The 71,843-nt window shown below is 46.6% G+C and overlaps 2 protein-coding genes and 1 pseudogene across 2 annotated transcripts; 1 reads left to right on the top strand and 2 right to left on the bottom strand.

Moving 5' to 3' along the window:
• Window positions 1–22,519: 22,519 nt before the first annotated feature.
• LOC139835406 (uncharacterized) lies at window positions 22,520–36,190 on the bottom strand (annotated as a pseudogene).
• Window positions 36,191–44,434: 8,244 nt separating this feature from the next.
• LOC127331361 (uncharacterized) lies at window positions 44,435–54,097 on the top strand. Its single transcript, XM_051357493.1, has 24 exons — window positions 44,435–44,745; window positions 44,885–44,994; window positions 45,428–45,500; window positions 45,597–45,658; window positions 45,741–45,882; window positions 46,459–46,677; window positions 46,777–46,843; window positions 47,269–47,674; window positions 48,491–48,638; window positions 48,721–48,881; window positions 49,219–49,318; window positions 49,433–49,507; window positions 49,584–49,718; window positions 49,896–49,988; window positions 50,532–50,714; window positions 50,791–50,895; window positions 51,323–51,481; window positions 51,847–51,891; window positions 51,972–52,193; window positions 52,797–52,903; window positions 52,994–53,050; window positions 53,163–53,238; window positions 53,314–53,591; window positions 53,666–54,097. The coding sequence occupies exons 1-23, from the start codon at window positions 44,605–44,607 to the stop codon at window positions 53,476–53,478; spliced, it is 3,051 nt and encodes a 1,016-aa protein (XP_051213453.1). The 5' UTR covers window positions 44,435–44,604; the 3' UTR covers window positions 53,479–53,591; window positions 53,666–54,097.
• Window positions 54,098–54,916: 819 nt separating this feature from the next.
• LOC127331362 (probable protein phosphatase 2C 32) lies at window positions 54,917–56,501 on the bottom strand. Its single transcript, XM_051357494.2, has one exon. It carries the CDS (start codon window positions 56,280–56,282, stop codon window positions 55,149–55,151), a length of 1,134 nt encoding a protein of 377 aa, XP_051213454.1. The 5' UTR covers window positions 56,283–56,501; the 3' UTR covers window positions 54,917–55,148.
• Window positions 56,502–71,843: the final 15,342 nt, after the last annotated feature.

The raw sequence follows: 71,843 nt of genomic DNA, 5'->3' as shown, positions 1-71,843 counted from the left end.
CACAACTGGCCAAAGTTTCACCTGCAGTGTCACTGGGAGATGGGGCTGAATGTCTTCGAGAATGCCCTTTACTTCCTCGGGGTTTTCAACCAAGGTCTCAACCGAGGAGGAGAGCAAAGCCTTGAGACGCTGGAGTTGACCATGGGTAGTGCTAGGTCTTGGCTCTTCACCTGCCCTGGAAGTAGCTGGTTCGATGGATTCAGGGTCGAACGTCAGCAAACTTGAGAGATCACAACCCTGACAAACGAACAAGAACAGCATTAGTATGTAGCAAAAGAAAAGGGAAGAGCCAAGGGGATGGAATATACCTCTCCTAAGACCGGAGGGGCAGCCGATGTGGTGATGATCGGCTTTACTGTGGGCTTGACTAGGTTGGTCACCTTGTCAGCCACGATCTTTGAAGTCGCTAGATCCAGGGTGGCGGATGGCATCACTATCTCTTCAACGTCCTCACTAGAGGTGTCATCAGTCTACAAAGGAAATGGTTAGCCGATCCGAACAAGCGATGGGATAGTATGGAATATCAACCAAGGGAGGTAATTACGTTTGAAACCTCCTGGCTTGATGAAGAAGCTCGCGGTCCTTTGCGAGCCCTCTTGACGCATCGACTCTTCGTGCGTAGCCCTGCCCTGATCGGAGTTTGAAAAGCAGCAGGCTCGGGAGCTGGCCTTTTCTTGGAAGCCGATGATGGCGGGTCCGTCTGGCTCTGTGTGGTGGTTCTCCTAGAGTCACCTGAGCTCGAGTCCCTTCGTCTGGACTGTGTCTCCTCGCTGGGGTTCTCCTCGGTGGAGGTCTGTAAAAGAAATACAAGCATGTTGCAAAAGCCTGGAAGGACAGACGAAATTAGTCAAGGCATGGATCAGCTTACGTGCAGGCTTTCTTGGGCAGGAGTAGGGGTTTGACGCTTCAAGGTCTTCCTGGCAGCTACTTTCCTCACTGCTTTCCTCGCCTGGATTGAGGCTCGGGGGGCAGCTGTCCCAGAGGATGCTTTACTCTTAGGAGCCGATTTGGGTGAAATCGGCTGACCCTGCATCATAACCTTCTTCAGGGGTGGTGAGCTCTGGCAGAAGAGAACCACTGGAGCTGGTGGAAGGAACTTGAAGGGGGAGCCATCAGTTTGCACGGGTTCTGGCCCATCTTGTTGCTGCAAGGAAATAAAGCCAGGTTACAAACAATCATTGCGAGCCACTACAAGAAAATTATGAGTAGTGGTACCTGTTCTGCAGGAATATCGTATTCAGAATCGAGTTGCTTCAGCAATGGTCCTAGAGCTCTCCTGAAGGCGTGGGTCTTCCACATGGACCACCAAGTCTCAAAACCATCGGTGGTGGTGGTGAAGCGAAGGTTGTGGGGGATTGGAATGGCCAGAGCATCGAAGAAGGAATAGCACCTCTGGCCAGTGAGGATATCAGGCAGCTCAGCTCTACTTTCTGTTAAGTGGTGAAGAAAGAAGTGCGGAGACACTTGCCCGAGACCAAATTGCCGGGCTACTACCACCGGCTGATAAGACTCATAACCAGGCTTGATGATCCTGTTTGAGGTACTCATGCCGACTGGAAGGAAGCAAGGACGGATCATGATAGAGTACAAGTGCCGAGTGCTGGGGTCATCGGCAAAGCTGTCCAACCTGAAGGAAACTGGGTTCTCAAAATTTTCAGATTCAGTGTAAGGAAAGAACAGAGGATTGTCCAAGCCTTGGAAGAAAGTTCTGAACCACTCTGATGCTTCCTTAGGGGTCAGCCTGCTACCTGCGAGGCTATACAGAGCTTGGCCATAGCTAGTGCATCGGATCTGCTTCCCACTAGCATTTGGGAAGGTGCAGGTGGCCAAAGGTGGAAAGTTTGGGATCTGGTTGTGGAAGTACAGTTGAGCCCATAACTGAATAAACCACCAAGGGCCTCCTGTTTTAACTGTCTTTTGGGAAAACAGTTTGACAGACATCAGTTGAAGAGATCGGTAGACCTCTCCAAGGAATAGTTTGCCGATGCCAAGCTGAGTGCCTTTGGCGAGTTCATAGGCCAGGGAGAGGTAATTCTTGGTTGGAGCGAGTGAAGGGCCACAGAATATGAAGTGCTCCAACCAGAAGTTCAGGAAGGCCATGTGTTCTTTCTCTGTCACAGGGCCTTTGGTTTTCATGTAACGCCTGAGGTAGGCACCCCAGCTTGTACACTCTGTTTTGGAGGAGAGGGTGAAAGGAACCTTTGGCAGCATAAAAGCAGAAGGGCATGGGGATGCAATGTCTAGGCCTGTGATCATGGCCACGTCTAACAGAGTTGGTGTCATGGGGCCGTGGCCAAACATGAAGCAATTCAGTGCATCAGACCAGAAGTAGCCGATGGTTTTCAGAATATTCTCATTCTTCTCAAGAGGAGACAATGATAATGACAAGGCATCGGCTATCCCTATAGTTTCCCAGGTGGCATAATGAGTTTTAGACACTCGACTGTACCATGCTACCCAACCCTCAGGAGGATTAGGCCAGGCTCGCAGGCAGTCGACCCAGGAAGTCAGATCTAAATTCTGGTTCACGAAGGGGATTCTGTTGGCCTCGCATGAGATTAAGTGAGCGGGACTCTCGGAAGAGCGGGGGCCAAGACACATAGAATTTGGGAGAGAAGGATGCGGCAGCAGGATGTCTGAAACCTAAAATTAATAACGAAATGGGACATTAATTCAGGTGTCTGATGTTAATCCTAACATTTACTCGGATGGCGAGGGGCGGTTAAGGATTACCTTCAGACCGGAGACCATGGCGTTGGCGTTGGATGATTCCGCCATTGGATGCGCTGTGGAGTTGGAATGGCGCGGTTGAGATCTGAGATTCATGTGGCCGTGAGTTGGATCTGCTCGGGCGGCGATTTGGGGATCTGAGTTTGCTTTCCCAGACAGAGGTCACAGGTTACCGTTTGAAGGGGCAGCTGGGTTGGCCTTACTCGCGTTTATGGTAGAGGCCGATGCGATGCCATCGGCTCTTTTGGGGATTGTCTGACTTTGACTATCGGCAAAATTAATTGGAAACACTTCTTCATTAATAAGAGGGGTTTTTTACAATGAAGAGCCGATTGCTCAAGAAAGGAAGAACAAAAGAAGAGCCGATAGCTCAAGAACTACTAATCCTATACTACTAATTCTCGCCGGCCTCGTCGTCGGCGTCGTAACTGCCGTCGGCGCTGCTTCCGGAGAACTCCTCGTCGCTGCTGCCCCAGTCCTCAGCCGGGGCTTCTTCTTCCTCGTCATCATCATCGTCGTCGCTCTCCGACCAAGCTCGGAAGCATTTTGCCGGTGGGTATCCGGCGGAGGAGGAGTCATCCTCCTCTTCTTCCTCCTCTTCCTCCTCTTCCTCCTCTTCCTCCTCTTCTTCCTCGTCCTCCTCCTCGTCAGAGGAGGTAAAGCTCGCCCAGGAGTGGAGGTCGTCCTCGCTCTCGCCCTCCAGTTCCCCTTCGACAAGGAACCGGAGGTCCACCTCCCCGTCAGCCATTGGCAGGTCGTCGTCCGACCCGACGGCAGCTGGGGGAAGGTCGTCGCTGGAGAAGGAGGACTGAAAAGAGAGGCCCGATGAGGCGGAGGAAGAGGAAAACATTGCTACAGGAAAAGAGGGTTTTTTGGTGCCGATGGCTAGAACAGAGCGAGGGGGATGAAGAAGTGATCTGTTCGACGCGGTTAAATAAAGGGGATATAGTGGAAATTTAATGTCATAGCAGTTTTCGAGGAGGCGATGCCAAAGCACTATCAAATCTTGCAGAGAAGTCGAGAAGGCAAGACATCATGATGAAGGATACTGCGACAGTTCTGCTCTGCCACGACATGACCCGACGAGGGAAAAACAGGGTGGTTTTGGAATTATCATTTCCAAAACCAGGGGGGCATGTGTTATCACCAGAATTTAACCGGATCAGAGGTGGGCTGTGATTAAGATGGGCTTGGAGAATATACACGGAAAATATACATGAATCGGCCTTGTACAAGAATTTGGGCTAAGTTGCCCGTGTATCTGTAAATATAGTAGGATACGTGTCGGTTAGGATTAAAGGAGTTTAGCTCGTGCACGGTTGGGATTATTCCCCCGTTAGAAAGTCTACGGACTATAAATATGTATCTAGGGTTATTGAGAAAGAGGACAATCACGTTCACAACAAACCAATCTAGGCGCATCGCCACCCCTTGTTTCGAGGGTTTCTTCCGGGTAAGCACCATGCTGCCTAGATCGCATCTCGCGATCTAGGCAGTATCAAGTTTATTCGTTGTTCATGCGTTGCTCGTGCTGAAGCCTTGTTGATGGCGAGCAACGTAGTTATCATAGATATGTTAGGGTTAGCATCAGTACTTTCTTGATGTATTCGTCTAGTCATGCTACCTCTAGATATCTAGCCACCCTTGTACCGATCTGAGGTGCAAGGGTGGCACCTTGCTTAATCATTGTTCAGTAGATCCGATCCGTTACGATTGCTCCTTGTTCTTGAAGGATTAGTTTAATATCTACATAGTTAGGCCTTGCAAACGGGTTGAAGGATCCAGTAGCACGTAGGGTGTAGTTTGCTAACCCTAGACAAGATGTTCCGGGAATCAACTTCATGTTGGTTTTTAGGCCTTATCTAGGGCTGGTTTATTATCATCTTGCGTGGCTGCCAGGCTCAATTACGTGCAGGACGTTTCGGTTATGTGGTGAAAACCCTAGATCGTCGTAGATCGTTTTAACTTAATATTGATAAAGCAGGATCACCATGTTATCGTAGACCTCATACGAATCATGGGTGGATCGGCTCCTTGAGCTGATTCACAGGACAACCTGAGAGCCGATCGAGGCTCGTATTTAATGTTTACGTGTATGCCATGCAGGAAACTAAGCGAAGCAATCCATCACCTTCCTGACCAGGTATAGGTCAGGTGGCACGCCCGTGCACCAGCATCGGACGTGCGTGCCGGAGCTTTGCGGGCCGTCGCTCGAGGGACCAGGGCCTACCGCAGTTCTGGAAGCCTCCCGGCTCTACGTGTTGCCCGTCGCTACTCGCCGGTGGGTTTCGGACCCGTTTCGCTGAAGACGGATGAAGGATACTGCGGCCGATGTAAACCCATACCCTAGTTTTCCGTCGCTACCGAGCAGTGATGATTCACAAGTAGCAGCAAGAAGAGTATGCTTGTACGAAGTTGACCTAGTGCGTGCTGTCGAAACAAAAATCGAAAAGAGAATTAGCATTTAGCAGGGCATCGGGTTCGCATCGATGGGAAGATAGTAATCGAAAACGAGAAACTCCTGAATCGAAAAAATCTTGATCTAACGGAATCGAATCTAAGCAGAAAAAAGAAATCAATCCAAGACAAGTCCAGATAGGAGAGGAAGAAACCTTCAAAGACGCGGAAGGATGCGCGGAGGAAAGGGGTCGTCGGCCGGCCGGGCGTCGTCTCGTCCGCGAGGATTAGGGTTTGGTGACTGACTGTTTTCTTTGTATGTGTTTTTTTTTGAGATGGAACCCACAATTACATTAACTGGCCGACTCAGCGAGAAATACGTCATCAGGCAAGGATTCCAGCCAGAGACGGACCTCCTGCCTACGCACGCCTACAGAGCCGCTAGTTCGTTCCCAACAGATGTTACAAAGCACTACCTATGTAGCTACATTGACTCACTGTTCCTTATCCGACAACAGATGTTGACAGAGCTGCTGAAGGGGAAACGACCATGTGTTTCTGTGGAGTCACCCGATGAAATTCTAGACGGACGCCCAAAAGGTGTACGTCAGAATAGTTAGACAGTTAGTGATACGTCACAATACTGACACACCTTTTTTCTACTAGGTATTCCGGTCAACGATTTAGACCGTGTACAGAACTATTCTTCGCCTGTTAAAATAACCATGGTACGGGTTGCAAAATCGTGTTTGATCAAAATCTCAGGTTAGCGAATGTTACGAGCAAATGGTCAAGATTTGGACTCAGAAAAACCAAGGACTCCGGCCTCTGGCTCGGCGCGTGCGTCGGTGCGTGAGATCTGACGGGCGTGGAAAGCTGCAAGAAGTACTCTATTCGTGGAAAACTTTATTCCTGACCCAGAACGAGTTGAGCTCCTTGCTTGCAGAGAAGCGCTGATACTAGCGAAGGGAAAGGATGTTCAGAGGGTGTGTTTGGAGTCGGACTGCCTTGGTGTTGTGGCAAAGCTTCGAAGCAGTGACATTGATCGGTCTCTTCATGGTCCATTGGTGGAGGAGATCAAAACATTGCTGGGTGGCTTCGTCGACCACTCAATCAGGCATGTGCGCCGTAAGTGCAATGATGTAGCCCATCGCTTAGCGAAACATAGCCGCAAGAATAAAGTTTGTAAGGTGTGGTTTCCCGACCCGCCATAATTTGTTGTAGACCTTTTGGCATCTGAGTGTGCCTCTGTTTAATATATTGCAGCTATGATCTCAAAAAAAAATGCATGGCGTATGCCACCCTCTCTCATTCATTCTCGCGTACGCTACAAAACATAGACAAACGTCTGAAGTTCTGAACCAATAACTGTGTGTGTAGAAGGCCCGATCATTTATATCCAACGAAAACGTCAAGGCCGATTGGTCGACGTTATGGACGACAATGCTTGCAAGCACCGTCCTGCTGCTGCTCCTCCTCCTTGTCGTCAATGCCGCCAAGGCCGCCGTCAAACTCAACGCGGGATGTGGTAAAACGCCTCACCCTGAGCTGTGCGTCGCAATGTTGTCCTCCATGCCGGAGTGCAAGATGGCCGACGCGGGAGGGCTTCCATTCAAATTCTACGGACACAACATTTCTCGACCAGCCTCGACAGATAAAGGTAACCATCTGGACCAGTAGGCATTGGTGTTCGACGAGAAGCAAGAAGCACGACGTTCATAGTTGATGTAGCAAGTAAGTATTATACAATGGTGCGAAGCAAGCCACTTTTTTTAACCAACATCGGAAGGGGGTGAAGCTTGCTGACACATGATGGCGTCCGAAACCCACCGGCGAGTAGCGACGGGCAACACGTAGAGCCGGGAGGCTTCCAGAACTGCGGTAGGCCCTGGTCCCTCGAGCGACGGCCCGCAAAGCTCCGGCACGTACGTCCGATGCTGGTGCAAGGGCGTGCCACCTGACCTATACCTGGTCAGGAAGGTGATGGATTGCTTTGCTTAGTTTCCTGCATGGCATACAACTCGATCGGCTCTCAGGTTGTCCTGTGAATCGGCTCAAGGAGCCGATCCACCCATGATTCGTATGAGGTCTATGATAACATGGTGATCCTGCTTGATCAATATTAAGTTAAAACGTTCTACGACGATCTAGGGTTTTCACCACATAACCGGAACGTCCTGCACGTAATTGAGCCTGGCAGCCACAAAAGATGATAATAAACCAGCCCTAAATAAGGCCTAAAAACCAACATGAAGTTGATTCCCGGAACATCTTGTCTAGGGCTAGCAAACTACACCCTACGTGCTACTGGATCCTTCAACCCGTTTGCAAGGCCTAACTATGTAGATATTAAACTAATCCTTGAAGAACAAGGAGCAATCATAACGGATCGGATCTACTGAACAATGATTAAGCAAGGTGCCACCCTTGCACCTCAGATCGGTACAAGGGTGGCTAGATATCTAGAGGTAGCATGACTAGACGAATACATCAAGAAAGTACTGATGCTAACCCTAACATATCTATGATAACTACGTTGCTCGCCATCAACAAGGCTTCAGCACGAGCAACGCATGAACAACGAATAAACTTGATACTGCCTAGATCGCGAGATGCGATCTAGGCAGCATGGTGCTTACCCGGAAGAAACCCTCGAAACAAGGGGTGGCGATGCGCCTAGATTGGTTTGTTGTGAACGTGATTGTCCTCTTTTCCAATAACCCTAGATACATATTTATAGTCCGTAGACTTTCTAACGGGGGAATAATCCCAACCGTGCACGAGCTAAACTCCTTTAATCCTAACCGACACGTATCCTACTATATTTACAGATACACGGGCAAACTAGCCCAAACTTCTTGTATAAGGCCGATTCATGCATATCTTCCGTGTATATTCTCCAAGTCCATCTTAATCATGGCCCACCTCTGATCCGGTTAAATTCTGGTGATAACACATGCCCCCTGGTTTTGGAAATGATAATTCCAAAACCACTCTGCCTTTTCTTCGTTGGGTCACGTCGTGGCAGGGCAAAACCGCCGCAGTATCCTTCATCATGATGCCTTGCCTTCTCAACTTCTCCGCGTGATTTGACAGTTGTTTTTTTTTTCTTTTGGCACCACTTCCTCGGAAACTGTTGTGGCATTAAATCCACTATATCCCCTTTTATTTAACCGCGCCGAACAGTTCGCCTCTTCATCCCCTTGCTCTATTCTAGCCATCGGCACCAGAAATCCCCCCTCTCCTGTAGCAATGTCGTCCTCTTCCTCCTCCTCCACCTCGTCGGATCTTTCCTCCCAATCCTCTTCATCTCGTGAGCCGACGCCGGAGTGGGGCTCGCTGGCGGCGCACGACATCCTCACCCCACCGGAGTGGGACAAGGAGGACCACGACCCCTTCGTCTGGTCCGAGTACGACAAGTCCTTGACCAGCGGCGACGATGACCTCCAGTTCCTTGCCGATGGGGAACTGGAGGCGACGAGTGAGGACGACTCGTTCTCCTGGGACGGCTACACTTCCTCCGACGAGGAGGAAGAAGAAGACGACGACGAATCCCTCGAGGATTACCCGCCGGCGAAGCGCTTCCGCGCCGGATCGGAGGATGACGACGACGAGGAGGAGGAGGAGGAGGAGGAGGCTCCCATTGAGGGCTATGGGAGCAGCGACGAGGAGCCTGCCGGCAGCAGCGCCGACGAGAGCTCCGATGGCGACGACGAGGAGGATGCTCCCAATGAGGGCTACGGGAGCAGCGACGAGGAGCCCGCCGGCAGCAGTGCCGACGGCAGCTCCGACGACGACGAGGGCAGCAATGGCCCGTAGAGCAGCACCTATTAGTATAGGTCTAGTAGTAGTAGCAGATTGGTCAATAGACCTTTCTTTTGTTCTTCCTCCCTCGAGCAATCGGCTCTTCTTTGTAAGAAATCCCCTTTATTAATGAAGAAAGTATTCCTCTGCCGATCTTACTTCTCGTTAAATTTGTCGATTGCCAGAGTAAGTCAACGCGCAAAGAGCCGATGGCAGGACATCGGCCTTCACCATGAAATGCCATTAAGGCAAATCAGCTGCTTATTTACACAGTCATCTGCCACCTTCGTTTGAGAGAACAAAATTAGCTCCCCAAATTGCCACTCACAGGTCCAATACGTGTCCACGCCAACTTCTCAAGCGCACAGATTCAATTTCTCAGCGAATCCAATGGGAGAATCATCCCAAATACCACGGTCTCGCCTGAACTGATCTATTACTTGCTCAATCGAGCTTGTTCCTCTAGAGTCGATGACCATGCATCGGCTTTTTCATTATTCTGAAGTCGATGTCCGTGCATCGGCTGTACTGGTATCCATATTTCTAAAGTCGATGTCTGTGCATCGGCTGTGATTTGCATATAAATTTTTTTTTACTGGCCGATTTTATACATCGGCCCCCATGTTTCACTTTCCATCGTCCCACATGCTTGGGAAATATTTCTTGAGGTGTTGACCATTGACGGCTACTGGGAATTCAACACCGTCCAGCTGCTCGAGCATGTATGCATTGCCCTTCAATACCTGATCGACTTTGTACGGACCGTGCCAATTAGGAGACCATTTGCCATATGCTTTATCCTTAGTTCCTAATGGCAACACAGCTTCCCATACCAGATCACCAACCTGAAACTCCTTTGGTCTCACCTTCTTATTGTATGCGTGAGCTACCTTAGCTTTGTTCTCTTTAATCTTTTCCAGCGACCAAAGTCCGAGTTCCGTTGCACCCTCAATAGTATCACTCATCAGGGTTGCATATTCTTCAGCTGTTAGATCATTCTGAAACGTGACACGTCTCGATCCAGCCGTAATTTCCCAAGGCAATACGGCTTCCTGCCCATAGACCAGCTGATATGGCGAAGTCTTTATAGCTCCATGGCATGACATGCGATAGGCCCACAAAGCTTCCGACAACACCTCATGCCAACCCCTAGGGTTCTCGTCAATTTTCCTCTTAATCAGCTTGATAAGGCTCTGGTTGGACGCTTCAGCTTGCCCGTTGGCTTGAGCATAATATGGAGATGATCGGATCAGCTTAATTCCCATGTCGTCGCAGAACTTTCTGAATTCTTTAGAAATAAAGACCGAACCTCCATCGGTCGTGATGGTTTGGGGGATCCCGAATCTATGAATGACGTGTTCTTTCACAAATTTGATAACATCTTCTGATTTTACCTTCTTCATAGGGACGGCCTCCACCCATTTAGTGAAGTAATCTGTAATGGCCAGAATCCACTCGTGGCCTTTGCTCGACGCATGATGGATTTTGCCGATCATATCCATGCCCCAACCTCGAAATGGCCAAGGCTTGATGATGGGGTTCATTGCTGATGCGGGTACCATCTGAATCTTCCCAAACATCTGACACGCTTGGCATCCTTTGTAGTATTTGAAGCAGTCCTCAAGTATGGTGGGCCAATAAAACCCTGATCAGCCACTTCATCTTATGAGCTGATTGGTGAGTTCCACAGGCGCCTTCGTGCACCTCGTGTAAGAGCCGATTAGACTCGGTTGGTCCCAGGCATTTGAGAAGTAACCCTTCCAACGTCCTGTAGAACATGTCATCTCCTATAAGGACATATTTCATGGCCTTGTACCTTATCCGTTTAGGTGCCCCCCGAGCCGAATCCTTCAAGTAATTGAAGATATCGGCTCTCCAGTCATCCTGTTCCAGGAACTGCACCTGAACTTCTGACCCGTCTGGTATGTCCTTGTAGCCTGACGCCATCTGTGCGAGATCGTTGGCCTCGGTATTTTGAGATCTTGGGACCCAATTGAAGTTGATGTACCAAAATTGTGCCATCAGCTCGCGGCATTCCATCCAATATGGGAAGAGTGACTCACTCTCGCACTTGTATTCGTCCGTGAGCTGGGAGATCACCAACTTCGAGTCTCCAAAAAGTTTCACCGCTTCTGCCCCGGCTTCCAAAAGCAACTCCATTCCCTTGCGTATTACCTCATATTCAGCGACATTGTTGGTGCAAGGAGTAGATAGCCTGATGGAGAAGGAATATGTTGCCCCCCGAGGCGACACGAGCAGAATGCCGATGCCACAACCATCGTCACAAGCCGATCCATCGAAGAACATAGCCCATGCACGTATAGATAGTGCTGCTATATTAGTATTGATCCGTTCAGCTATAAGATCGGCCAACGCTTGTCCCTTGACTACTTTCGCAGGCTGATACCGGAGATCAAACTCCGATAACGCAAACATCCACTTACCAAGTCGGCCTTTCAAAACAGGGGCCGACAGCATGTGCTTGACAACGTCTGACTTGCATATGATGATGATTTCTGCCGTCAAAAGGATATGATGAAGCTTGGTGCAGGTGAAGAATAGGCAGAGGCATAACTTCTCGACCTCAGGATACCTTGTCTCTGCATCCAACATCCTTCTGATGAGGTAGAAAACGACCTTTTCAACACCCTCGTAGAGTTGCACCACCACTGAAGCGATGGACGTGTCAGCTACTGATAAGTACATATAGAACGGCCTGTCTTGCTGAGGTGGAACTAGCACAGGCGGCGTTGTTAGATACCGCTTAATCTCGTCAAACGCTCGCTGCTGTTCTGCCCCCCAGTGAAACTCGTCATCAGATTTAATCTTCACCAACGCCATGAACGGCTTAATTCGTCCTGACAAATTAGAGATGAACCGTCGGACGAAGTTGATCTTGCCGATAAGACGTTGGAGTTCCTTCTTCGTGGTGGGTGGCTGCATGGTACGTACTGCCTCCTGACTTTTCAGGCCGATCTCAATTCCACGTTCATGAACCAAAAAACCTAGGAACTGACCGGCCGTCACACCAAAGGCACACTTCTTTGGATTCATTCTTAGCCCGAATTTTCTAGTTCGGTCTAGGATGCGTCGCAAATCATCCAAGTGCCCTTCCATGGAGACAGACTTGACCACCACGTCATCGATGTAAATTTCTACCAACTTGCCGATCAGATCATGAAAAATGTAATTCATGGCTCTTTGGTATGTTGCACCGGCATTCTTCAACCCAAAAGTCATGACCACATATTCAAACAAGCCTACTGATCCTGGTACTCTGAATGCAGTCTTGTGTATATCTTCTGGAGCCATGAAAATTTGGTTGTAGCCGGCATTGCCATCCATGAAGCTTAACACCTTGTGGCCAGCAGCTGCATTGATCAGTGTTTCTGCCACAGGCATTGGATATTCATCCTTTGGAGTGGCTCTGTTGAGATCTCGGAAATCTATGGCAACACGCCATCGGCCGTCCTTTTTCTCTATAGGTACGATACTGGAAATCCATTCAGCATACCTGCATGGCCTGATGAACCCGGTGGCCAACATTTTCTCGATCTCTTTCTTGACTTCTTCGAGAATTTCGGCCTTCATCTGACGTGCACGTTGTTGGAATGGTCGAAATCCTTTCTTGAGCAGGAGCCGATGCTCAATAATGCTCCTGTCTAACCCAGGCATCTCTGTGTAATCCCATGCAAAGCAATCTGGGTATTCTTTCAACAGAGCTATCATCTGGCTCCTGAGATGTGTATCTAACTTTTTGCTGATAAAAGTTGGTCGTGGCTTATCCCCAGGACCAATGTCAACTTCTTCTAGCTCATCAGCCGATGTAAACCCATACCCTAGCTTTCTGTCTCCTGTTAGATCGATGCTCAACACAGGCAAAACGTATGGCGAGGATAATATGGGCCGATTGCTGGAATCGGCCCCCATCTTGATTGCATTGCTCAATGAAGGTTTACATCTTGTTCGTGCTTTACTACGACTGCGTGACATGCTTGAGACAAGATCATCACTTTTTATTTTTTGGGGCCGATCGCATGGATCGGCCTTGCCACGTACGTCCATAGTCTTTGCTCTTGTTACACAGTCAGGACGGTGGATAAGACCAGCCTCACCCCGTTTTTTGTCACGTCAATGCGCTCACAGTCGTCCAAAGTGAATCCGGAAAGTGGCTCTTGGCCTGCCGTCTCCCAAACGTTCATGCCAGCCGTTGAGATCTCGGCCGAGTCATCTGCGTGGACGACCTCTACTTCATCTCTATCCCACTGTATTAAGCATTGATGCATCGTGGATGGAATGCAGCAGTTGGCGTGAATCCAATCTCTCCCTAGCAGGACAGCGTAGGTGCTCTTGCTATCGACAATGAAGAATGTCGTAGGGATGGTCTTCCTTCCTACGGTCAGATCCACGTTCAGAACACCTTGTGCCTCTGATGCTTGGCCGTTGAAATCGCTCAAGGTGACATTGGTCTTGATCAGATCCGAGCTAGAGCGTCCCAGACGACGTAGCATGGAGTATGGCATGATGTTGACTGCCGCTCCGGTGTCGACCAGCATCTTGTTGACCGGCTGCCCATTGATATAACCTCGTAAGTACAGGGCCTTCAGGTGTCTGTAACTTCTTTCTCGTGGCTTCTCAAAGATAACCGGCCTTGGGCCGCAGTCAAGTTGTGCCACAGGTGCCTCTTCGGTTCCAGGAGCACAAAACTCCGCCGGAAGAATGAACACCATGTTGGTGCCAGCCGATGTCTCATCATCGGCTTTCTTTTGTTTGGGGCGCCACTCTTTCTTCTGTGGTCGACCCTCCTCGTCCAGAGTTCGCTGAATTTTCGCGGCTAGATCAGGCCGCGCTTTCCTCAACGTATGCAGGTATAACCTTTCGACTTCTTCCAAGCAACGTAGTCGCTGAACCTTGCGTTTTTGGGAGTGGCTGAGTCCATCAGGGCACCACCTTGGACGGTGGTATTTATCTTCTTCTTCTTCTTCTTCTTCGTCTTCTAACTCCTCGAGATCTTCCACCCGAGAGGACTCAGCTTGCTTGTTCCGAGATGGGAGAGGTCCTAGACGCTTGAATACTGACACGTCTCCTGTGCCCTTCTTCTTCTGTCTACATTCTGGACTGTTGCCGATTGTGGGCAATCGGCTCATTCCTGAATCCCAGCAGTGTTTGAAGAAGGGACAATCCCAGTGCCTGTCCACGTCATCCTGCTCTCTTGACTTTTCCTTGGCATGGCACTCATATCTTTCATCATCCCGATCATGCTGACGATATTTCCTGGCGTCCCTGCTAGCCCGACGATCTCTTTCGTCGTCGTCGTCGTATCGCCGGCGTTGGTCGTACTGACGCTCATATTTGTTGAGGAGATGATCAGAGAGAGGTCGCTGATATCGCACATTCTTCACTTCTCCCTTCGTGATGTAGCGCTTGCCATCGTGTCGGGGCCGGTCACGTGGAACGGCCTCCTCCTTGTCCTTGCTACGAGAGCGGGTGCCCTCGTCTCTGTCCTTACCAGGGTGGTGCACAGGCCCGACCATGTTAATGCTGAACGAGAAACCTGGCTGGCACCTCCCGGGGTAAGTGTACTCCACCATGTTAACGGCGGGAAAGGGGTGCGTGTCGACTTTCATGGCGTACTGGCTGAAAATTAGACGCCCTTGTTCTATCGCCATTTGGATCTGTTGACGCCACACCCTGCAGTCGTTGGTGGTATGGGTGAACGTGTTATGCCACTTGCAATATGGCTTTCCGTTCAGCTCTTGCGCCGTAGGGATTTTATGGCCTTCGGGTAACTTCAACTGCTTCTCCTTGAGTAAGAGGTCAAAAATCTGCTCAGCTTTGCTTACGTCGAAGTCAAACCCTCTTGGAGGACCTTGTGGCTTAACCCACTTGCAAGACACGGGGCTTGCCCCCCGAATCCATTCAGCTACTGCTACCTCTGTTTCAACCAGGACTACCGCATGCTTGAACTTGTCCTGGTACAACTCTGGGTGGCGCTGTTCATATAATGACAGTTTCTGAACCATATGCGCCAGTGAAGCGTACTCTGCTTGGGAAGCCATATCTTTGATCGGCGATGGGAGACCCACCACCGCCAGCTCGACTGCTTCTTTTTCAGTCAAACGAGCCGAATAGCATCGGTTCCTGATGGTCCTGAAGCGCTGGATGTATTCTGCCACTGTTTCTCCGCGCTTCTGCCGTACTTGTGCTAGATCGGCAATGCCAGCCTCGGAAGCCTCTGAGTGATACTGCATGCGGAACTGCTCCTCCATCTGCTTCCAAGTCCGGACCAAATCTGGTGGCAGCGAGGTGTACCACCCGAAAGCCGATCCTGTGAGGGACTGTGCGAAGAACCTCACACGTAATGGGTCCGATGTTGAGATCGTGCCCAACTGCGCCAAATATCGGCTCACATGCTCGATTTAACTGGAGCCTTCTGACCCGCTAAACTTGGAGAATTCAGGGAGCCGATATTTGGGTGGTAGTGGGATCAAATCGTACTCGTCGGGGTACGGCTTGAAATAGCCGATTGCCCTCCTTTTCGGCACCATGCCGAACTGGTCTCTCAAGATTGCACCGATCTGATCCACGGTGCTAGCTGCAGGAGTCGAGCTTTGAAGATTTGCTGGAGTGGCATACTTAGCTAGCCACGCCTGCTTCTCAAGATCTGAGCTAGCTGCAGGAGTCGAGCTTTGAAGGTTCGTTGGAGTGGCATACTTAGCTAGCCACGCCTGCTTTTCAAGATCTGATCCAGAAGCCCCTCCTGCTGTTCCAGAAATCCCTGCTGTTGCAGTCTGGCTCGTGCGTGCCCAGCTACTGCAGTCTGGCACATATGCGCACATGTATCCGTGCGGGATCTCCTTAGGCGCCTCGTACAAGAACTGGTAATCACTAGGATCGCCACCGATCTTGTAGACGACGTATGCCGGTGAATTCGGCACTTCTGGTGCTGCCAGCACGAATGGCAGTGGTGGTCTGGTCTGGAGTGGTATCTCTCCTTGGTGAGTCCCTAGAGCAGGTCCTGATGGAGAGTACTGATGCTTCATGATTTCCTGGACCACGCGCAGCGCGACACGCTCCAAAGCGTTCACCAGGCTCTCAGAATGGCGGTGTAGCGAATGAGCTACCATGTGATTCACCTCCTGACGCAGAGACCTGGTGCGTTCTTCTGAAGGAGTAGACAGGTCCACTCCATCGAGCGCGCCTTCAGGTGAGAACCCTTTCCACCTGATGCCGTGTGAGCGGGTTCTCTGGAAAGAGCCGATGAGGTCGGCTTCGAAGAGAGCTTTGACATCGTCATACTTTTTCTTGAGCTCCTCCGTCAGATCCTCGTACATGACTGGATCTTCCGCCATCTCTGATGCGGATGATGATGCAGTTGATGTCGAAGACTGTCCCACCGGGCGTGCCAGAATGTGTTGGCGTCCGAAACCCACCGGCGAGTAGCGACGGGCAACACGTAGAGCCGGGAGGCTTCCAGAACTGCGGTAGGCCCTGGTCCCTCGAGCGACGGCTCGCAAAGCTCCGGCACGCACGTCCGATGCTGGTGCAAGGGCGTGCCACCTGACCTATACCTGGTCAGGAAGGTGATGGATTGTTTCGCTTAGTTTCCTGCATGGCATACACGTAAACATTAAATACGAGCCTCGATCGGCTCTCAGGTTGTCCTGTGAATCGGCTCAAGGAGCCGATCCACCCATGATTCGTATGAGGTCTACGATAACATGGTGATCCTGCTTGATCAATATTAAGTTAAAACGATCTACGACGATCTAGGGTTTTCACCACATAACCGGAACGTCCTGCACGTAATTGAGCCTGGCAGCCACGCAAGATGATAATAAACCAGCCCTAGATAAGGCCTAAAAACCAACATGAAGTTGATTCCGGAACATCTTGTCTAGGGCTAGCAAACTACACCCTACGTGCTACTGGATCCTTCAACCCGTTTGCAAGGCCTAACTATGTAGATATTAAACTAATCCTTGAAGAACAAGGAGCAATCGTAACGGATCGGATCTACTGAACAATGATTAAGCAAGGTGCCACCCTTGCACCTCAGATCGGTACAAGGGTGGCTAGATATCTAGAGGTAGCATGACTAGACGAATACATCAAGAAAGTACTGATGCTAACCCTAACATATCTATGATAACTACGTTGCTCGCCGTCAACAAAGCTTCAGCACGAGCAACGCATGAACAACGAATAAACTTGATACTGCCTAGATCGCGAGATGCGATCTAGGCAGCATGGTGCTTACCCGGAAGAAACCCTCGAAACAAGGGGTGGCGATGCGCCTAGATTGGTTTGTTGTGAACGTGATTGTCCTCTTTTCCAATAACCCTAGATACATATTTATAGTCCGTAGACTTTCTAACGGGGGAATAATCCCAACCGTGCACGAGCTAAACTCCTTTAATCCTAACCGACACGTATCCTACTATATTTACAGATACACGGGCAAACTAGCCCAAACTTCTTGTATAAGGCCGATTCATGCATATCTTCCGTGTATATTCTCCAATCCCATCTTAATCACGGCCCACCTCTGATCCGGTTAAATTCTGGTGATAACACTAAGATAACTCGACTTTTTTCCCAGGAGTAGTATGGAACAATGTATTAAGAAGCGCAAGAGGCGCAGCATCAAGCAACTGCAAGATGCCACGCAGAGTAGAGATCTCACATCCCATATATACCACTTCTTCTTCCTCCTTTTCCTCTTCTACTTTTCCCCGAATGCAATATCATTTTTATTTCACTTAACTTGGACTCTTGCACTCGGAAGCGTGTGGCAGGTGTGCTGGATCCGTCCTAGTCACATCGAGAAAACTGAGTCAACAAGTCTCTTCCAAATTGGCTGCAAGTCTTGTCTCGGTTGCTTCATTCAATGGTGACTAGTATAATATTATCTCCACAATTTTCATGCTTTTAATCATGACTGGTTATTAATAAATAAATATTGGACTGTTGAATTGAAGTCTTGTTATTTCAATAGGAATTGCTAAGTTTCAGCTAGCTAAGATGTAGCTTATGTCAGAGCTCCATCGTTAAATTTTGTTTCTGCTTGAAGATTCGTGTTTTTTGTTGTTTATACTTTGTTTAGGCCCACATCAGGTTAATCGACTGAGACATAAGCTATGTCTCAGTCGACTGAGACTTAGACACACCCTATTTCAATTCATTGCAAGAGACAAGATGTTATATGAATGCACAGGCATATTCGTCAAAACTTAAATGCTACTAATACGCTGAGTGTTCTGACTTCATTCACTTTGGTTGGGTATGATGAGGGTCTTAATTACATGAAGTTTTGATACCATGATATTTCCGGGGTTGGTGCTGCTCTCATTTCTTCTTGCTCCTTTTCCCTTGCTTATTCAATAATCATGACATATCAATACCTATCTTTGCAGATTGATGTGAAACTTCCCAATGGTCAAGTTGCTGATGCCAAACTAGTGCATTCTCACGAGTATTATGATCTTGCCATTCTAAACATCGACAGCATACCACCTGGTTTTCAGCCATAATACCTCAGTCTTGATCATGGCGAGGAATTCGAGTCTTATATTGATGTGGTAGCTGCATGGCGCTCTCACAAAACAGGAGAAATTAAGACCGTAGCGGGGACACTGGATGACATCCCTACAAACAATCAACATTATTGGTCCAGCACATGTAAAATCAAGACGGTGAGCTGTTAAGTTTTCTCTGATTTCTACTTGGTTGGAATAAATAAATGATCATCATTATATATTTTCACGCACTGAATATCATATTCTTTGAGGCATCATGGGTTGCATGTATCCTGTCTAACTCTCTTCATTGTTACTTCAATATGCGCTGGCCTGGGCTTGGCGGTGCGCTTATTAATTACCATGGGAAATTTATTGGAATGAGCAGCTCCCATGGCATAACTACTGAATACCTCACTACATGCATACCACTGCATAAAATCCTTAAGTGGTTGCGGTATTTTGGGATGCTGCCTGGGTATGTATTTTGAGTCTTTCTATATTTATGATGCAAAGCTTTCCATCTAGCTTTCCTTGTATGTTGTTGTGTCCCACATCCTTCTTCTATTGCAGCTTGCAAGGCATAACAGTTCGTAAATATGATGTTAGTCAACAAAAAAAAATTGTTCGAACAGTCCTCAGATGTACAACCAGATGTGCTTTAACTTTGTTAGATTAATGTGCTGAATTAGCGATTAAATTACATGATCGACCATAAAAAAACTGAACTCAATCAGTGACCAAAAGAAACAAAAACACTACTCCCCTGTTCACCACATGTGACCTCAGCCCTCCATGCGCACGGATCAAGAAAACACTAAACCTAAGGAAAAAAATAAATTGGGTTTTTGGAGTTATATAACCACCACTTGATATATCTAGTGAACCGTATGTAAGCAACTTAAAAAGGTGTAAAGTGAAGATAATACAAATAACTACACTCTTGGTTTCTTCAGGACATATGTTTGGTGTTGTAGCAGCAGCTCACCTCATCTTGGTGATGGAGCAACAGCTCACCTTATGTCCCTTGGTCCCTGGCGGCTGGTATGGTTTTTCTGTCTTAGGGTTAGCTCTCCTCCAGCTCCCTCCTTATAGGTCAGCACACATATGGGCTTGGGCCACTTGGGCCAGAAACATGTCCAGTGTTCAACACTCCCCCTCAAGATGGATGGTAGATATCTATCAATTTCATCTTGTCACATGCCAAGTTGCATTCCCTTGTTCCCAGTCCCTTTGTCAAGCAGTCAGCAATTTGCTTCCCAGAACTGGCATGAGTAAGGCTGATGATCCCAGCATCAAGTTTCTCTTTAATGAAGAAGCGATCAATTTCCACATGTTTTGTCCTATCATGTTGGACTGGATTATTTGCAATACTTATGGCTGACTGATTGTCACACCAAGCTTTCAAGGGCCCCTTTCTGAGAAGCTTCAACTCGCTCAGGAGATGCTTCACCCAAAGCATCTCACACACCCCTTTAGATAAAGCTCTGTATTCAACTTCTGCCATTGATCTGGACACTACTGTTTGTTTCTTGCTTCTCCATGACACCATATTTCCTCCCATAAACACACAATAGCCTGACGTTGATCTTCTATCATCTCGACAACCAGCCCAATCAGAGTCGCTATAGCCATCCACCTCAAGGTGCCCACTCTTTGCAAACCAAAACCCCTTTCCCGGAGTTCCCTTCAAGTATCTCAAGATTTTGTGCACTATATCAAGATGCTCACTCCTTGGTTCATGCATGTATCTGCTCATCACACCCACGCCATATGTAATGTCAGGCATGGTATGACACAAGTGCAAGAGTCTCCCAACCAATTTCTGATAATTTTCCTTATTCACTAGCTCACCTGATTGTGCAGTCACTTGATGATTTTGTTCAATTGGAGTAGGGGCTGCATGACATCCCATCATGCCCATGTCACTCAAGAGATCTAGGATGTATTTTCGTTGACATAAAGATATTCCCTTCTCTGTCCGAGCCACTTCTATGCCAAGGAAATATTTTAGGTTGCCCAAATATTTCACCTCAAACTCCTTGCTCAGACACTCCTTCAATCTCTTTATTTCCTCTTGGTCATCTCCAGTGATGATAATGTCATCCACATAAACTGCAAGAATGGTGATCCTCCGCTCAGCATGTCTATAGAACACCGTGTGGTCACCATTGCATTGACCATACCCCATACCACACACAGCTCGTCTAAACCTATCAAACCATGCCCTTGGAGATTGCTTCAGACCATCCAAGGATTTCTTCAGCCTGCATACTTTTCCCTTGGTTTGTGCGGTACCAAAACCTGGTGGTATCTCCATGTACACTTCTTCCTGCAGGTCACCATGTAAGAAGGCATTCTTGACATCTAATTGATGCAACTTCCACCCAAAGTTAGCAGCACATGAAACCAATATTGGTACTGTGTTCATCTTCGCCACTGGAGCAAACGTCTCATCGTAGTCAATTCCATAAGTTTGACTAAACCCTCTAGAGACCAATCTGGCCTTATATCTTTCTACCTTCCCTTCAGGATTCTGCTTCACAGTATAGATCCACTTACAATTCACTGGCTTTTTCCCTGCTGGCAATGTGGTTAGCACCCATGTCTTGTTTTTCTTCAGTGCTTCCAACTCTTCTATCATCGCTTCGCGCCACTTGGATCTTGCTTTGCCGTCTTCCAATCGTTTGGAATTGACACGGTTTGTAGAGAGGCCACAAAAGCTCTATAGGAAGGAGACAAAGCCTTGTAAGAAACAAATTTGCTAATGTCATGTTCATCAGAAACAGTTTGTAGAGCATGCATTTCGCGCAGAGCCTTCCTTGCCACTTCACCCTTTCTGGCTGCTTCACGTGTCTCCTTTCGCAATGCAATTGGCAGATCCACTGTGTCAGATGGGCTGCTAGCACTGCCTTGTTGCTCCCCCTGCACATGTGGCTGCTGTCCCAATGTGATGAACTCACATCACTACCTTCCTGCTCCCCCTGCACATGTGGCTGCCGTCGAGTGTACACTTGGAGATTCTGTGGCCACCGATCTTGAACAGGAGCAGGAATCTGGGGAGAATCAAGCGGAATCGTACCCACTATTGGTTGGACTTGAACTTGCACATCACCATCAGGTTTAGTACCCATAGAATCGCCCTTAGTGTGAGACACTACCTCCTTCCCCTCATGACCATCTTACACAGAGTGAAGTTGGTCAAGTTCTGCAAACAACAAGCTCAGATCAGTTTGCTCACCATAGAATGGCTCGGATTCCCTGAAGGTGACATCCATACTTACAAACATGCGTTTTGCCGAGGGACACCAACATTTATACCCCTGCTGACTAGAGGAATAACCAACAAAAACACATTTTACTGCTCATGGGTCTAACTTCCCAATCGATGGTCTATGGTCCCGAACAAAGCATGTACTGCCAAATAATTTCGGAGGGACAACAAACTTATTTTTTCCAAACAACAACTCGCATGGGGATTTCATACCGAGTATCCTGGAGGGTGTCCTGTTAATCAAAAAAATGGCTTTCATGACTGCTTCACTCCACAGGAACTTGGGCACATTCATTGTGTACATCAGCGAGCGAGCTACTTCCAAAACGTGTCTGTTTTTACGCTCTGCCACACTGTTTTGGGGAGGGGTATCTGGGCAAGTCGTTGATGAAGAATACCTTGTTCAGACAAGAAGGCCCCAAAGGTGGTGTTCAAATACTCCGTGCCATTGTCAGTCCTGAGCACCTGCACCTATACTTGAAACTGATTCTTTACATATGCATGGAAGTGAACCACCTCATCCTTGTGGCGCATCAAATAAACCCAAGTCATACGAGATTAGCAGTCAATAAAGGTAACAAAGTACTTCATTCCATTCACTGACACCACTGGGGAAGTCCATACATCTGAATGAATAAGCATAAAAGGAGATATGCTCCTAAGCCCCTTACTCATATATGAGGCTCTTGTATGTTTAGCATATTCGCAAGCATCACATGTTAACTTGCCATTGCTTATTCCACACATAATATCAGGAAATATTCCACTCATCTTATCGAAAGACACAGGCCCCATCCTATAGTGACATAATAGCTTGTTTTTCCTTATCCTCCATGGTTGCAGCATACACCAACTCTGGCTGCACCCCTCTTTCCACATACCAGAGCCCCTTACGCCTAGTGCCAGTCCCAACCATCTTCCTCGTCTCCTGCTCCTGAATCACGACACCAAACTTGTTAAGAGTCACACTACAGTCTATATCATCAACGAGAGCACTCAGAGAGAGCAAATTAATAGGAAACGCTGGGATGTGTAGAACAGATGACAAAGAGATGTTTGAAGTGCACTTTACTGTGCCTTCTCCAACAACAGGTTGTTTTGTACCATCAGCAGTTTGAATGGTGCCTTTGTGAGTAGGAGGATGCTTAATGTAAGACTCAAACACACTGAATTTACCCGCAACATGCTTAGATGCGCCAGAGTCAAGAATCCATTTTGTATCATTCTCATTAGTAGCAAGGGATGCGTTTTCAGAATTACCTTCATCCGTGGAGACCAAGTTAGCAAAGTTTCCATAGGCAGCACCATCCACTTCTGCATCCTTTGACGTCCCATTGTCCACTTCAGTCGCCATGTGTGCACTGTAACCACCGGAGTTTCCGGTGTGTCCTCCTCTACCTCTAGCAGTTTGATGTCTTGAGTATCCACCTCTACCTCCTGACATCCTGCTACTTCCCCTTCTGTTATATCCCCTGCCTCTACCACGAGTTGAGCAGTACCACTTCAGGTGACCAGTCTCCCCACAAATGAAACAGTCCCTAGTCTCTTTCCACTCTCTACGCTCGATCACAGCAAATGTTGGAGCTGACACAACTTTCTCATCTGCTGGTTCCAGAGAGAGCCGCACCTCCTCTTGAGCCATTGCTGCAATGGCCTCGTCAAGAGTGGGCAAGGAGGTGTGGTGCAGCAGAGATGCCTTTCTGACATCAAAGCACTTACTTAGCCCCTCCAAAAACTTGAGCACACGCCTGCGCGCTGTCCACTTTTGCCCTGACTCGATGGAGGCTGCATCATAGAGTTCGAGAGGGTCACAGTTATCCTGATAATCCCATAAGGCTTGCAGCTCTGCCACATATGCCATCACTATCATGTCCCCCTGGCGGAGATGGCGAATCTTCCCATCAATCTAAGCAATGAGCATGACATTTCCCTTACCCTAGTACTGGATGGACAAGTTCTTCCATATTTCAGCAGCTGTGCTGTCCACGGAACACCCAATGGAGGGCACCACCGAGTTCAACAGCCACCCAATGAGCAGAGAGTTGACGGGTTTCCACTTCTTTCCGTCAGCACTAGTCTTGTCTCCTGGTTCTTTGGCAGTCCCCAATAAGTACCCATCAAGATCTTTCTGATCCCAACATTGCTCTCCGAGACCAACTCAGATAGTTGGTTACCCCCTCTAGCTTGATGTCTGTGGGTGATAGGTCAATCTTCTGAACCACTTCTTGTCGGGGAACAATGGCCTCAGAGCCACCCCTTTTGAGAGAAACAGCGTGAGCTGCTCGAGAGCCTCCGCAAGGCCTTTGGGCTCACCCATCTGCACTCTCACCTTCACCCAGCAAAAACAACAAACAACTTCGGGGCACACTTACCAGCAACCTCCTTTCACCAGCAGCACACACAACTTGAGAAACCACCACCCCTGCTTCACTCCTGGACGAGCAGCTGCACGCAGCAACAAGAACCACAGTCCAGCTTGTCCTTCTCCTTCCCCTTGCACGCAGCACCACCTCGTCTCCTCTCCGCCGCGCAGACCCACTCCCTGCCTGAACCGGCTTCCCTTCAGGCCCCACTGCCGCCTTGCTCTGATACCATGTTGTAGCAGTAGCTCACCTTATCTCCCTTGGTCCCTGGCGGCTGGTGTGGTTTTTCTGTCTTAGGGTTAGCTCTCCTCCAGCTCCCTCCTTTTATAGTCAGCACACATATGGGCTTGGGCCACTTGGGGCAGAAACATGTCCAGTGTTCAACATTTGGAATGGAGCCTCCCATTTTGGGGTTACATACAGTGAAACAGATGGGATTATCTAGCTTGGGAACAACTTCTTGTCTTTTGAGCCCTCACGTAACTTCAAACATCAAGGGACAGTTACATCCCTTTGTTTGGAGTAATATTTCCTCATTCTATTATTTTGCAATGAAATATTTGTAACTAACTGGATCCAAATCCTCCTTGTTTAATACCTCACTGCATATTATTGTCTTTGGTTCATTGAATTTATCATTGAGAGTTTTCTGGATTGCGATGCAGTATTAGACTTGAGCAAGAGCGTGGTTATGGTACAAGAAAGAGTAGCACAAGCGGGACACAAACATATTCTACAGAGGTGAAGGTAAGCATAACATACTAACTGATTAGAACTTCATGCTGTAATGGATGCACTACATCAAATATACATTTCTTTCTACCGGTAATTGTTTCACCTTGTTGCAACAGGGTTAACTCGTTTTTTATACCATTTAGTGACGACCTGGGGTTATCCCTTGCCAGACCCACATCAAGCATGTGGTGAGTCATTGCTGTCGTTATCTTGTTTGTTTCCCTATGTTGCACATTCTGACAGCTTTATACATTCATTTGAAACTTGTATACCAAGCTTGTTTGACAGATGGCATGTATCTGAATTATTCTTTTGAAGAGGAATTTGGAGAGAATGTCTCAAGTATTCTAGGCAGAAGTGTTGCTCTCAAAGTGTCTCAGAATGTTGTCTCACTTGCTTCATTCAATGGTGATTTACTGTTATATACTCACTCATATGTTTACGTTATCTTTTCAGTTGGTACTAATAATTCAAATTATGATCTATGTAGGAAAGACAAGGTTTTTTGCTCGCACGGGAGTATTTATAGCCTCCAGTTCACACTCGGCAAAAGTTCTTACTTCAGCAAGTTTGGTTAGAGATTTTGGTGATGATATTCCCAAGATTAATCATAACCTGAGGGTTGTTATTGTTACCACTATTTGATCCTTCTGTTTTTTCGTTTAAGAATCTGCTGACCATAACCTTTTCATTGCAGATTGAAGTGCGTCTTCCAAATAATCGTCGAGTCAAAGGAATATTGAAATATTGTAATCTACATTACAATATTGCTATTGTTGACGTCATGGAGTCCCAGAGTCATCGTGGAATGAAACACCAGGGGCATAAGCCTGTCAGCAATGGAATGGATATAGTGGCAGTAGGTTGTCTCTTCGAGGAGCGCACATTAATGGCTACAAAGGGCATTGTGATTGATAAAAAAACACTGATTGGAAGCACATACCGAGTTCTAGTGAACTGAGCTTCTCCACTTGTAAAATCGCTAAGGTATTTTTGTTGTCGATTGCCTCCGTAGGTTATTACAATATATCTTGATTCATAAAACCCTTTTCTTGTCGCCCTTTTGTTTGGTAGGCTGGAATCGGGGGCCCTCTTATTGACACGCTTGGGAATATTGTCGGTATGAATTTCCATCATGAGGAATGTACTCCGTTCCTATCGAGCAGTATCATTCTAGGTCTCCTCGAGAATGATTTCTTGAAGGATATTTGTGCGAAATGGTACGCTTGTTGTATGTATGTTGTTTATTTATATTGTTCTGCAATTGCTTCCATGTCATCATAATATTCATGCTTTAGGGCAGTACTATGGCCTACTGGCACTTGTCTTTTCTTATCAACCTTTTGGGCCCCTGTGATAATCTCTGCTAGTAATGTTTGCGCTAGTTTGACATCATAAGCCTCGTCTTGTTTGGACATATGACTGTGATAACAATGTGTAAAGAAAGTGTACACACACTGATATTTTATGATTGTGATCATATATTCATTTTCCTCCGTGTTTAGCTCAGCCCTAGCTTCTTTTAATTTTACAGAAGCAACCAAATGCATGCAAAGAATGGTTATATATGTTTATCAGATGGTAGACTTGTGTTAAATTTGGTTGATTTAGCTAATTCAGTCTTTTAAATATTTTGTAGTCTGAAGGATGGGCCTGTTGTTATTTGTGGTACAAACAAGTATTTCTTGTTTTACACATTTTATCGTTATTCATATTTATTGCTTCACATAAACTTACATTATATTTTTAAATTATAATTGCTCAACAACAGATGGCCTGTAACCGAGCCAAGTTGGTGTTCTCCACCACCAGTTATGCCCAAGGAGATACTCGCCTGTTTTTATTGAGTCTTGGATACTCATGACCGCTAACTCTTGGAGACTCATGACCACCAATGCTCCTGCTACTTGAAACGAATCCACACGAGGGAAACATTGTTGTTTAATGTGTGAACTTGAGATGTTTTGATGTATCCGATCTTGCTTACGTGTCACGAGTCAACTGTACGGATGGAAGATTCCAAGCATTATTTGTACTATATCGAGATAGTATCTGTAAGGAAATTGCTGAGGAAGAAGTCCCAGTTGTACGAATTGGAACAAGCATAAGACCACCAAGAAGGGTGTCAATGCAGACAAAAAGAAGAACCCAAAGAAGAAGAGATGCTTGTCTCCTTCTTCAGCTTGCCACTTGCTTTTGGCCCCTTATGTGGGGTTCAGTTAAAAAAAGCCATGTAATTTCTTATATTTAGATCAACACATTCTGTCAGTTGCTCTAGGGTGCTTGCTTTTGGACTACCAAGCTTATAAATGCAATGGAACTTATGAGTCGGCTTTGTTCCATGCTCTTTGTTGGGGGGATGACCCCCGGTATGCCAAAGGCATGCCAAACCGGATGGTTTGAGCCATCAAGATACCGGTTTAATATTCTTACCGGAGCACGAAGATAAGAATTTGGCTAAGTGAAGCTAAGCCGGTATCCCCAAGAGGGGTATACCGGAACCGGATAAAGAAGATACCGGAAAGAAGGGTCTGTCGGCAAGACTGGTCAAAGATTCTCTTCAGAGTTAGAAGACAAGGATGAGCTAAGCAAAGTGACTTTAATCGGAGCTCTGGCGCCAAAGAGAGGGGTGACGCTGAAAGAAGCCGGAGGACGTCAGCGTCCCTGATTAAAGAAGACCCCGGCGTCATCCATGATTAAAGTAGCTTTGTAAAGTAGTTTGTCCAGTCAAAGATGCCATTAGGGTTTCTTGCTCTGTAAGCCACCCTCTCCCCTATATAAGGAGAGGGGGCACAGCCTCTTACGGGCGCGGGCAGATAGAGAGATTAGATGATAGACCTTGTATCCAAGAACCTGTAACCATGTTGAGATCAATGAAGCTAGCGATCTAGAGCAGAGTTCTTCCTCTTGTCTCTCTTCTTGCATACCGGCCTTTGGTTGTGTTCTTGAGGAAAGCATCCGGAAGTTCGTCCCATCTAGTCGCAAACCCTCCCCCGAATCCTCTAGCGCCCATTCGGCCCCAACTTAAGCCATCCCATGGCATCTGCTCGTTCGCCACGACGACAGTTGGCGCCCACCGTGGGGCATGAAGTGGCGCTTGCTGGAGTTCACATTCGGGCGGGCATCCTCGACGTCGCCGGCCAGCGTACGGTCTCCGCGTTGGTGCAGCGCATCTACGCCATGGACTTCATCAACGACAACGCGGGCTGCTTCGCCAACGGTGGCATCTTCCCCAAGAACGGCCGCATCATCGAGTTCGGCAGCCACCGCATCTACTTCGGCACCGTCCCTGTGCGCCAATGCCTCTCGCCGGTGCTGGTGGCGCCGGATCCGCCAAGGTGGCTACATGCTGGCCGCGCTCCTGGCAGTGTGGAGGTGATGATGGCAGGCGCGGTCGACGTCGGCAAAGAAGCTGCGGAAGAAGGCGCTGGGCGTGCGGTTTCGACCCGTGCGGCCAAGCCACCACTGGAACGAGGCGCAGGCGCAGCGGGAGCATCATCCGCGCCGCCGGAAACACCGCTCCAAGCGGCGATGAACGTCCTCGCCACCCCCATCGCGCAGAACATCGACCCGGCAGCGGCTCAGGCGGAGCTGGAGGCGCAGCGCCAGAAGATGCTCGAGAGCGGCAAGGACATCGTCAGGGCGCAGCGCGAGCTGAACCTAACCGTACATGAGTATAATGCTGCCCATGGCTTTGCTTCTGTTAGCGCTCATGCTGCTAGGCTACCGGAAAACCGGCTTAAGGCTCGCAATCTAGACCAGGACCTGCGCAAAGAAATTGCTGCCGGCAAAAGCACATCTGCATCTGTGAGCATTGTAGAGAAACCTAAGTACAGTAGCCCGGATAAAACAATAAAAGCTGCTAAGGCTGCTGTAGCGCTGTGTGACTCTCTTTCCGGGGACGCTCTAGCAAAACAACAAGAGCGTGTCCGGGAACTTCTTGAAACTATCGAGCAGCAAAATGCTGAACAGCTTGATAAGCTAAACAAGGTTGTGGCTTCAAAATCCGCGCGTTCGACAAGGAATGCCGGTAGCAAGTCCCATGGGCAGGCTTCGTCCCCCCATCCGGCAGAAGAAGAGAAAAAGAAGTGAATGCGCAGCAGATGACTGTGTATGATCCAGTTCTTGCCGGAAAACAACAAGCCGGGCAATATGATGCCGGCAGAAAAGGCCAAGGGGCAAATAGAAGCTATGCCGGAGACGGCTATGCCGGAAACAATCATGCCGGTAGACAAGAAACCGGGCAAAATTATCGAGCTGCAAGGGCGGCGTATGATGAGGAGGAAATAGATCCCCCAAGGTACCGGCAGGCAAGGGCCGCGGTACCGGAATGTTACGATGAGGCTGATTCCGCAAGACCGGCAGCATACCGGAACCCGTTGGGAGAACGCTTGGGAGAAAGATACCTACCATTACGGGATGCGAGGCACCGTCTGGATAGAGTATACTTGTCAGAAATGATCGAGGAAGAAGGTCCCCCGGGCCCAAAGTGTTTTGGTCCAAGGATCATGAAAGAAAAGCCACCAGTTCGCAACTTTATGTTGCCTCGTGACACAAAAACATACGATGGCACCACGAAGCCGGAGGACTGGCTCGCGGACTATGTGACCGCGGTATACGTCGCAGGCGGCGGAGGAACCGTAGCTGGAGGAGGAAACCGGCGATGGGCCGTGAGAATCATACCATCGTTTTTGGTTGGACCGGCAAGAATCTGGCTAAACAACTTGCCGGCAGGAAGCATAAATGGCTGGCTGGATTTTGAGGAGGCTTTCGTGAGCAACTTCAGTAGCACCTATCAGAGGCCAAACAGGCCGCAGCAGCTCGCTCTGTGCATACAGCGCCAGAACGAAACAGACCGGGATTATCTGGCCCGGTGGAACACTACAAGGAACTCCTGTGAAGGGGTAATCGAGGCGCAAGCCATTGCTTGGTTTAGCAGCGGGTGCAGGAGAGGTTCACCGTTGTGGCAAAAGCTGCAGCAGAACATGCCGACAACGTTGGCAGAGATGATACGTGTGGCGGATAGCTATGCGTTGGGAGACCCAACGCAGCCGGCCGTACAACCTGAGCCGGAACAGCAGCGCCAAGAGCAACACCGGGATAACCGGAATAACAAAAGAAGGGAAGATTTTCCGGATCGAAGGTACGGTCCGCAGCAAGTTGCTGCAGTACAAGAAAACTCTGAGGCCAGCGGCAGTCAGAGGCAGAGAACCGGATCGCAGCCATGGGCGGGTCCTAAAAAACAGTGGGTAGAAAAGAAGCCTTGGGTTCAGAAAAAGAACTGGCAAGAACCCGCGAAGTACACCATGGAAGCTGCCATGGACCAACCTTGCCGGTGGCACACACCGAATCCGGCACACCCGTCAAACCATCTGACGAAGGATTGTACCTGGACCAAGTACTTGATGCAAAAGGGAACGGTAAAAGATGCACAACCGCCGCAAGACATGCCGCGGCAACAACAGCTACCACCACCACCACCGCTTACCGGGGCAAACGCCTTACCGGTGCAGCCAAACCGGCAACAATACCAGCAAGTTAACCAAGTGGGAGAAGGCAATGGCCAACCACCTCCACCGGCACCTTTGGGCCGGAATATTTACAAAGATCCGGATATGTGCTGCGTTGTGTTCGTAACTGAGCCGACCGACAGACAGAGCCTATATCGCCGTTCTATGGAAGTGAACGCGGTGATGTCGGCAGTACCAAAATATATGCTGTGGTCTGATCAAGAGATCTCATGGTCATTCAAGGATCACCCTAAGATCATGCCTAACCCGGGTGGCTATGCTCTCGTCTTGGACCCAATCATGCAAGGGCCAAATGCTCGAGTCAAATTCAGCAAGGTGCTGATAGACAATGGGAGCAGCATAAACATCATGTACCGGCACACCATGAACATACTGGACATAACAGAAAACATGCTTCAGCCAACGCGCACGACGTTCCATGGAATCCTTCCGGGGCTGTCCTGCGCACCGGTCGGAAAAGTCCGGGTGGATGTGTCGTTTGGGGGACGTGACAATTGCCGGGTTGAAAACCTTGAGTTTGAGGTGGTGGACTTAGATAGTCCTTACCATGCTTTGCTGGGGAGACCGGCATTGGCTGCTTTCATGGCCTCGACTCATACGGCATATCTCAAGATGAAGATGCCGGCACCTCGTGGACCCTTGACTGTGGTGGGAAACTACAAAGTCTCACTGGAAACAGCTTCCGCCGGATCAAACCTGGCAGAGTCGCTGGTGATCGCTGAAGAAAAGAGGAGGATGCAAACTGCAGTTGCGCTGGCTCAGTCCTCTCAGCTGAGTTTAGCGGCGATGAGTGCAAACCTGGGCACACCGGCGTTTAAGCCGACAAAAGAAACAAAGGACATTGTGCTGGATCCGGCTTACCCTGAGCGCACCGTTCGTATCGGTGCCGGCATGAATGAGGCATAGGAAAGCGCGCTCGTCAGCTTCCTCCGTGAGAATCGGAATATCTTTGCCTGGTCTACTGATGACTTGGTAGGTGTTCCGAGGGAGCTGGCTGAGCACTCATTAAATGTCCGGAAAGATGCAAAGCCGGTAAGGCAGCCGCTGCGCCGGTTTGCTGAAGACAGGAGAAAGATCATTGGAGAGGAGGTGACAAAGTTACTGGTTGCCGGTTTCATTGTGGAAGTACTGCACACTGAGTGGCTAGCCAATCCGGTGCTGGTCGAGAAGAAAAAAGAAGAGAACATGGAAGCAAAAGCTCCAAAGGTGTGGCGCATGTGCATTGACTACACCAACTTGAACAAAGCTTGCCCGAAAGACCCTTTCCCTTTACCTCGGATCGATCAAGTGATTGATTCCACTGCAGGATGTGAGCTGTTATCTTTCTTGGATGCTTATTCCGGTTTCCACCAAATCCCCTTGAAAAAGGAAGATCAAATAAAAACTGCGTTCATTACCCCGCACGGGGCTTATTGCTATGTCACTATGTCTTTTGGTTTGCGCAACGCTGGTGCAACGTACCAGCGCTGTATGCAAAAATGCTTGTTTGATCAAATCGGAAAGAATGTGCAAGTCTATGTGGACGATGTCGTGGTAAAAACTAAGGTAAAAGAAACCTTAATCGATGACCTCCGGCAAACATTTGATAACTTGAGAAGATTCCGGATGAAACTCAACCCGGCGAAATGTACCTTTGGTGTCCCTACCGGCAAGTTGCTTGGCTTTCTCGTATCAAGCCGAGGCATTGAGGTCAATCCGGTAAAAATCCGGGCAATTGAAAGAATGACCATACCGCGCGATCTAAAGGACGTGCAAAAGTTTACCGGAAGCTTGGCATCGCTAAGCCGGTTCATAAGCAGGTTGGGAGAAAAAGCTCTGCCACTCTATGCTCTCATGAAAAAATCTGACACGTTCGTCTGGACCCCTCAGGCAGACGCAGCGTTTAAAGAGCTGAAAACAATGTTGGCTACAGCGCCTATACTGGCTTCACCTCTAGAAAGGGAGCCTATGCTATTATACATAGCAGCAACAAACCGGGTTGTGAGTGTTGTAGTTGTGGTTGAAAGAGAAGATGAAGGAAAAACCGTCCAGAGGCCGGTATACTACCTGAGCGAGGTGCTCTCCCTCTCAAAACAAAACTACCCTCATTTCCAAAAGATGACCTATGGTGTGTACATGGCCGCCACAAAGCTTAAGCATTATTTTGAAGAACACCCCATGAAAGTGGTAAGTGAAGCACCAATCTCCGATATCATGTGCAACAAAGATGCTAGCGGTAGGATTGCAAAGTGGGCAATCCAGATATCACCATATGTACCGGTGTACGAAAGAAGAGATGCCATAAAATCACAAGCTTTGGCTGATTTCCCCGTTGACTGGGCGGAAATGCAATACAAGCCGCCGGATCAAAAAATAGAGTACTGGAAAATGCACTTCGACGGACCCAAATTGAAAGAGGGTCTAGGTGCTGGTGTGGTGCTTACCTCGCCTAAGGGAGATCATCTCCGGTATGTTCTGCAAGTGCATTTCAGGGCATCAAACAATGTCGCTGAATATGAGGCCTTGATCCATGGGTTAAAGGTCGCAAAAGAAATCGGTGTGCACCGGATCATTTGCTATGGAGATTCAGATCTTGTGGTGCAGCAATGTTCCGGAGATTGGGACGCAAAGGACGCTAACATGGCTTTGTACCGGTTTCACGTACAAAAGATTGCCGGCTTCTTTGAGGGCTGTGAGTTTCACCATGTACCGCGAGCGGAAAACGAAGCCGCGGATGCTTTGTCCAAACTGGGCTCATCTAGGCAGGAAATTCCTCCCGGAATAGCCTTGGCACACTTAAGAGAGCCATCAATCAAACCAAGCGCGGAATCGGAATCAATTTTCGTACCGGAATCACATATAGTACCCATGGACATCGATGAAGGGAACCCGGGGACTGCTCCGGTAAACTCGGGGACTGCTCCGACAAGCTCGGGGACTGTTGCAGCTATACCGGAAGAAACAATGCTGGTGGATAACATGGAGATAGATGCATCGGTGTTTCTAGTTCGAGAGACACCATCGTGGGTTAAACCTATTAAGGAATTCCTGATCAGCGGCACTTTGCCGGATGACGAAAATGAATCAAGAAGAATCCAAAGAAGGTCCAAGGCATATATATTCATCAATGGCGAGGTGTACAAGAGAAGAGTTACCGGTGTCCTTCAAAGATGTGTGGAGCCGAAAGAAGGAAAAGAAATGCTTGAAGAGATTCACCAAGGAGAATGTGGGCACCACGCTTCATCAAGGGCCCTGGTAGCAAAAGTGTTCCGGCATGGGTTCTATTGGCCCACTGCTTTGGAAAACGCTAAGGATTTGGTAAGAAAATGCAATGGGTGCCAGAGGTACGCCAAGCAAAATCATACCCCAGCGTCCGGTTTAAAAACAATACCACTAACCTGGCCATTTGCTGTTTGGTGCCTTGATATGGTTGGCCCATTCAAAACTGCAAGGAGCAGCATGACTCACATCTTGGTTATGGTGGATAAATTCACCAAGTGGCTAGAAGTTAAACCTATCGCAAAGTGTGATGGGCATACAACGGTGAAGTTCTTGAAAGATGTCATTTTGCGGTATGGATACCCGCACAGCATCATCACTGACAATGGAACCAACTTTGCTCAAGGTGAGTTCAAGAGGTTTTGCGAGGACAACAACATCCGGTTGGATTTGTGCTCGGTGGCACACCCACAAGGCAATGGCCAAGTGGAAAGAATGAATGCTTTGGTACTTTCCGGTATCAAACCAAGGCTCATCGAAGCAGTAGAAAAGTCACCAGGGTGTTGGCTTGATGAGCTACCATCAGTGTTGTGGAGCATAAGAACAACTCCAAACCGGTCCACCGGGTACACTCCATTCTTCATGCTATACGGAGCAGAAGCGGTCATACCAACCGATATCATCCATGATTCACCAAGGGTACAGCTCTATACCGAGCAAGAGGTCAAAGAGGCCAGAGAAAATGATGTGGACTTGCTAGAAGAAGCAAGAGAGTTGGCATTGGCAAGAACAGCCATCTACCAGCAAAACCTCAGACGCTATCATAGCCGGAAGGTTAACCCGAGAGTTTTCCGAGAAGGAGATCTGGTGCTATGCCTAGTGCAGCGCACTGAAGGCCGGCATAAGCTTTCACCACCATGGGAAGGTCCCTTCATTGTGAGCAAAGCTCTTCACAATGACTCCTATTACTTGATCGATGCACAGGAGTGGAAAAAAGGAAAGGCGGACAAATCCGGAGAGGAGAGCAAGCGTCCATGGAACGTAGCTCTGTTGCGTCCTTTCTACTCTCGAAGTTGTGGAGTAAGAAGTTCCTTTTTTGTACCTTATATGCTATGAATAAAAAGATGTCGGAACCTCGAATGAATCTCGGGGACTACCCCTAAAGTTGCATGCAATATGTTTATTTTTTCAGTTCACCGGTTGCCTAGTGAACATTTTTTCTTTCCGGTTTAGTAGCGTGCTAAACCTACCGGAGTCTTCGACTCTGCTGCTGTCCGCAAACCGGCTTCATGGCAAGCAAGATAAACCGGTAGCAACTAAGCACGCGAACTGCGAAAAGAGAGAGTAGGAACAAGCAATCCGGAAAAATTCGACTAACCCCGGTTAAACCGGTTTTTTTGCAAAATTTCGAAGTTATTTCTAAGTTCAAGAAAATGCTTGTTTGGTGAAAGAACCTTGTGCTCATACGCCAAAGAACGCCCAGAGAAGGCAGGCAGAGCCAAGGCAAAAGAACCAAGTGTGCATCGAATTGGATGCAGAAACAATTTGGAAATCTTTGCAGTACATGATAAAATCAAAACCATGAGCAAATATGCTAAGGCAAACATAAGATAATTAACTACCGGTATAACTTACCGGCATAAACTATTGTGCAGCAACCAAAAGCAAACTTAAGTTTTACATCATAAACCCCGGCATACCGGGGTAGAATTTAACGGGCATTGTTTTGAGACAACCAGGACAAACGAACATATCACAGGCAAACACTTAGTAGAAGATCATCAGGCAGCAGGGGCTTCCGGAGGAGCGTCGCCAGCACCAGCATCGTCCATAGGCTCCTCATCGGCTTCATCCTCCTCCTCGTCGAGATAGTCCTTGACGTCAGGAGGGGGAGGGATGAAGGTGCGCATATCGGCGTACTCCGCGATGTGGTACGCGCGATCTTGCCGCTTGGCGGTGAGGATCGGGTCCAGATCGGTTTCCGCGTCTTCGCGCACTCCGGTGAGGGCGTCCAGGTTCAGCTCCGGATACCAAGAGCAGGCAACGCGGAGTGCAGAGTCTGCCCCAGCGCGGGCAGCGGAGCACTGCCATTCGCGGATCCTCCTGCCGGCACCCTTGAGGCGGTCGCTGATCAAGGTGAAGGTATCTGGCAGCACTTCGCCAGGCCACAAAGTCCTGAAGAGCTGGGTAGCTACATCAGGAATGTCAGAGAGATTCCGATCAATGGCGCGGATGTGAGACACCCGCGCGTTCAGCGCAACCAGATGGTCATAGGGGGTCCATGGCACGCGAAGATTCTCCTGGGCCTGGCCAACGCGATGCTCCTCAACCCTCTTTATGGCAAACGCCTGGGAGTCCGGGAAGAGGCCTGCGCAAAGAAAGAAAGAGGCTAAGAAAAGGCAGCCGGAAGAAAATGCAACCGGAAGGAAAGGCAACCGAAAGAAAATGCAACCGGAAGAAAAAAGCTTATAAGCAGAAATCGGAAAAGGAAAAAAAAAGAAGGAACTTACGGAAGGCATGCGCATCAGTCTGCGTGATTAGCTGGTCATATTCCTTCCGCTCCGCCTCCAGCCGCGCGGCCTTGTCCTCGGCACCTTTCAGCGCCTTGGCGGACTCCTCCAGCCCGGCCTGCAACACCATATTGGAGTTGCCGGCATCCTCAAGAGCTTCATGCATCTTGGCCGCTGCGTTGGCTTCAGCAGCCTTTAGCGCCTTGGCATGGTCAAGGCCCAGCTGGATGAACTGAGCCTTGAGCTCCTGATAGCTGGTCTTCTGGGCGCCCAGCTCCTCCTGGTGCTGCCGGATAAGCTGCTCCTTCTCCCCTGAAACCCGGAAAAGAAGATGTTAACAAAGATTGTACTGTTAAGATGAAAAGAAAAGCAGGCCAACCGGAGAACAGGAAAGTCGTACGTTGGGCGGCGGCGAGCTGTTCCTTGAGGGCTTCAATGGAAGCTTCCGGGATGACTGTTAAACGAAGATCGTAAGTGTTAGGAGAAAGAAAGATTTCCGGTAAAAAGATGCCGGTGGTATAAAAACTTACCTTGGCACTTGTCATGTGCCTCAGCAAGATCCCGGTGCTCCCATAGAAGCTCCTCAAAGAGGACCTTCCGAGCGTCAGCCGTGAGCTGTTTAAGAAAAAGAGATTAGTTCAAGTTTTGCGCTAAGAACAAAGTTCTTAACCCAAAACTCGGGGACTGGCAGTGCTAGTTTCGCGCGTTTTTAGTTAAAGTTTTGCACTAAGAACAGAGTTCTTAGCCCGAAACTCGGGGACTGGCAATGCCGGTTTTGCGCGTTTTTAAGTTAAGTTTCATGCTAAGAGCTGCGCTCTCACCACAAAACTCGGGGACTGGGAAGATAGACAAGATTCAATAGAAAAAAGAGAAACCGACATGAAATTAAGGAAAAGATAGAAAAAATCCGGAAGTAAGGACACCGGCAAAAGTTGAAAAGGGTTGCTGGAAACTTACCCTCAGATTGTTCGTGGAGTCATACCACGCATTGTCGAGCTCCTTCACGGCTCGGCGGAGCCGCATGAAATGCTCCTCGGAAGATCGGTCCCCAGCGGGGTCTGGCGCCGGCTGCCTGTCCTTGCCCACGCCGCGGGTCGCCGGGGTCACATCCGCGGCGTTCCACTTCTGGGCATAGGGCAGCAGATGCCCCAGCTCCCGGCCCCCGCGCTGGAACTCAGTGATACGGCCGAGCAAGCCGGTGGCCTTCTCGCTGGCAGCGCTGGCGGCCTTGGAGACATGCAGCACCAGAGGCTGCTGACCGTCAGAGGGGGCGTTGGAGGCCGTCGCCTTCCCCTTGATAAGCTTGGAGATCTTGGGCGGCGGCGCAGTTGGAGCAGCCCCGGAGGGCTTGATGCGAGGAGCATCCGGCGGTGGTGTTGGAGCAGTTCGTGGAGAAGGGGGAGCGCTAGACGCATCACCCCGGTTGGAACTTTCCGGCGCGGAAGTTTTCTTCTTTTCAAGGACGGGAGGAACCAAAGGTTCCGCCCGCCCGGCAGCTTCTTCCTCGGCGCCGATGTTGCTGGCGCCGGTATCTTGGGTCTCTGGAGGGGAGACAAAGTCCTCCTCCGTGCGGTGTTCTGGCGGTGTAGGGGCCGCACGCCCCGAACTTGTAGTGCCCCCCAGAGGGGAGGCAGAGATGTTGCCGGCACCAGAAGGTGCCGGGCTTGAGTGAGAGGAGGGGTTGAGGTCCTCGCGGAACCCTCAGAGCCCGCTGGCCTTGAGCCAAGCTTCAGCGCAGGGCTAAACAAGAGAAAAAGCAAAGAGTTAGAAAAAGCAACCGGCAAAAGAACTTGGTAAGAAGAAACAAGAAAAGGGAAAAGGAAGAAGCTTACCCAGCGGCGGTCGGCATCTGCTTGCGCTTGTAGCGCCGCATGCCCACTTCCTTCTCCCCCAGAGGCTCCGTCCGGAAGCGTTTAGAGGGAGGGGCCTGGCTGGAACCGGCATCAGATGCCGGCGCCTTGTTCTTCTGGCCTTGGGCCATAAGCTTGTCCACAAACTCATGACCGGTCTCGGCTTGCAAGGGCGGCACGTGCTCGTGGATCTACGAGTTCAAGATAGCTGAGAAAAGATCCGCAAAAGAACAATAATGAAAGAAGTAAAAGAAACCAGAAAAGAAAGGTACCTCGATCAAGGTCAGGTCATCAGAGGAACCGGTTGGTTTCGGCACGGATCTGCCGAGACGCGAGGCTTGGGTCTTGCCCATCTTCAGATCCTTCCAACGGATGTATGGATCCGGATCGACAGAATCAAGCGCACGCTTCACGCAAGGGCCGCGTCGCTCTGCGAGGATGGTGGGGAAGCGGTCCTTGGCCTGAAACAAGTAAAAAGAAAGTTAATCACAGTAAAAGTTTCCGGTAAACCGACCCGAGTTGCGTAATTTCTTACTTCTTGGGTCGGAGGGTTAGTAGTGCTGAGAGGAAGGAGGCCCCATTCCCAGTCAACCGGCATGGCAGTCTGGCAGATCTGCCTAGCCTTGCGGACGACATCCTTCTTGGAGAGGGGAAGGCCGGTGATCTTGGTGAGATCGCTAGGACCATACATCTCGCTCATCCTATGCTGCCGGCGCTTAAGAGGAAGCACCCGGCGCGAGATAAAAGTGCGGATGATATCATCCGAGCAGATGTTAGTCTCCTTCATCAAGTTCGCCATGAAGCGTACCACCCGGTTGGTTTCGATGTGATCCGTCTTCGGGTTGTAGCTCCAGTTGGCTCTGCTGGGCGGCGCCGCGTTGAAGGGCGGCAGATCGATGAGGTTCGCGGGGCCGTTGTTCTTCACGTAGAAGAAGGTCCCTTGCCATTCGCGGCAGGACTCGAGGCCGGAAAATTTGAAGAAAGTGCTCCCTTGGCGGGAGCCGATAATGCAAGACCCGCACTGTACGGGGGGTTTGGGCTTAGGAATTTCCTTGCCCTGAACGGAATTGATCCGCAGAGCAAAGAAGCGGGCAAACGTCTCACGAGTGGGACGAATGCCAATGTAGGCCTCCATGAAGGTGGCAAAGCAGGAAAGATAAAAAATGGCGTTGCCAGGGAGGTGATGAGGTTGGAGTTCATAGAAATCTAAGAACTTCCGGAAAAACGGAGAAGCAGGAAGGCCGAAGCCGCGCTCAAAGTGAGCAAGGAAAACAACGTGTTCACCGGGTTGAAGCACCGGTTCGATCTCGTCGCCAGGAAGCCGGTAGGTTACCCCTTCCGGAATCCTTCGCGACCGGTAAAGCCAGTCAATCTCGTACTCAGTAACGTTGGAGCCCATCTAGGCTCCACGTGTGACAGGGGAAGGGTTTACACCGGAAGCTTGGCTAGAGCTACCGGATTCTCCGTGGCTACCGGAATCGGTATCCATCGAAGCGGAATCGGCGGATCTATCGGAAGATTGCCTACGCCAGCTACCGGAAGAAGAGGCAGAGGAGGAACCAGAGGAAGATTCCTCGCTAGACATTGGTTAGGAGGCAGAAAAACAGAAATCCCATAGTTGGCCCCCGCGCGAAGATCTACGAGTAAGAGGAAAATCAAAGAAAAAGAGGAAATAAAAACACTGTCGACCCAAGATCTAGAAAACGAGCAAAGGGCAAGCAAACTGAGATTGGAACTAACCTGAGGCGGCGCGGTCGCTGGGGAAGACGTTCACCGGCGAAGCAACAGGCCTGCGGTCACCGAGGAGCTCCGACGACGGCGAAGCGGAGAACGGCGCGAAGAAACGTGAATGCAGCGGTCGCAGTGGAGGCGCTGCGAGGGATTTCCGCACGGCGAAGTCCGGCGAAGGAGCGGCGCAAGTTCGCCGGGCGGCAGAGCTCGAGCGAACGACGGCGAACGGAGAGCGGCGGAGGCGCAGAGAGCGAGGAGCACTGTGCGCAAAGAGTGGGGAATGCGAGAAGAGGAAGAAGAGGCGACGGTTCCACCTTATAAAGGAGAGAGAAGATGGGCCGAAAACCGCTGGGCCGCGGCGGTTCGCACCGCGGGCCGCGACGGTTCGCACCACGGGCCGCCACGTGGCGAGGAGGTACACGCGAAAAAATGAAAAGGCACACGGAGGCGCACGCGGATCCGAAGCGGCGAGTGGGATCCGCTGAGGAGCATTTAATACACGCGCGGGAGTCGAAGCGAAGTGACCTCTGACACTGGCGCGCCAATTAACAGTGCGCATGTCACTGACAAGCGCGGGGCCCGAGATATTCTCGACTTCGTCGAGGAGAGAGTAAATGCGAAAGATACCGGAGAAATAAGATGCCGGGGAATACCTCGCAGAGAGAGAAAGCGTAAGTCCGGGAAAAGATGCCGGATCCAAGTTCAACGCCGGAAGGATTAAACCGGTATCCTAAAAGCATGAGAACCTGGCATGGTCTGTAGGATAGAATCCGACAGACTATACCAGCTTCGGGGACTAATGTTGGGGGGATGACCCCCGGTATGCCAAAGGCATGCCAAACCGGATAGTTTGAGCCATCAAGATACCGGTTTAATATTCTTACCGGAGCACGAAGATAAGAATTTGGCTAAGTGAAGCTAAGCCGGTATCCCCAAGAGGGGTATACCGGAACCGGATAAAGAAGATACCGGAAAGAAGGGCCTGTCGGCAAGACTGGTCAAAGATTCTCTTCAGAGCTAGAAGACAAGGATGAGCTAAGCAAAGTGATTTTAATCGGAGCCCTGGCGCCAAAGAGAGGGGTGACGCTGAAAGAAGCCGGAGAACGTCAGCGTCCCTGATTAAAGAAGACCCCGGCGTCATCCATGATTAAAGTAGCTTTGTAAAGTAGTTTGTCCAGTCAAAGATGTCATTAGGGTTTCTTGCTATGTAAGCCACCCTCTCCCCTATATAAGGAGAGGGGGCACAGCCTCTTACGGGCGCGGGCAGATAGAGAGATTAGACGATAGACTTGTATCCAAGAACCTGTAACCATGTTGAGATCAATGAAGCTAGCGATCTAGAGCAGAGTTCTTCCTCTTGTCTCTCTTCTTACATACCGGCCTTTGGTTGTGTTCTTGAGGAAAGCATCCGGAAGTTCGTCCCATCTAGTCGCAAACCCTCCCCCGAATCCTCTAGCGCCCATTCGGCCCCAACTTAAGCCATCCCATGGCATCTGCTCGTTCGCCACGACGACACTCTTTTATCTGTTTATTACTGGCAGCTTGGGGTTGCCAGTCTGAACTATTCCTTTTGTATGTTCCAACGCATAAGATCTTCTGGAAAGTGTTGAACTGGAATATTAGGGTCTTAATTAATGATCCAGACAAGTATACTTTTATTTTCAATAAAATTCATGAGAGTGGTTGTCATGTTATTTGTTTCCAATAGTCCAAAAAAGAGCATGTGGATATCACTTTCATTAAGCAATTTCGCCTTAGGTAGGAATTTTGATTCTTTTACTTTTATTCCATCAGTTCGCAAATCTGGTGGGATTATCACTATTTAGGATAGCTCTGCTTTTTCTGGAATAGAGGTTTTTCAAAACGGTTATGCTCTTTCTGTTGAGCTTTATGCAACAAACTCAGATACCTATTGGACATTGACCAACATCTATGCCCCCTGTGTTGATAGTGAACAGTTACAGCTCCTCCAGTGACTCCACAATATTCATATCCCAGCTGATGAGAATTATATGATGGTTGGGGATTTCAACCTCATTAGGTCCCCACAAGATAGAATTATATGATAGTGAAATGTTAATGAGATGCTTTTGTTTAATGAGGCTATCAGTCAGCTGGGTCTGGTTGACATTTCTCTCAGAGGAAGAAAATATACATGGAGCAACATGCCATCCGCGACAGGTACGCCGGGCCAACAAGGGGATGCGCCGCGGCGACGAGGGCCAAGGCAGCTCCCGCGGCGAGGCCGGGCGCGGAGGCTGGCGACCACCAAGGAAGTAAGGGCCAAACCATCTACGCAGACGGCGAGGCGGGGCCGATCTAGTTTAGCTTAGTTTAGTTTTAATTATGTTTAAAATATAATGAAAATGTCTCATACCTATGCTAAGAAAAAATCTCATTTCCCCACTGACTTGCGCTTAATCCACACGTGTCCGCACTGCCGCAAACCCGACCTAATTTTGAGCAGGGTTTGCTCCAAAATGGACGCGTTTGGCTCGCGCATTTTGTTCTCTCTCAGAGATAGCATTAGATAAGTATGTGCAATTTTTGAGTCCTAAAAAAAATCATTGAAACATAGTAATAATATGCAATCTATTTTCAAAAATCTCATTGCGACTAGTCCAAAGATGAATAAATGATTTGAGAAATATTTTTAAAATATTTTTTGAATGTTGAATTTAATCGTGGAGTTTCTGACCATTGAAAAGCGTGCTGTCCACTTGCCAAACGTAAAATATCCTAAACGTAGTTTCTTTGAGAATGCGATTTTTTGTTGCGAAAAATACATCGATCAATTAAATTATATTTGATGATTCCAAGTCTCATCGGGTCAAAGCCAGAACTTCTGATCAGTACCGGAAAAGTCAAATCTGCTTCTTCTCTCGAAAGAAACAGCAACGTAACCGTTCCGATATGTGTCAAAAAAAAAAACGTAACCGTTCCGATAAAAAGAAATAATAACGGAAACCGATCGAATCTGTTTCTGTTTCTGTTTCGGCACACGCGAACTCGAGGAATCAATAAATCACCTGGAATTGATGTCACCTAGACGCGAAAAAGAATCGATCGATTCATGGCGACGTCTTGGTCCGAACTCCCACATGAGGTCTTGGGGCTATTCGCCGCCCGCCTCCCGTTCCCCAACGACCGCGCTCGCTTCCGGCTGGTGTGCCGCTCGTGACGCTCGGCTCTACGCCAACACCATGTCCAAACACAGCAGTTGGTCTTCAACCTAGTAGAAGGCCGTTTTATGACTCCATCCGGCGGCTGCTCGCATCCCCTGCCGTCCTTCCCTCCCAACGCAAGCTGCATAGGTTCTACCGACGACTGGCTCGCCCTCCGCACCGACGATGGCAATGGAAGCCACCACTATTCCTTGTACAATCCCTTCTCAAAGGCAACGGTTCAGCTCCCCGTGCTAGACACCATCATCGACAAGTCCCACAAAGTCCGCAAGGTGCTCGTGCGATCTACCGAGGATGCCTTGATCGTAGCCATCATGACAAACAGTCTCAAATGTCCTTTCATCTTAATCCGCGGAGGAAACACTGCATGGTTGCCCGAGTCATGGGAACTTGTGTACGGCTACATCATCGACATTGCCTTCCTCGAAGGCAAGCTCTATGCGATCACCCAGGACGAGGACCTCTTTCCGATTGACATTGGCTTGGACGATGAAGGTAAGCTCATGGTTGCCAATGGCGGCCGCACCATAAGGCAGCCACCAAGTTACAATGGTTACCATGGGTGGAGCGAATATGAGGATGTCGATGTAGATGTGGAGGAGGGAGCTGCATTATTAGATGACGATGCATCATCGACAATAGACGAGGAGGATCATGGTGATGACGAGGAAGGGGGCACAGGGGCATCATATGAGGATAAGAAGGAAGGCGAAGCGACAACCTTGGAGAACAAACCTATGACTGATGATGATGATGATAAGAAGGAAGATGAAGCGACCACCTTGGAGAACAAACCCATGACTTATGATGATGATGATGATTACTATTATGATGATGATTATGATGATGACGATGACGAGTGGAAGGACGAAGAGGAAGCATGCGAAGAGAACGTCGAAAATCTACCAGATGGCTTCGATTCTGCTTACGAAGTCGGACACCACGGGAACATGGTTCTCGTCATCACTGTCCGCTACCTTATTGAGTCATGCGGGAAATTACTGATGGTGAGACAATACGTGCAATTACTTGGTCCGGCCACGCAGTTCACTTGCCGAGTAGAGGCTTTTGAGGCGAGCACAGACGCATGGGTCCCCATGACAAATGGCCTAGGTGGCGGTCATGCTCTCTTCCTCAGCACGCGCTTCTCAAAGTCTGTTCCGGCACCATGTGGAGAAATAGAGGAGAACACTATCCATTTTGCCAACACCGGCGAGGTGTTCAACATGAGATCCCAGACTTGTAGCCCAACACGGTGGGCAATACCCATCCCTTTTGCGACTTGGGTCTTTCCTCCGGACTTGGTGGTCTAACATGATACTGTAGAAGAAGACATTTTCCAACCGGATGTTCACTTCAGCTAGTTAGACGAGCCCTAATATTTTTATATTTTCAGACGTTGCCTCGTATGATTAAACTGGTTTGAATGAATGTAACTGGTCATTATATGAAAGTTTTCATTTTTGGAGAATTATTATGTGACAGCTTGATAGCGTAAAGAGCATTGTGTTTCTGAACATAGTAGAAAGTCGTATCCGCGCAGCAAAAACGGCTTTGGGATAGATACGTATTATAGCAGAGTAGACGACGCTGTCTCCGGGCGTCCAGGCCTCTCAGCTTTGTTTCTTCCCTTTCTTCCCGTGTTCCTCTCGCAACCCCACCGCGCGCGACCCCCCTCTCCGATCATCCCTGCCCAGTTACCGCCGCCGCCGCCGCCGCCACACTCCGTCGCGGCCTCCCCGTCCGGTCCACGGCCGCCGCCGCCGTCGGCGAACAGCATGGCCCTCTCCGCCGGCGATGTGCCGGCCATGTACACGGTCCTCGCCAACTCGCTCAGCGCCGACGAGGCGACGCGGCGGCCGGCGGAGGCGGCGCTCGCGCAGTGCGAGGTCCGCCCCGGCTTCTGCTCCTGCCTCCTGGTAAGCCCCCCTCCCATGTCCGCCCGCCCTCCCCCCCATTCGCCTCGCTGGGGACGGGGGCTCTAGGGCTTTGCCCCGATCTGCGAGGCAATTGGGGGAGGTCCGAGCGAGCTGACCCGCTGATCTGGTGACTCTGCAGGAGATCATCTCCGCGAGGGGCTTGTCCTGCCGCGAGGACGTGCGGCTGCTCGCCACCGTTTATTTTAAGAACAGCATCAACCGATACTGGCGGACTCGCCGCGATTCCTAGTGAGCCCCCATCCAGTTCCGTTGGTTAATTATTATGATTCATCGAGTGTTTTTGCTCACACTAATGACAATGTGCGTTCGAATATATCATACTGTGATTGAGGCTCTGCCTAAGCTTCTTGCTGTCAACATGGTGGTGTTAGAATAGTTTTATTGGTTTAATGTCTGATGCCATTTTCCTAGAGCCACCGATAACCCTAACTGATACTATGGAGGATCTACTACCAGATTAATTTTGTTCTAGATGACCTCTCCATGGAGTAAATACGCTTGTAGATTGTTTTATGATCCTAGCTCAGCACTTCCGAAGTACAATTTCTGCTGTTACTGTTCAATTGATAATGTAAGGCTGCAAGTGTGAGCAGTATAATCACTTGCCAACTTGTCAACAAACTCTGACATCTCGCTTACCAGTTTCCATTTCCCGTTGTAGTGGAATTAGCAACGAGGAGAAGGACCACCTTCGCAAAAATCTCTTGCTGAACATACGAGAGGAGAATAACCAGGTGCAGACTAGATGACACTTGTATATGCAACCTTACGATATTAAACCGATATCATGTGTTTTGATGCTAGTATGTTATCTCAATGTTGTAATCTAGATTGCGCTTCAGCTAGCCGTACTAATCTCCAAGATTGCACGTTTGGATTACCCAAAAGATTGGTAAGCATTTGCAGCACAGCTGTTGTCAACTATCTTCGAGATTCAGATGGGTCAAGTTGTTGCTCACAATCTTTTCATTCAGGCGGGACCTTTTCTCTGTGTTGGCGCAACAATTGCAGTCAGCTGATGTTCTTGCTTCACATCGTGTGTTTATGGTCTTGTTTCGAACTTTAAAGGAGTTGTCAACTAAACGGCTTGCTGTGGACCAGAGGAATTATGCTGAGGTATTTGATTTTGAAAAAACTACTTATCCTTATATAAGTAGTTATCACTACTCAGATGTGTTTGATTTCATGTTTTTCCCATTATTAGTTTGGTATAGTGTTAGCTAATTGGCCCATAGTGCATCATCATACACAGGCACACACCATTAGCAGATGTGTATTAACGCCGCTATTTCTTTTAAATTCAAGCACGTTAAGTCATCTCAAGTGCTGAGCCAGAGGATCATTATAATGTGAACCTTTCTCTGTTCGTGAACCAAGGTTTTTGAGTGGTTGTATACTCGCCAAGTCGTTTTCCCAAAATCAGGGCGACTCGCGACTGTACATCGACTTTTGTCAACTAATCGCTGAGTCGCAGGGGCGACTCATTTTGACTCAACGACTCAAAAACCTTGTTGTGAACTGATGAGGAGACATGCCATCCATAGCATTTCTGTACTCTTTTCTCAGAGCTTGAATTTATACAGCTTGCTTTTTACCTTTTGCAAATCTTATTGACTATGAACAAGAATTCCTTAACATACTACTGATTGTAAAGTGAGTATTATGTTTTAATACATTTCGTGACTTATGCAGATTACTAGCCACTTGTTTGAATACACCTGGAACCTTTGGAAGAGCGACGTGCAGACTATATTGCAAAATCTTTCTATGCTCTCTCAGAGGAATGACATAGATTCCATTTTGGAGCAATCAAACGATCTAATTTTGATATGCGACCGTTGGTTGCTTTGTTTAAAGATCATCCGGCAACTCATTTTTTCAGGTTACCCAAGTGATTCAACAACAGCGCAGGTAATCAGCTTTACTGTTAAGCCCATTCATATACCGTTATTTGATCTTCATCAACTGGTCTAGAAATCAAAAGCCGTGATTAGCTACTCGAATTTGCAGGAAGTCTGGCAGGTCAGGGAAGTATGTCCAACAGTTTTGACTGCCATTCAATCCCTTCTTCCTTATTGTAAGTTTTGTTTTCTCTTGTAATCTTGATTGTGTTGATCTAATAAACAGAAGCTGTTCTGACTTTACCGAATCGATAGTGATCCATTATATGTTTAGCGTTCAAAGTATTAACTGCATTGCTAAAATTCGAGCTTATCTTTTTGTCGTCCTGCCTCTTTATTTGATCTGGTCATTAAATCTCACAGCAAGAAGCTGGAACTGTTATTGAACTATCCCTTTTGCTATCCAGAAACCAGAATATTTGGAGAACATAGCAATCTTGTTGATATAAGTGCCCCTGTTTATATCTGCTTATGGAATTAAACCTTTGTTTGAATCTTCCTCTCTGATATTAGTTTGTCTGACCTGTCAAGTGTGGCATGCTGATTGATTTAAGTTTATTTCTCTTTGTAAAATTATTCCTTACTGCATTTTACTTGACAGACTCGTCCTTTAAAGATAAGCAAGCTAAACTATGGGAATTTGCAAAAAGGGCATGCACTAAGTTGATGAAAGTCCTTGTCACCTTACAAGGCAGACATCCATATTCTTTCGTACACCAAACTGTGCTTCCTGCTACAGTCGATTTCTGTCTGAATATGATCACAAATCCCGAACAGGCTGGCACATCATTTGAGGAATTTCTCATACAATGCATGGTTTTGGTAAAATCAGTATCAGAGTGCAAAGAGTACAAACCAAGTCCCACAGGTCGCGTCATCGATGAAAGTGCACAACCTTTAAGCCTGGAGCAAAGGAAGAAAAACTTTGCAGCAGTGGCTAATGACATGCTGAAGATTGTTTTGCCTGGTGATCGAGTTGTGTTGCTGTGCAACATTTTAATAAGGAGGTAATGTTCCGAGTAAAAAATGCATGTTTAATCTTGTCTGCAAGTCCACTGGACTATTGCAATATTAGTAGGTCGCATGTTTTGATCTTTGACAAACATCAACTTAGACAGATCAAGTTTGTGTAAGTTAGGTGATGACTTAAGTCAACTTTTGACTAAGCACAGATGCGTTAATGCTGGCTGAGTACATCTTTTTGTCAGTGATATTCTGCAGGGGAAAATAAATCAAAATCCTTGATGAGCCGTGCATTGAAGAATTGCAAAAAATAGATTAGGCAGGAGCGGTTGGTCTTTCGTGATTAGATAACAACAACTAGGCCTTTTGTCCCAATCAAGTTGGGGTAGGCTAGATATGAAACCCAACAGAAACATAAGAAACCAAATTTCATGATTAGTTAAGCATATGGAATTTTCGTATCAGTTGACCCGCTGAAGTAACTGCCTTATGACAGTTCCATATAAGGAAAAATAACATGAAAATGTATTTTCTGATGCTAGTTCGCCTTTATAAATGTTATAAACGTATAATGGTACATAGAAGTGTCTCTGTGAGCTAGAAAACACTTTATTTCTGCACCAAAAGCATTTAATATGACATTCTTGGTGGATCCCTTCAAGTACTGTGGAGCACTACAGTATAACCTAATAAAATATGGTATGATTGGTGTTTGGTGTCTAAAATTTGTTATATGCACGCTATATGTACATGCAAATTCCTGATACTGGGGGATTGTTTTGTAGTATTTATGTGTTTACATATTTGTTTCGGTTTTTGCCAGTCTTTTAGGATTCAGAAACTTACCGATTATTATGCAGGTACTTTATTTATACAGCAAAAGATTTGGAGGAATGGTCAGCGAGTCCTGAATCCTTTCATCATGAGCAGAATTTGGTCCAGTGGACTGAGAAACAACGGCCATGTGCTGAAGCCCTCTTCATTGTCATCTTTGAAAAGTACCGAGAGGTATGTACATTATAACATTCTTTATGCGGACCTGTGAGTCTTTCCAATATTCCAATGCTTACATGATCACGTGTTTCCTCAGCTACTAGCTCCAGTTGTTGTTTCTATTCTTCGTGAAGCCATGTCTGTTTCTCCACCGCTAGAAACAGATGTTACGGCAGGAATGCTTTTAAAGGATGCTGCTTATACAGCTGCTGGGCATGTGTATTATGAACTTTCAAATTACCTCAGTTTTAATGAATGGTACGTCGAAGACCAACATTATTTCTGTATTTACTTGCAAAAGGTTGGGTGTGACTGCTGTAACCAGTCTGTGCTGATCTTTGTAATGGTGCACATTATTTGGTGAAAACTTGATCAGTCTTTAGAACAGCTGTTCGCAATGCTTGTAGACGTCACATTTGCATGTTCTTATGCGTTATGTACTTCAGACCTTTCTTGGGTTTTCTTCCTCTTTTAATATACACATGCAGTTGACTATACATTGATTTCCTTTCGATGGCACAACGAAGTTTCGTTGCAAAATTAATAGGTAGAATTATTCTTCACTACCTTTCCTTACCTTTTCTCGTTCCTACAGGTTCCATGGGTCTCTATCTGTAGAAGTCTCAAATGGCCATCCCAATATGCGTATCATTCGTCGAAAAGTTGCATTGCTACTCGGGCAATGGATTTCTGAGGTTCACTCTATCACTATATTAGAAAAGCAAAATACTTGTGTCAATAGTTTCACTTGACGGTCTGTAGATTCCCCACATCGGCAGCTTCTGATAATTTTAACTGCAACTTTGCAGATCAAGGGTGACACACGGAAATTAGTCTACCATGCTTTGGTTGCATTGCTGCAGGATAATGACATAGCTGTCAGGGTAAGTTTTGTGTTTACGATTCATCGAGGGTTATTCTACTTCGTTTAACGACGTGTTCATTCTGTTCTAATTTCAGCTAGCAGCATGCTCTTCTCTGTGTTATCTTTTCCAAGAATCTAGCTTTTCAGAACTTGATTTGTTTGAATGTCTTCCGACATGTTGGACAATGTGTTTCAAGTTGACAGAAGATGTCCAAGAATTTGATTCCAAGGTTTGGATTCTGTAGTACATCTGTTGTTCCCTTCAGTTTTATTTATGCTAGGGCCCTAAATGGGTCACTGACCCACTGTACCGTTTTGACTATCATCATCATGTTACTGCTTACTAGTCAATCCAATGCCTGGTAAATTTATGTCCTTTTAAGTATTTTTCTTGTGTTTTTGTGTAGGTGCAAGTGTTGAATTTCATCTCAGTTCTTCTTGAACATGTAGGAGACAAGGTTATTCCATTTGCAAGTCAGCTATCACATTTTTTTCAGAAGGTATAGCTCAGGCATTTTGATCTGAATATGTGATATCCCATATTCCTGTTGTCTTGTACTCCATTAATGGACTGACAACAAGAGCGCAAACTCATGTTATGAGCTGAGCTGCTTGTGCAGTTTATGCTTCATATTGCATCATTTGCTGAATCTTACATCAGGAGGGAGATAAATTAGTCTTGTCAAGCAATAGGGTTATTCAGTTTACCTTTACAATTTCAACTTTCATTGCTGACTATCACCGCATAGGGTTGTTCAGTTTACCTTTACTTTCAATAGTCTTGTTTAATTGGAATGTCCTCATGGAATAATCTTAAGAACATCACCGCACTTCCATTTTATTATATGTGCTCTACTGTTAAGATAGTATCTAGTAGCTGGTAAGCAAGTCAACGCCTGTTCTTTTGTTTACTTTAAGACAGAAATAAAAGTAGCATAATATCAACTTTAGTCTTAGTGGATGAGTTTATCAGTACATGCGTGAACTATGCGTATTTTTGTTTGTGCTGTAGCAGTTATTCTAATTTCGATTTTTTTTCCCAGATCTGGGATGAATCTGCAGGTGAAAGTTTGCTACAGATTCAACTGCTAGCAGCACTTAAAACTTTTGTTTCTTCTCTTGGATTCCAGTCGCCTCTTTCTTATCACATGCTCATGCCTATACTGCAAAGTGGTATAAACGTTGATAGCCCTGATGCTCTTAATCTTCTCGAGGACAGTGTTCTGGTAAGTAGTTCTTAACCATGTCCACACCGATGAGCATGCATGTCTGAAGATTATCTAACGTTGATTCATAATGCAGTTGTGGGAAGCAACCCTTTCGAATGCCCCATCTATTGTATCTCAACTGCTGGATTTATTCCCTTATCTTGTGGGTATCGTGAATAGAGGCTTCGAGCACCTGGAGGTTAGAATACACACTCATCCACACCCCAAAACAGAAGGGAAACATTTTTGCTCACATATAATAGAAGTGTCTTCTTAGGCATTGATGCAGTCCAAAACGTAACTTTGAGCGCCAGTTTCTTTCTTAATATGTAATGCAGAATATCATATTATTGTGAAATTATTTTTGAGACAAAACTACCTTTCTGTGTAATGATCTAGTTATTAATTGTGCTGCTGGTTAGAGTTGACATAGTTTGGCCTTCTACGATGACACTGGAATGAGTATTGTTGTAATTAGTCTGATTTGGAATGTCATAGGTAGCAGCATAAAGTAAACCTACCCCATGTCATTTGTATTGTTTCCTTATACTGCATGCAGCATGCCACGTTTAGTGATTTGGAAGGTTTATTTTGTTGACCTCTTGAAGGATATTTGAATGATGTAGGTTGCAGTCAACATTATCGAGGATTACACAATTTTTGGTGGATCAGAATTTTTGAAAAGCCATGGTTCAAGTTTGGCGAATGTTCTTGATAGTATTGTTGGAAATGTTAATGACAAAGGACTTGTCACCACACTTCCAGTCATTGATCTTCTTGTTCAGGTTATTATTTTTCATTTTTAAAGCAACTTGACTTTGTGCAGAAGTTTACTTGATGTTTCTAGCTATGAATTTGTAGCAATGTTGACAATCATCTCAGCAAAATGTCCGGAAACCTAGTTTTTACCAGTTGGAAGCATGAACTCTGTTCTCCCTGAATTGTAGCATCAGTGTTAAGGTGTAAATCCTCTGTGAACTATTTAGTGACCATATTATATGTGGAGGTTCGGTCATAGTACTGTGTAATGGAGCTATAGATGCATGTTTCTTTTTTTTTATGTCAAATTGTCAACTCGTTACAGTAAGGAGTTAGTTTAGTTTTTCCTCCCACTTTTTTGTATTAATGTAATTGGAGCTTTTGGGTGCAGCTGTTTCCCCAGGAAGCTCCACCATTGATATCCAGCGTTCTTCAGGTATGCTCAGATGACTTTGCATTCGCTTCTGTTTTTTTTTTTTCGTCATCCTGACTTTTTCTATTCATGTCAACCTCTAGAAACTTATCTTCATATCTTTGAGTCGAGATGATGAGCATAACCCTTCAAGGACAACCGTGCGTGCATCCTCTGGAGCAATTATTGCTAGGCTTTTGGTGATGAATACAAATTTTTCGGCGCAGCTATTATCAGAGCCTGCCCTTTTGGCAAACATTCAACAGTCAGGGATATCTGTAAAGAATAATCTGCTACTCTCTTTGGTTGATATGTGGATGGACAAGGTACATTCTGCAGCATTTCCCTCTTAATTGGACTGAGATACACATGCCAGTAAATACATGCTTTCCTCATGGTTCAAGCGGCTAATGATGTACCTCCTCCGTTCTCTAATATACGATGTTTTGGCAAGCTAAATTAGCTTACCAAAATGTCTTATATTAAGGGAACATAGGAGTAGTTTATTATGCTGTCACTGTTTGATTTAGACGAGTGTTTACAATGATATGCTGTGATTATAGTCAAACTCACTAAATCGGTAAATCTGCTCTTTGTTCAGTGCTAAATCTTACCAGGTGATACTGACTTAAGACATGTTTTTACCAAAATATGATGTGCATATGATCAAACTCACTAAATCAGTATATATGTTGTTGGTTTGGCGCTTAACCTTGCTGGGTGATATTTTGAATATGGTTGCATTGTCAATGGAAACTTTTAATATAGTTCAGATAATGTGCCCTACTGACAGGATTAATAAGTGTTCAATATCAGCCTCAGTTTAATGGTCTTAATATGTTTCAGAAGCTGCCATACACTTTTAAATTCTCGAAGTTCCCAGTGGTTTATGCGTTGCTGTTTTTAACAAGCACTATATCATTGGACAGGTGGATGATGCAACTGTTATACAGCAGAAGGAATATGCAATGGCTCTTTCTGTAGTTTTGACCTTGCAGATACCTCAAGTCATTGACAAACTTGATGAAATATTAAGGTAAGATTTTTCTTGGGATGATAACTGAAACTTAAAAAATGTCCTGTTGGCTGGTAGTTTTGTACTCATTAGTTATATGGTTTTGTGCAGTGTTTGCACTACTGTTATAATTGGGGGCCGTGAAGTAAAGACTGATGATGATACTAGGTGTTGTATTGTACTTCTACTATACTAATATGACTTATCGCTCTTTTATTTCAATTAAATCTTGAAGGTCTCTCTTATTTCTATGCATAATGTTTCCAACAACAATCTGCAGTGGCGATATCACAAGCTCTTCTTGGATTGGCAATGATAATTCAGGTTACTCTAGCAAATTCTTGAAAAAGCGACAAGTAAGTTGTGTTTTTTATTTCTCTTTTCTGAGTATTTGGATATTAGACACTTTCTCTGACAATTCTCTTGATCAGGCAAAGGATTTAGATCCGATCAAACAAGCTTCGCTAGAGAACATGCTAAGAGAGAACTTGAAGGCATGTGCAGCTCACCTCGGGGATGCACCTTTCAATGCTGCCATCAGCAGGATCCATCCAGCAGCATTTGCTCAGTTGCAGCAGGCCCTGAATAGTGCATGAGATGTACATATCTCCTAATTGATTCTTTGCTGTTCTTCTGAATACATCGGAAGAACAAACGGCGCACCATGAGCCACCATTGCTTGGAGTTCATGGTGATCCCAACGCACCATGTAATTACCTCAGCACTGAACACAATCATTAAGCCGCATGCTGTGATGGATTTAACATTCCCTTTCCTTTTCAGGTGCTGCCATTCCATGCGCTGCTTTCCAAGTCCTGTGATTTTCTGTCGAAGATGACACCAATTCATCGTGTAGGTGTAGAGTGGTGACTAACATGTGAATAGGGAGAGGTGTGATGCAGCTTTTCAGTTGTTCCCAGGTTTACGGTTGATGGTCATGTTTTTCTGCATGTTAGGTGTGTGTGGTTTGACCACTCTAAAAGGTTGTTGGGAGTTCTTGGCAGCATTATTGGGGGCAATTTCACAATATTTTTGGTATCTGTTGGGGGTCAATTCTGTTTGTCTTTGGGTTGGCAGAGGTTTTGAATCTGTACTTCCCAGGCGGCTGACTTTACCAGGAGCAGAGTTCGGCAGAGGTTTCTGAATGTAATTCTTTGTTCGAGAACAAATTGTGATAGCGAATTGTTCTGAAACAGAATTTTGCTTGCGCACCAATATTTATACTTCCTGGGATCACGTACTGAACGGTACACCATTGCATTTGTCGTAGACAGTTGTGGAATGTGTTATTGGTTTCGTAATGGAAATTACAGACTTGTGTGCCGGTACTTTTCTACTGTGTACTGTCGTATGTCTCACTGTAACTCCGAGAATATAAGACTGCACATAAAACTACACAAGCTCGTGTGTAAATTGTAATGAAACATCTCTGGAAAAACTTAAAACGGAGGTAGAGCTACACGTAGCCCTTTATATTTAAACACTCAAAATTTGTACTAGCCCTTTATTATATTCAAACACTCAAAATTTGTACTCCCTCTGATTCGTATTAGTTTATTCTAGTATAGATGTATCTAGATACATTTTAGTTCTAGATACATCCATATCAATGGCAAGTTTCAAGACTATAAAATCAGAAACAAAAGTTTAGATGTAGCCAATGATATGTGCTACAATGGTGTAAAATCTCAATATAAAGTACTTTATTCTAGGCTACACAAAAATAAGGAAATTTGACAAATTTTATAGTGAATAGTGCACGTTTCAAGACTATAAAATTCGTTAGATTTTATCAATTTAGTGTAGCCTAGAATACAAATTAGTTTGCATTGAAATTTTACACCATTGTACCATACATAACTGGCCACCTCAAAAAATTTGTTTCGAATTTTTTTGAAACTTCAAAATATGATCTCTGAGTGTTTAAATATAAAGAGCAACGTGTAGCTCAGCCTTCAAAACGCCACAGAACATCTATAGCTCTTTTCAAACTGAAGAGTATCCTATATGAAAAGGCTTCACGATCCAGCTTGATTGAGAGCTCAATTCAGTGTTGATTATTAGCACCAATCGTGCATGATCCCTTGCGTTTTGGAGACGAGCAACAATAATCCCGTTACAAACGAACTCTAGCAGCCGGATCAAGCAAGGGACGAGACGCGCGCCGTCAAAAAGCTTTTATCTATCTACACGTAGGCTGCCTGATCATGGCGTCGGCCGGTGTGCATCTATCTCTCTTGTACTCTTGTGTTAGCTGTTACAATCTTCATCGGAGAGGGCGTTGCAGCTGGATGACAAGGACGCTGATGTCGTCGGTGGATCCCCTCGCCGCCGCCATCTCGACGAGCCGGCGGCACGCGGCGGGCAGACCACCGGAGCATGCTGCGGCCACGTCGACGGCCTCCTGGTTGCCCACCTTGTCCCACAGCCCGTCGGAGGCGAGGATGAGCAGGTCGCACCGCTCGTCGACGTCCACCGTGGCCGTCTCCGGCTCCGCCACCACCCACGGCTTGAGGTGCTTGTCGCCGATGCCCCGCGTGACCGCCAGCGAGCCCTGCACCCGCCACACGCCGCGGCAGTTGAGCACCAGCCCGCCCCGCAGCGCCTCGATCCGGTCCCGCTCGTCCCGCCGCGACGCGCGGTGGTCCTCCGTGAGCGCCTCCGCCCTGCCGCCGCGGCTCAGCACGGCGCGGCAGTCCCCGGCGCCGGACACCACCAGCTGCCGCCGCCGCCCGTTGTCGCCCTCGCGGAGCAGCGCCGTCACGCAGCACGCTCCGCCGCTGGGGCCCTCCGCGCCCGCGTCGGCGGAGAACTCCTCGTCGGTGCGCAGGTACGCCCGCCTCGCCGCCTCCTCCACACCTCCCCCTCGCTTGAGCTCCTCCGCCATGATCCGGGCCATGTTCCCCGCGGCGAACTCCGCCGCGCCCTTCCCGCCGTGGCCGTCGAACACCCCGAACAGCGCCTGCGCGCGGTCCCCGCCGAGCGCGACGGCGGCCACGTGGCGGTCCTCCATCTCGACGCGCTTCCGGCCTTTGCCCTTGCGGCAGTAGGCCGCGAAGCCCTCGCCCTGCTCGGCCACCTCGTCCGCCGTCGCCCCATTCGCCGCAGCGAGCACCGGCGGCGGGGCGGGGACTGCGACGGGGACGAGGAGAGGCGCCGGGCGGCGGCGCTTGAGCGCGGGGGCAGCAGTAGGAGTAGTCGGAGCGGGCGGCTGCGGCTGCGTCTGGGGCTTGGCGCACGGCGGGTCCGGGCGGATGCGCGCGCGGAGGGCGAAGAAGCGGAGCGGTGAGGCCGGGAGGAAGGGGCTGCTGGAGGCGCCGTGGTGGTGGTCCGGCGCGCCGGGGAGGAGCAGGCGGGACGGGGAGAAGACCGGGGAGCCCGGTGCCACCGCGCAAGACATGTGCGCCGGCCGCCTTCCTCCTCCTCCTTGCTCTGCTCACTCCGCTCGCGCGCTCGCTGCTGACGTGAGCTTGCCTGGCTTTGGCTTGCTAGCTAGCTAGGTATGGAGCTGAACTTCTTCTTCCTCCGTCTGCGCCATGGGGGCTCCATTTGTAGGCTCGGTTCGGCCGGACATGACGGCGACGGCGCGCGTCTCGTCTCGCCGAACAATTCACGGGTCAAAGGTCGATGGCGACAGGGTGAGAGATCGGGGCAACCTTCCTGCCGGCTACTGACTCCACGCGGCAATTTACAACCAATATCATTTCTGTAGTTTTTTTCCTTTAGGAATGCCTAGCCACATAAACTCTGCCACGTGCCCTCCCACGTGTAACCGTCCGAGTGGCTGTCACGGCACCACCCGTGCTTCCCGTTGAAGTGTTCAACTTTTTTGTTTTTCTTCAACTTGGAATGATCAACCACTAGTAGTACTCTACTCCATGGCCGTGCACTATTATTTTATTGCGTCGAATTAGCATAATTCTCGGCCTAGTGATCTCATTTCCATAGAGCAATTATTCGGTTACAACTCACTTTAGATTTAAAATCTCACTATTTAAAATCGCATTTGATCCTAACTTGTAATTGGAAAAATCTCACTTGCAACTCCAGTTGTAACCGAAAATCTCAGTTGTAGCAAGTGAAACTTTTCTCGGCAGCTAATAGGGTGCACGGAATGCGATACAAATATGTGGGTTTTAGACTTGATGAGCACCAAGTTAATTCTCAGCGGAGAGAGTCGGAATGACAATCATGTGCTATCTTTTTCCCATCGATCACACCACCGCTGTTGCCCCTTCATCTCATGAGACAGGCGGAGGCGTCAGCTCTCCCATTGTAGATCTTAGCCAGTGTGAGTAATGCCCCCATTTCTCCGCTTGCCGCTCCGGTAGCAGGAAGAAGGAGGACCTCGTTCCTACGCTTTGGTATGGTTTTTAGGGTTAGAGTTTGTCTGTTATTGTTGTACCCATTGGACTGGTGGGAGCGATGATCGAACGAATAAATTTGCCTCAACTCTAGTTTCACACCGACGACATATCATAGTTGATGGCACTATGTGTTTGTCGATCCTTCAGATCGGCAACTTGATCTTCGCACCGTTCTTTTGATCTAGCATGATCAATTTCTCGATGTGTCGTTAACCATGACAACGCTGGGGGACGAGGTGAGGTGGATGCTCTAGAGTGGGGAGGTTGGTTCGGAGGGTGGTGGATCTATCATTGTTCACCCACTTCATTGATGGGATGCGGTGGATCTTGGTCCAAGATAGCACGGGACATCTTGGTCGACGGTCTGTTCACCGAGTCACAAAGTCTCGTTGATGATGGTGGTTATTTGAATCTGGTAATGGTGGAGGCTCGGCTTCCAGTTTGTTTATATGTAACTTAACTTTCTACCAATAAAATAGTATTTGCTCTAAAAACAAAAAAAAAGCTAGCCGAGAATTAGTAATTCAGCCGTCCTGTCGATTCAGGTAAACAAACGAAAAGCAAACTCGGTCAGATCGGTGGGAGCTGCGACGTGTCGGCGATCACAACGCGGGGCGCGATCGCTAGCTCGGCCGCACAGCAAAAGACGGGGGCGCGAAGCTGCCTGGAAGCTGCATATGTTAACGTCAATCGACACCCGCGAAAGCGATCGATTATTTACTTTATTCTTTTTTAAAGTTGTTCTCGATCTTGCCTAGCGGCTCCAATAGTGCTTGTTAAACACCTTGTTTTCTCGAAGGAAGCGATTCGCATGACATCGCCTTGTGGAGCAGCTACACCTATCTATGTCATGCGACATGATCAAAACTTTATTTTTTCCTGTTTTAAATAGGGAAACCGATTGTCAGCAGATGGATACCGCGTACATATACGTACAGAAATGAATTTCTCTTCGAAAACAAACAGTATCACATTACATGGACAATCGCACAAGCTGGAACAGGTATCGGTCCGTGTAATTGACAGGTAAAATGAGGCCAATCTTTCAGCAAGGATCGAGCGTGTGCAGTACTCCTACAATACGCGGACAAATTTTACACCATAGTAGTTTTGTCATACACTAATGTCTAGAGTTTGATGATAACAAACGAAAACAATTCTTCCAAGGTGATTCCAAGGCAAACAGTTCTTGTTTATGTGGCGATTCACCGGCGATTTAGGTTCATTTTAATGTTGCTAGCCGTCATGGGGTTTAAGTCAACATCATTTCTTGCCTAGAAGAGAGCTACATTTTTTCTGTTTTTATAGGGCTAACATCTTGATCATATTAACTAATGAAACAATTATTTTTTTGTGAATAAACAATTGCAAAGGAAGCATTCACACCTTGGACGGCTGGCACCACATTTATAGAGAAGACCCAAAAAAGAATTTCAAAATACATCCTTACACACAACAAAACCTTTTGCAACTAAATCCGTGACAACTTGTTTGGTCGCTGCTGCAACCTTTTACGTAAGTCATCCACACAGTCATGTAGAGGGATATTCCTCGTACATGTCGCTGCATTAGCCACTCGTCGTATATGAAAGGACACGGGGAAGAAGCTGATTAAGCAGGGGACACATCCCAATCTGTGTTGGCGGTCGGGTTAGAATCGCGGTGGAGCCGACGGCTCAGTCATGTACTCCTGCGGATGGGAATAACCTGTGCACCATATGAAATTACTACGGACAAGACCAATAGGTCGGCGACCAAACCAACACCACACAAAAGCCGGAGTATAAACCCAACAATGACAAAAACCCACCGGATCGTAGTAGATACCTATGGGGTTCAAATTGTGGTACCATCATTTGGCACTTCCACCGTCATTTGAACGACGCCATCACGACACCACTATATGACTGTAACTACACTTTGAACGTGATAAACCAAGGTTCTCCCCACCTCTGGTGGTCGAGGAAGCAGACAAAGGGGTGGGGAATCACCAACCATACCAAGAGGTGGAGCTCTAGTCGCCCGCCGGAAAAGTGGCATGAGAGAGGATGTATTTTCAGCTAGTTACACTAGTACAAAATAGCCTACCAGTCGCGTGCTGAATTTGGCCACCAGTCGCTGCCTCTAGCTCGCTAGTGGTACCTCGCTAGTGGTAAGGCTCTTTTAGTCGCGTGCGTACCCGGCACACAACTAGTATGTCAGGTACTAGTTGTGTGCGCATCCGGCACGCTGCCTATAAAGTATTAGTTGAGTTCTCTCGTCCGGTCCGCAACCCGTAATTTTTTTTTGCAACTTAAAAATAAAGTTGGGACCAGCGCCCAATTGTCCACGTGATTTTTCTCAAAAAACCCTAAAAGCCAAAAGAAAGCAATCGAGTCCATGGCATTGACGAGATCTAGGAAAGGAGAAGGTCGCCAGAGTTGGAGGTGGTTGCCGTCGTCGAGGAGGAGGTGGTCGCCTTGTCGAGGAGGAGGTGGTTGTCATTGATGGAGAGGAGGGGAGGTGGTTGACGTACGTGCACACTAGTGCATGCACGTTTTCGGCTCGCGACTACTAATATCAATCGCGTGTATTTAGACTAATGTGTTGCCAGTGAGTGTCCTCTATAGCATATTCCCTACTAGTGTTAATGAAGACGCTAACTTGGTTGTTCATTATGTAACCTTTTTCTCTTGGCAATACATAAACCTACGGCTTCGGCTTTCACGAGGGCAGTAAGGGGAAGATATGGGAAGAGAGGCATCAATAACTCCATGAAGTATTTACTTCCTTCTCAATACTACGAGTAGCCCTTTGAAAGTTCTTTCCAACTATGCCAAAAAAATATGAACTAACAAAATATGAGTTTTTTCCTCTTTATAATGGACGCTTTATTACTTAGAATAAGTATAACATCCGACATCTTCATAACTAACATGCACATAGCCGCGAAGAACCAGTTATTACAAACTAAAAGGGCTAAAAGTCTAGATAGCAATGTAGCAAAAGGTAGAAAGCACACAACTATGCGGTAAGCGGACCAAGCCGCAGATCACGCTGCAACCTATGTTGAAAAAAATATCTCTCACAGTATCCTCCAACCGTGTAGCCACCTTCATAAAAAGGTCTCGCTGCACCAATTGCTATAGAAACGACCATAAACGGAGAATAAAATATGAGTTACATGTAAAAATATATGCAATGGTGCTATGTTTGGACCAAATTTGTGGAGGGCTCACAAGTAGGTACGTACCATTTTTGGGGCGAGTTATCTGTCAATTTTATTAGTGTCATTCAAAAAAAAAAGACCGACACCTCTGTAATCATCTCTGTCTTTGTTGGGTTGGCACTTCTTTAATTGCAAAAGAAAAGAAAAACGAAGAATTAGGCCCTACCCTTTCAATCGAAGTATACAAAATGCATACGTTTCTCCTTGTTGAATCACGACTGCCTAATTTTCCTGCTGAAATTGATTGCATGGTTACATGTGACGTCCTCCTTGTCACGATTCATTGGCCACCATTCCCTGTGTGGATACCACCTGAGACGCATCTAATCTGATGAAAAATTCTACTTGGCACAAAAAGGACTCAGATCTGAGTGATGTGATCGTATTATAGACACCTTCACGCCTTCATGAGGCAAAAGCAAAGTCACCCTCTTATACTCTATGAACAAGGCATTATCTACCCATTCTACAAAACATACACATTTATTATATGATATATGCAGAAATGAATTAGTTTTCATCTATCTATATCACATAGTTTGGGCTTGCACCAGGCAGAACCAAACGCGCTGGGCCGCTGGTGTAGTTGACAAATGAGTTGGGCTATATCTCTCGGCAAAGGATCCAGTGCATTATAATACCTGGACAAAAAATAACGTCAGGATGGGTTTTGCTATGTGCAATGCCACACAAAATCGTATACATATTACTTGACTTGATGGCTAAGGTTTCAAGGTATATTATGAAAGTAATAATTATTGAAAGACGAACGAAATGTCAAAACTTATGTTTTGATGTGGTGATCCATAGACGAATTCAAGTGAGTTTTTATGAGGAAATATCCTTTGAGCTTTCGTCTTCGCTTCTCTTTTTTCTTCAATGTTCCCACGGGTGTCGGCGAGGTGAATGGAAGGTGAGAAGGGCCCAATCCTAACATTTTATAGAAGATATCTCTCTGCAATCTTATCTACTCCCACCGTTTCATAATATAAGATATCATTAGATCCTCTTTGTTGTGGAATTGATTCCTTCTTCAACACAACAATAAAGGAGAAAGAAGACTCTACCATTTTTCAATGTCTATACCTAATCTATCTATATCTCTTATAAAGCAAAACCCCACTAGAGGGTCATTTAAGTTGTCTATCTCAACATGCAAGCTATCCACATCATCCATTTTATTAGCCATCCAATTGTCCATGTCATCCCCCACTAATATTCATTAATACTCTACATGCAAGCCACATCATCTATTTTTAAGTCATCCAATTATCAACATCATCAACTTTAGCCGCCAACTACATAACCATTTCAAGTCAGTTTTTTTAAAGTTAGCCTCTTGACTATTTACGTCAATTAAATCATGCATGTTCCGACAAATAACATCCTATTCCAATCAACTTATATCCTTTTGTTTTTTTACAAAATAGAGTTATCGGAGAAAATTCCCGCTGCAACGCGCGGGGTATCCTTCTAGTAATAACAACAAAAGAGTCTCTTTTGGTCTGTTACTTTTTAACCGATTTGCCCTCCCATCAATTCAATTAATACGGCAAACATGCCATTCTACTGGTTAATTTATTTCTTTCTCAAGCTCCCAAATAGGTTGCGAGGCTGCTCAAGGCGATGGACGTAGTCATGTGAGCCAGAGGAGCGCCAAGGTGTGTCCGGCGCTACCTGGAACCACATAGGGGTGAGGTGGAGGCGGTGAGGCCAAGCCCTAGCGATGGTGGTGTCGCGTGAGGGGAGAGGACGACGGGAACGAGATAGGTGGTGGGGTTTAGTGGATTGGGGCCTCGCGGTGAAGAAGATCGAGGAAGGAGAGGGACTAGAACAGGGCTACGATTGAGGGGGATGATTAGCCAGAGTGTTTAGGCGGTGTCAGTCAACTAGGGCCTATTCCGGACAAGCCAAGGTGGGCTGGTCTGGTCCTAGCTTAGCCGGCAGGTCCCGGTGGTCTTTTTTCACCAACCGTATTTCAGATTATTTTTCTGGAAAATAACCAGAATAGAAGGAGTATTTAGCACTGTTCAAAAACTAGGCCGATTCAGCGATTACTAGGCCGATTAATCGCTACTAGGGGCCTGACCGTGTCGATTACCATTAATCTCTTGTGTTAATCCTTTAGCCGATTAATCGTACCGAAAGTCCGATTACTAGGTATGTTCCCGATTAACTACTGCACTTGGTCAAAAACATTATAAACTTTTCAATGCATATAGCTAGTACAGACGCTACCCCTCAACAATAAAGTAGGTTTTGCAAAGATCCCGCTTGATTGTAGCCTCCAACTGCTCGAATTTCACCGTCGCCAACTAGTTCCTTGCCCAGCAGCTCGACCACCTTGAGTAGCTCGTGCAGGAGCTCAAGGGCGCCTTCGATAGGTTATGTGGTGGAGGTGTAAAAGGGGTCATACCCTGGCTAGATAGATGGTGGTAGAAGATAAACTCCAGAGGTGAGAGGATAAGAAGTGGAAGGTAGAAACGCGGCTTCGACTAGTGAATAATGTTTCGCTTGTGACCTTGAAGATTAGGTCACGGAGGAGAAACATACATGTTTTAAAGGGATTTTAGACTCTAGAGAAGTAGAGTCAGACATATAGAGGCTCATATACTATTATTTTTCTTATATAAACTGTTTTTTACGTGCTAATTTGTGTAGGTTACACCGATTAATAGCCGACCGATTAAATCAGTTAATCGTCTGAGTTCCGATTAATCGCTACTCCCAAGCCGACCGAGCAGTTAACGATTACCGATTTCCTTACCATTGGTATTTAGTGATTCTTTTTAAAAGGGTAACAAGTTTAGAAAACTTCGAGAACTCTTTTTTGTTGGATTCTCCTTGGATTAATAAAGTGAACGAGGGGATCAGCCCGGCAAGTGGTGGCGCGGCCCTCCCCGGCGAGTTCGGCGCCTCGATGGTGACGAGGGGATCAGCCCCTCCGGCGGGATGGCCCTGCAGCGGCGCCGGCAGCCTCGAGTTCGTTGGTGGCCATGGCCATGGCCAGGGCGGGGCTGAGGCGGTTGCTGCAGCGGCGTGGCGGCGCTAGCTGCTGCGGGGCGCCATGGTGGTGTCGCGGTGCAGGCTAGTTGGCCGCGGCCCCGGCGTTGGATGCGGGATTGGGTCCCCGATCTGGCCGGCGACTGTTGCCGGTGGTGGGCGCAACCCTCTCCACCGTCGATGTTCCTCTTCTCCGGGTGGTGGTGGATAAAGCCGGCGGCTTTCATCCTCATCCCCTATCTGCTCCAGCTGCATCGGGGTTGCGGTGTTTGGCCGGGCGAAAGTCCTGCTCGGCGGTGGCCGATGCTGATCACGGCGACGCCTGCGGGCGCCGTTACCTTGCTGAAGGCGTGGTCGTGGCCTTCACCGTGCCTTCCTTTACCTCTGATGCCAGGGGAAACCCTAGGTCCGGTTCACCGAACCAGGCGGCGGCGGCGCCAAGGTGTCGTTATCTTCTTGAAGACGTAGCCATCGAGGAGGGACCGATGCGGCTTTCGGAGTTTGGGGTTGGTGATGTGCTGCAGGTGGTGGCCACGGCCCAAGGCTTGCGCTTCCGGGGCGCAATGTACGGCATGGCAGGTGCTTCGTTCGATGTCTTCCCCAAGTCCGTCAAGACCCTGCCTTCTTCTCGCCGACTCCTTGATGTCTACTTCCCCCTCCTTTTCCTGTAGACAGTGTTGGGCCTCCAAGAGCAGAGGTTTGTAGAACAGCAGCAAGTTTTCCCTTAAGTGGATCACCCAAGGTTTATCGAACTCAGGGAGGAAGAGGTCAAAGATATCCCTCTCATGCAACCCTGCAACCACAAAGCAAGAAGTCTCTTGTGTCCTGTGGTGACCCGGCATACCACTGCATGGTGTAGTATGCAAGTCTGATATAACACCAATGAAACACCGTTCCACTAGTATTATATCGCTCAGAGTGGTACAACAGAAACATATGCGGGTCCAAGGCATGTCTATAGAATTACATACAGACTCTGTTACATAAGATCGACAAACCTCCTACTTTACAATGAGGTAAAGCGCAAATAACTCCAGAAGAACGACTCGTAGTCTAGTCTTATCACGAACTCTATTTGTAGAGTATTTAACTAGCTATAGAGGCTAAGAATAGATTCTAGCTAAGTAGGAGCTAGGTTTAGGAAGCTAGTTTCCTTCTATGGCTAAACTAGGTTTTCTCCTTGTTGGATGTGGTATCTGACTCCTCTGACAGGGTCTTGTCTCTTGAAGTAGTTGTTAACTCCTCGGCCTTCGAGTTGCGTGGTAGATCCTCCTTTGATGCCTCCATATCTAAGCAGGGGATTTAAGAGTGGGATGAGTACGAGCGTACTCAACAAGTTTATTATAGGAAAGAGGTGTTTAATGCACTAGCTACAGCATTAGACCAAAAAGTCTAATACCAATGCAGGTTTTCATAACCATTTCTTCAAAAGGTTGCTTTTATTCAGAAGAACTATGTCCGTCAGCCTTCACCGGTTTACTAGAACTTCATGGAGCTCCTTTCCGGCCGCGTTCGCAGTTCCATATCCCGGAACAGGGAGTGACAGGTCACGATTCATTACACTCTGCAGAGGTATGTTGCTTTACCCATAAGAGATCTTAACCTTGGTGCCAACCGGGAATGACCCGTCCACACTTCCTTTGGTGTGAGGCCCGGTATAAGGTCATAGCCAATCATATTCCTCCGCTACCTCATACACCCACCCTTTGCTGCAAACTCCGACCCTGGGTCCTCGCCGGTGCTCTTATACCAATTAAGGACGGCCCCGACCACGACAACAGCTTCAGGTCTCTACCATGAACTCCTTCACGGCAGCTGCAACCCATCATAGACCGCAATTACCGTGGGGACTTCATCGGGACCCCCACCCTACCACTTGTCCTCTCTTGGATCAAGGGTACCACTTGTCCTCTCTTGGATCAAGGGTCTACGGTAAAGCGCATCCGTTGATGTACAAGAGGTGGAAATACAATTGACTATTCCGTCTCACTCCAGATCTTATGGTTAACACGGGTATTACGGCACAAGAATCACTGGACGACATTTGTTGTTTAATCCTAGATGGATATAAACCCTTGCAATGGAACCTCCACCATATCAACACAATCCATGGTTCCATTGCCCACCACATAGTCATATTCATAGTTATGAAAATAGTGGTTTTGGTTTTTATGCAATAGTGATAAATATAGTACTTTGCAAGTAATTTGGTAAAAATACTCAAATGACATGAGCAAGCGATGAACTTGCCTTTCTTGACTGCAAGATTATGCAGACAAGATCTTCGATATGCAATAACTCCAAATTCTGAAATAGCATCATCGTCCGGTAAGGACGATGTTTAAAAGATTGGCAAGGATGCAGTAATGCATAAGTATGAGATGCAATCGCTCTAAGCGTGACCTAACCCCGATGATTTAGGATTAGTGAGTTGATATGATTGGTTTAAAGTGTGTTGCACTTTTATAGTAATTCACAAATAAGGTTCTTATTAGGGTTTTGTTGTCTTAGAATCATAAGCAAGTGGAAAAATGTTTAGTAACAATCATACACAAGTGGCATATTAAGGCATAGTAATTAATGTAGCACATAAGGAAAAGTAGTTGGCATAATGTTAATATGTGAAGAACAATTGTTGGTTTAGGTACTATATGATATGGTTAATGATTACTTGTTATGTACTTCAAAAGAATAACTTTTGAAGAACTTGTTCTTTAATAAAGAACAAATATGATAATTAGATTTGTGGGTTTCTATGGTTTACTACGATTCCCAGTTAGATTCTGGGGTAAGTATTAAATGGATCACAACAAAGTTAGATTCATCAGCATCTAGAGCTTGTATGGTTTTAGTTAAGAATAAGCATCTTAAGTAATTAATTATACATGGTTACTATCATGGTTGGTATATCTTATTGGTGATAGCTGGCTATTGTCTATAGGTCCTATTAGGCAGGGTTGATGATGACTCTTTATTTACTTCAAAAGAATAACTTTAAAGAACATGTTACCTAAGTAATAAGAAGTATTTCAATTAAGGCCTATGGTGTCTAGGTTTTGCTATTGGATTCACTAAGTTGGTTTTCAAACAATAGGGTTCACAATTCTTTAGTACATATAGGATTTAGTTAATCATAAACTTATAAAGTAAATTATTACATAGAGTTGCTATTATAGTTGATCACTATGGCTATATCAAAGAATAGTGGTTATGGTTGATGACATGTAATGAAGAAATTGGGGTTTACTATTATTTCATTATATGAGGTTCTTTAAAAAAAATTGGATACATGAGATGACAACTCTAGTAGTAATAGGCATGTATCACTTTAAGAGAATATGAGCATTTGTTTAGTTGTTAAATATGGATCTGTGAGTGAAAGAAAAGTAACATGATCACATTTTATAATTCCTAGGTTTTAGATATATATATATATATCTTTTTAAGTGGAAGCACACTAGGGTTTACATATAGAACTAGGGTTTTAGGGTTCTCACATGAAATTATGAGGTTATAGTTTTATTCATAATGGACTAGGTATATGGTATATGGGTAGTGGGTATAAAGTATATGAAACTTATTATTTAAAATACAAATATATATTGAGTGGTAATAACTTAAGCTAGGTTGGATTAGTAGAGTTGTTAAGGATTAAGGTATGATATTATGCTCCTAATGGTACACCATTAGGAATGATCACATACTAACAAAGCTATGGTTATATTAGTAGATGAGTTATCTATATAAATTAGAATGATTGTCTACGAGAAACACATGATTTAGGTATCACCTCCTATCTAAGGTTTAATTCATAAAGTTTTTTACATGTAATCACACATGGTTATGTATAGCTAGTCAAGCAATTGGATATAGATGAAAGATGTACAATTATATTACTAAATCATGTTTAAATAATTATGACAATATTTATAGCATGTTTAAGGTTGAATTAATATTGTAAACATTTGAGAAATTCAATTTCAGCACAAAATATATTTTTAGGTTTCAAGCTGCAATTGGTATTTTTAAAATGTTTGTTTGATACCTTAGAGTAATTTTATTTATGCAAAATTAGATTAGTGAATAATTGTATTTAACATGTAAATATTAAATCTACACAAACCTAAATATTGGTACTACGTATTAGCTAGGCATGTGTAAGCCAACTAGGACGCACTACATACACATGGTCGGATCGCACACTTGCATTGCATATACTGTACGAGTCCAACACGGCCGAACCCTCCCTCACGTTTCTCTCGCTCATCCTCTCTCTCATCGCGCAGACACGCACGCTCGAACACGACCTCGCCCTCGCTCATTCCCCTCCTGTGATCGAGCCGCCACCTGCTGCCGCCATGGCCGCTGCCGGCCGAATCCGCCGTCGCTGCTGGCCGGCTCCGCTCCATCTCTCTCTACCCTCGTAAATCCTCTAATTTGATTCGTTTTTCTTGCCCTCTCGTGTCCTTCGCGGATGGCTTCGATCTTGTTGCTATGCCGCCGCCGTTGCGCTTGGCCGACTCGGGCCGCCATCGGCGCCGCCATGCTGCGCTACTCTTTCAAATCGTCCCTCGCCATTGGATCCTCGCGGCCACGGCGCCGTCGTGCAACTTCCGCGACCCCCACGGCTAACCCTAGCCTGGGCTCGCCGGCATGGTTTCCCGGCTTCCGCACCTCCGTTTGCTTCCCCGATGACCACAACTTCCTCGTCGCCGCCTACGACTTCTACAACGACCTCCCGAGTCCCGCTTCGATGACCTCACGGTATCCCTTGACCACGGGCTTGGCTGCGGGGTAAGCTCGCTTCTCCCCTGCCCTTTCTTGTTCAAGAATATTGCTAGATAATCTAGTGAATCACATCGTGATGAAATGGGGTAAGCTGACTTGTTGCTGTTTGTGGTATCTCACTTTGGATTATTTAATCATCCCAGAAATGTATGGTTTACAGCTATGAATTAACTCTAATGAAACTGAACATTTAGTTTCAGTTTAATTCAGTTTTGAGATTTTGTAATTGCTCATATATGTATTCAACATTGGGGCTTAAATTGATTGCTGCTCCGCGGAAATATATCTTTTTGGTGTCAAGCATTAGTGGTTTGCCTATAGAGATGGTGGGATTATTACTTGGTTGGCCTTGGAGTTTTTCCTGGACCCCAAGTAACTCTGAAACTTATTAACTTTTAATCTAGTGACTCCAAGTAAATTGTTGTGATACTTATCTTTATCGAAACTGAATATTAACAGTTCAGTTTGGTTTAGATATTTATTTGTAGTCATCTATATGTGTCCAAATTCTGATTTTAGCTTGCCGTGGTGGTTTGATGCTCTAGTTCACTTCGAGTTGGGTTTAAACGGCAAGATACAAATTAATGTTGCCTATATATTGATGATTTACTTGATATGGCTTTCTTTGTGAGCTTGTGTAGTTGTTTATGGTGGTTGGCTGCTAGATCAAAATAATCCACTGATCACTATTATGTCGTGTAACAGATATATGTATGTGCTATGCAAAGTGGGTGCTTGACCATTTCCAGGACATGGCTTACTTGTGGGCTTGATGTATTTGGATGGTATTGCAGTAGGTGATCTCTCTGATTGCCACTGTAGTGCTATCAAAACATGTGAAAGATGTAGAAAAATCTTATGGGTTAAAATATGATGCCTTTGTCTTAACCCAAGTCTGATGGTGTTTTAAACTGGGTTAAACTTGGTAGCTTTTGTAGTTGTGAAATAATCTGGTGCTAGTCACTTTTGCTTCTTGCTGTGTGTTTATTCTTTGTAACTATGCATACGGCTGGATGCTGAGCTGGCTTGGTGTCTTTTTATTCTGCTCTGTTTAAGTTGCCAGGTTTATTTAGTTCAGTACCAAGTGATGATAAAAACATTCAAACATTGCTGTTTGATGCTTTCCCCCGATTTACTTGTCTATCTATATGCTTTGCTGGAAAGAGTTCATGTATGATCTGTTTCAAGTGTGAGATTTATACCTCACTCCAGCTCCTATAAAAAGTGTGTTTTGATCTTGTTTAGCTTCTGATCTTGATGAGCTTCTCCTCCTCGAACTTGTCCTTCTCCTCCTAGATCCAGCTATGTCACCATGATCTTCTTGCTTGGCTCTGGTTTATGATTTGATTTGGCTGTTGGAATTCTCTGGTTTGAATTCTAGGACGTTTGATGTTTTGGACAAAAGAACTGAGACATGTTCTTGGTTCTTTGTGTAGAACGTCGGCTGTGAAAAATGGTATGCTCCTAGATTGTTTTGAACAACACGGCATGGCTTTAATACCCTGCCCAAGGAGTGTCCTGGGTGGACAGCACACACATGCAAATGGTGACTGTGCTGTTAGCCTGCATGGCTGCTGGACATGACTGAGTGCATCTCCTTGTGGATCAGATCGACCAAGAAAGATCTTCCTTTTCCATTTTTTTCCAGCCACTTGGCTTTAATTTTCATTCGTGTTATCTTTGTTTGTTTTGCAGGTGATCAAGTTAAACGAGAAATGCTGAAGATAGCAATCTTCAAGATTTAGTTTAAGATCTGATTTACTTTTATTATCTGTGTACTTGTATTTTATATTCATTTTTCACTATTCTTTTGTAAAGACATTGTATAATTGTGTGTCAATCAATAAAGCTCTAATTTCCTTGTTAGTAATTGTATTCATTTGTGAATGGTGATACTTTGATAATTGTTGCAAGATTACTCATATGAGTATTTATTATTTGTAATATTTAGTTCCTATTTTATTTACTTGTCTTTAATCCCTATTGTTTAATCATAACTTGTATTATGGAACATTGTTCTATATGATAATATTGGAAATTTGAGTTTTCCCCATTTTGGTATTCCAAGAATTCTATGGTTCTTAATAGTTTAATTCCTTAATTTAGTATTATTAAATACCACAATAAATGTAAATTGCTCTTTTCAATTCAAATTTCCAATATGAGGTTCAATTTAACTTTTGATGACTATCAAGTTGAAGTATTTGTCTTACCCATCTTTGATATTTCAATTGTCTTAAAAGCTTAAGCTTGTCGAGATTTATCGCACTCACATCGATGACTAACTCAATTCCACCGATGCAAGATAAACCTCGATCACTTTGCCAGTTTTAAACGAAAGCGCGAAAATTCCCCGGATTTTCTATGCATGAATGCAATGCACACTTCTCTATTCTCTCTTTTTGTAACCCCAAATCCTGGGATATTACAGTCTCTCCCCCTTAAACTAAACTTCGTCCTCGAAGTTTGAACTCTCTCACGTTTCCGGAGTGTGGATCTGACTTGTGCAGACTACATCTTTTTTTTTCGAACTTCGTGGTGATCTCAATGGATATAATTGAGTATATCCCTTGTCCAGATTCTTCCTGGAATCCATTAATGTTTTCCTCTGAACAGTGGCTTCTTCCTTTAACTCCATGATTTTTTTAATACTATAATCTTATTTCCTTTCTCTTCGAAGGTTCAACGATTGAGACTTCTTCTGGTGTTGATAGTCTTATTAGTTGTTGTGCTAACTTTTTACTAATTGGTAAATAGGTCTTCGTTTCCCATTACTACCTAAACTGCAATAATGGTACTTAGTAAGGTACTTACCATGGAAATGGTCTTGATGATTTATTTCCCTAAGAATGGTTTAGACTCACTTAGTCTATCCAATCATGGATTATGGTTGGTACCTAAAAATATTTTGGATTCTTTAGGTTCCATGAAAGGAATCTTTCTAATAGTATTTAGTTTTGGTATGGTCAATCTTCTTCAGTCTTTGGCCATCTTGAGCTTTATTGGGTCTACGGTATTTCCTTCGTCCAACTTCATTAAACTTAACTTACTTGAGCTTTCATACTTCTGAGTAAATATTTCTCACTTTCTCAAGTCATAGTCCACTTATTACTTCCTCGAGGTATAAACCTCGGCTTCTGGTCTGACATCCTTCTGAAAGTAGTGTCAAACAATCTTATAAAAATAAGATCGAACTTCCTCTCAGTTCAGACCTTCTGCTTCTATCTAGCTTAACGTATTGAGTCATTGTACATCCAACTCAATCTTTACTCTACCCCTTAGAGTTTTCTTATGTTCTTCAACTCCTTTTCTTCCAACTATTGGACTTATGATTAGAATATTGGTCTAGGTCTAGCTTATGGGTTGTACTTTTCTAAAGTCTTGCGAACAATATCGGTGGTGCATCCACTCAATTGTGGACATCCAATGTTAATCCTTCGACTAAATGATTATAGGTCATTGTTATTTGGTTGACAAAATTTTATTTGTTCACAACTTCTTGGTACGAATAATCCAATTATGGACTACTTGATATCAAGTGTGGCTATTTGTTTTCTAAAAATGTACTTTATTATAGGTTTTGATCAACTAGACA

Source organism: Lolium perenne, chromosome 2, assembly GCF_019359855.2.
Source record: "Lolium perenne isolate Kyuss_39 chromosome 2, Kyuss_2.0, whole genome shotgun sequence".
Lineage (NCBI taxonomy): Eukaryota > Viridiplantae > Streptophyta > Magnoliopsida > Poales > Poaceae > Lolium > Lolium perenne.
This window is presented reverse-complemented; position numbering and strand designations above follow the sequence as displayed.

Bases quoted from the DNA above. Each gene is read 5' to 3' on its own strand.
- LOC127331361 (XM_051357493.1), top strand. From the start codon at position 44,605: ATGGCCCTCTCCGCCGGCGATGTGCCGGCCATGTACACGGTCCTCGCC. The intron at 44,995-45,427 runs GTGAGCCCCCAT...TTCCCGTTGTAG, and splicing joins CGGACTCGCCGCGATTCCTA to TGGAATTAGCAACGAGGAGA. The intron at 48,882-49,218 runs GTACGTCGAAGA...TCGTTCCTACAG, and splicing joins TACCTCAGTTTTAATGAATG to GTTCCATGGGTCTCTATCTG.
- LOC127331362 (XM_051357494.2), bottom strand. From the start codon at position 56,282: ATGTCTTGCGCGGTGGCACCGGGCTCCCCGGTCTTCTCCCCGTCCCGC.